At 46.0% G+C, this 71,657-nt stretch overlaps 3 protein-coding genes and 1 non-coding gene across 6 annotated transcripts; 2 read left to right on the forward strand and 2 right to left on the reverse strand.

Annotated features, from left to right (window-relative positions):
- The first annotated feature begins 26,638 nt into the window (after positions 1-26,638).
- On the forward strand, positions 26,639-27,813 carry LOC123060327 (uncharacterized). Its single transcript, XM_044482997.1, has 2 exons — positions 26,639-27,233; positions 27,434-27,813. Exons 1-2 carry the CDS (start codon positions 27,090-27,092, stop codon positions 27,644-27,646), a joined length of 357 nt encoding a protein of 118 aa, XP_044338932.1. The 5' UTR covers positions 26,639-27,089; the 3' UTR covers positions 27,647-27,813.
- Positions 27,814-29,104: 1,291 nt separating this feature from the next.
- Positions 29,105-32,466, forward strand: LOC123060326 (DEAD-box ATP-dependent RNA helicase 18). Its single transcript, XM_044482996.1, has 10 exons — positions 29,105-29,462; positions 29,572-29,808; positions 29,911-30,159; positions 30,312-30,391; positions 30,489-30,594; positions 30,713-30,826; positions 30,915-31,013; positions 31,150-31,239; positions 31,360-31,610; positions 31,881-32,466. Exons 1-10 carry the CDS (start codon positions 29,169-29,171, stop codon positions 32,293-32,295), a joined length of 1,935 nt encoding a protein of 644 aa, XP_044338931.1. The 5' UTR covers positions 29,105-29,168; the 3' UTR covers positions 32,296-32,466.
- Positions 32,467-34,268: 1,802 nt separating this feature from the next.
- Positions 34,269-34,358, reverse strand: TRNAM-CAU (transfer RNA methionine (anticodon CAU)). The gene is given in 2 exon segments: positions 34,269-34,304; positions 34,321-34,358. It is a non-coding gene; the product is annotated as a tRNA-Met (tRNA).
- A 2,772-nt stretch (positions 34,359-37,130) lies between these two features.
- On the reverse strand, positions 37,131-44,831 carry LOC123060328 (DEAD-box ATP-dependent RNA helicase 40). Of its 3 annotated transcripts, none has more exons than XM_044483001.1 (9): positions 44,535-44,831; positions 42,938-44,439; positions 42,375-42,584; positions 41,702-41,770; positions 40,965-41,234; positions 40,150-40,500; positions 39,748-40,025; positions 38,226-39,624; positions 37,131-37,511 (listed from the first exon to the last, which is right to left on the reverse strand). In XM_044483001.1, the coding sequence occupies exons 2-8, from the start codon at positions 44,423-44,425 to the stop codon at positions 38,235-38,237; spliced, it is 4,056 nt and encodes a 1,351-aa protein (XP_044338936.1). In that variant the 5' UTR covers positions 44,426-44,439; positions 44,535-44,831; the 3' UTR covers positions 37,131-37,511; positions 38,226-38,234. The 3 variants fall into 3 exon arrangements, with proteins under 3 accessions (XP_044338936.1, XP_044338933.1, XP_044338935.1); XM_044482998.1 differs by having other exon boundaries at positions 42,375-42,587; XM_044483000.1 differs by lacking the exon at positions 37,131-37,511 and adding an exon at positions 37,669-38,050 and having other exon boundaries at positions 42,375-42,587.
- Between the last annotated feature and the right edge of the window lie 26,826 nt (positions 44,832-71,657).

Raw genomic sequence — 71,657 nt, forward strand, 5'->3', positions numbered from 1 at the left:
CGAAACGACAAAATGTAGACTTTATCAGTAGTCATCGATAATCTGCGTAGGCATTAGATCCATATGACTATCTTGTGATCCCAAGCATCAGCTTGAAGAAATCACTTTAAATTTTGCACCTTCCGGAATACATCGCACTCAACGGAAATACACCACTATTATAATAAATAGTAATGATATTGCAAACTTGATGTTCAATGAAAAAAACTTGAATTGTATAGACCTCAAATTAAATGAGATGATCATGTATCAAGTTGCAAGATAATTCAACAGGGTGAATTAATATTTTGCGAGAGAAAATTAATCTCAATCGCAATGAGATTGTTTTGCGAGAAAAATAATATTTCTCAATCGCAAATCAATTTAGAAACATTATAACCGAACACTTTTCCGGCCATCCCAGGCTATCTGCGTTTGAGACCGTTGGATCATCACTTGTACGCATTTTTGGCCGTCCGACTAGCTTTTAATCCCGCGTGGGCCGCTGTCCGTACTGGGACGCTACTCCGGTGACAATTTTGGGCCACTGATGTTATTTTGGGCCTACTTGGCCAACTTCCCATCCTCTACATGACCCTTATCCATAGCGAGAGGAAAAGAACAGGCCGCGAGTTTGCCTAAAAAAAGAGGAAAAGAACAGGCCTCTACACGACCCTTATTACGCTCGCTCGGCCGCAACCCTGGCATGATGATGTACGGTGGACATGAATGAAGACCCGCATAGCGACCGCGAGCCAAGCTTGGCGATGTGATCACGCGGCCTTGCCTGTCACGCAGACGCAACGAACCATGCGACCAAGCAGGTTCTAGCCTCCTACTACGCAGATAGATGCGATCAGGCGAAGCGGTGGTGGACTGTTCGTGAGCCATACCAGTGAAACGGATTTGCCGGGATTGAAGGAGGCAATCAATTGTCAGTTCAATGGAGAATTCATCGCGGGTGATGTGCGCCACTCGCCGACGGCAATTAATGGAGGTGTGTATATATACTTCGTCCCTACGCTCCCCCTTTCCTGTATGATTTGATTGTGTCGCCGGTCTATTCGCTAGTCAAGTTCGATGGTGGTGCATCAATTAGTGGCCTTATTCCCTATGTTCTCCTTACTTCGTATAAGCCTATTTATATTCTTTGGTTCATTATATGTAATTTCTCTACTTAGATTTTGAATTCCTGATTCCTCATGCCTTTCCTGGTCCTGACGCTCGACGACTTTCCCGGCCTCCATTGGCTTTGCAGCTTGGATTCACTCCAAGGCTGCAACCTGGCATCATCTGCTCCAACATTGTTGTCTGCCGCCGGTACACTCCTTATTGCCTACGATATCCTTCTCTATGTGCAACGGACGGTGGTTCTGGTTGCATCCTCAAACAAGGTCAGTCCGTTGTTGCTTGATTTACTTCTGGATTGATTTAAAACTGGGATAATAGGTTTCTTGATTTGTCCCACGACAAACTTTTTTCTGTCAGGTGAGAATCTCACATCACTTCTGAATTTCTGATCAATGATTGAGACTAAGCTTAATTATGTTCGATCTAAAAAGATAGGAAGATTCTTACTTTTCATAATGTTTTGGCAGTGTGATGAACAAGGCATTATAATTTTTCCTACTCTACTTGGCATATACATCAACTTCTCCTTGATTCACCATTTTCTTGATGTGGAGTATAATATCATGCACGAGGCTATATCTTGCCGTACTAATTCCAGTCAAGATTTGATTATATTACTGCAGGGTGTTGGATTCAATGGCTCAAAAGTCCTTACTGTTTTCTTAGGATCCTCTATTTGCTAATAGCCTGTTAGCCATGAGACCAACTGTGGGTGGTTTACGTCTGTGGAAAAAAATTATAGGGCTCTAGAAGAATTGTTTCAGGGTGTTATGTGAGCAGAAGGAAACTCAGCGACCTTCTTGATGGTAATTGTGAACAAACCTTATAAGGTATATTTCCTTCTTAATTATTTATCCTGACTTTATATATACACAAAAGGTGTAATATCTTGTTGGTTTTTTTGCAGGAAGATATCTTGTTGCATAACTTGCATAAGTTTGGGACAAACTGAAACTTGAGGTGCCTTTTCTACTTTCCTATCTATAGCAGAACACATAGCTGAAACTATAAGCAAAAAAGGATTCTCACAACAGAAATCATTAACTATGTACTGACAGAATTATATTTTTCTTCCAAATTTATCAAATTACTTTCCTCTCTGCCCCAGTGTTTTTTTCTATAGGCTTTCCAACTAATGGTTGATTAAGGGTAAGGAATCCCACTGCCAATAATTATATGTTTGGTCCATATCTTTTACCTCGTGTAAGGTTGAAAATCTGCAGGTAGCATTGGTTGATGAAACAGACTTGCACTCACCAATTGTCTTATCAAATGTCGTGCCATATACTCAAAATTTGTGTCATGTGAATTATCTGAATATGTAGTAAAGTTATCTGAATATATATGGAGTGAAGTATTTGTGGTGAGTTACTATGAATATACATGGTGTGAAGACTAAGAATCATCCTAAAATTTTGCGTTCATAATTTAGGAATACCCCCTAAACTGGTATATTGTTTGGATTGTTGATTCTTCAAGAGGTGTTAATCTGTGCTATTAAGAAAATATATTATAGCTCTGTAAATGCTTAAATACAAGAAAAATTAGTAGGGAAATACTATAATGGTGTGCTTTTTTAGAAATGGGTAAGTTGGAGCATGTTGCGAGGCCGTATGCACCTGGAGTTAAAGGCTAACAAGGTGGCGGGTAGGATGCATAACAAAAATCGAACATTTATCCATGGACAGTCCTAACTAAATACCCACAAGGCTCGAACCGACTTTGCACTATTTCGCTCAGTATCAACTAATTTTATATGTTTAATTACTGAGATATTTAATCGCCCACAAAAAATAATTACTGGAGATATTTATTGGTCTTAATGCAAATTTACTTTTATGGTTCATGTCTTAATATATTTATAGAAATTCCTATCATTTTATAGAAAAAACCGACGGGCGCGGCAACGCGCGCCACTATGGTCTAGTATTGTTGTGCGAGAAAACTTAATCTCGATCGCAAAACAATGTCGTTATAGTAATAAGACATGTTATAGAGATTGCTAAAAAAGCAAACATATTGAACATGCCACATAATAACCACATATTTTCTGGAAAATTAAAACTCAACAGAAAAAGAGCTGAAAAGCGGTGGCCCCATCTTATGCAAATGGGCCACGCTGGGGAAGCCAACCTAGGGTCAGCCTGGTCAGCCAATCCAGAAATAAGAGACGGATGGATCACACAGCCTCCTCAGCGATCGCGATTCTGGACCATTGGATCGTGTGGCTTGATGAGTTTTGGGCCGTTGGATCGACATCTGGAGGAAGCTGGGCCGTTGGATCTGAGACGATCACTGCTGGAATGAATAGTAATGGCAACAAAATGTAAATACCATGCCCCCACCAAGGCATTTCGGTCATTTCGCGTGGTGGGGGTATAAATGTTGGGGAACGTTGCAGAAAACAAAAATTTTCCTACTCGTTTCACCAAGATCATCTAGGAGTTCATCTATCAACGAGTCATCGGATGCATCTACATACCTTTGTAGATGGCGCACGGAAGCGTTCAAAAGAACGGTGATGATGTAGTCGTACTCGACGTGATCCAAATCACCGATGACCAGCGCCGAACGGACGGCACCTCCGCGTTCAACACACGTACGGGACGGGAGACGTCTCCTCCTTCTTGATCCAGCAAGGGGGAAGGAGAGGTTGATGAAGATCCAGCAGCACGACGGCGTGGTGGTGGATGTAGGGTGTCACAGAAGCTGGGCTTCGCCAAGACTACGAGGGAGAGACGTAATGGGGGGAGATGGAGGCGCCAGGGGCTGGTATGAAATCCCTCCTCTCCCCCCACTATATATAGGGGTGCCAGGGGGGGTTGGTGCGCAGCCTAGGAGATCTGATCTCCTAGGTGCGGCGGCCAGGGGAGGGTTTCCCTCCCCCCAAGGCACCTCGGGGTGCCTTCCACCACTTGGACTCCTCCTTGGTGGAAACCCTAGGCGCATGGGCCTAGTAGGGCTGGTGCCCTTGGCCCATGAAGGCCAAGGCGCACCCCCTACAGCCCATGTGGCCCCCCGGGACAGGTGGCCCCACCCGGTGGGCCCACGGGACCCCTCCGATGGTCCCGGTACAATACCGATAACCCCGAAACTTGTCCCGATGCCCGAAACAGCACTTCCTATATATAATTCTTTACCTCCGGACCATTCCGGAACTCCTCGTGACGTCCGGGATCTCATCTGGGACTCCGAACAACATTCGGGTTACTGCATATACTTATCTTCACAACCCTAGCGTCACCGAACCTTAAGTGTGTAAACCCTACGGGTTCGGGAGACAAGCAGACATGACCGAGACGACTCTCAGGTCAATAACCAACAGCGGGATCTGGATACCCATGTTGGCTCCCACATGCTCCACGACGATCTCATCGGATGAACCACGATGTCGAGGATTCAATCAACCCCATATGCAATTCCCTTTGTCAATCGATATGTTACTTGCCCGAGATTCGATCGTCGGTATCCCAATACCTCGTTCAATCTCGTTACCGGCAAGTCACTTTACTCGTACCGTAATGCATGATCCTGTGACCAGACACTTGGTCACTTTGAGCTCATTATGATGATGCATTACCGAGTGGGCCCAGTGATACCTCTCCGTCATACGGAGTGACAAATCCCAGTCTTGATCCATGTCAACCCAACAGACACTTTCGGAGATACCCGTAGTCTACCTTTATAGTCACCCAGTTACGTTGTGACGTTTGGCATACCCAAAGCACTCCTACGGTATCCGGGAGTTACACGATCTCATGGTCTAAGGAAAAGATACTTTGACATTGGAAAACTCTAGCAAACGAACTATACGATCTTGTGCTATGTTTAGGATTGGGTCTAGTCCATCACATCATTCTCCTAATGATGTGATCTCGTTATCAATGACATCCAATGTCCATAGTCAGGAAACCATGACTATCTGTTGATCAACGAGCTAGTCAACTAGAGGCTTACTAGGGACATGTTGGTGTCTGTTATTCACACATGTATTACGATTTCCGGATAACACAATTATAGCATGAATAAAGCCAATTATCATGAACAAGGAAATATAATAATAATGCTTTTATTATTGCCTCTAGGGCATATTTCCAACAGTCTCCCACTTGCACTAGAGTCAATAATCTAGTTACATTGTGATGAATCGAACACCCATGGAATTCTGGTGTTGATCATGTTTTGCTCTAGGGAGAGGTTTAGTCAACGGATCTGCTACATTCAGGTCCGTGTGCACTTTACAAATTTCTACGTCTCCATCTTGAACATTTTCACGAATGGAGTTGAAGCGACGCTTGATGTGCCTTGTCTTCTTGTGAAACCTAGGCTCTTTGGCAAGAGCAATAGCTCCAGTGTTGTCACAGAAGAGCTTGATCGGCCCCGACGCATTGGGTATGACTCCTAGGTCGGTGATGAACTCCTTCACCCATATTGCTTCATGTGCTGCCTCCGAGGCTGCCATGTACTCCGCTTCACATGTAGATCCCGCCACGACGCTTTGCTTGCAACTGCACCAGCTTACTGCCCCATCATTCAAAATATACACGTATCCGGTTTGTGACTTAGAGTCATCCAGATCTGTGTCGAAGCTAGCATCAACGTAACCCTTTACGACGAGCTCTTCGTCACCTCCATAAACGAGAAACATTTCCTTAGTCCTTTTCAGGTACTTCAGGATATTCTTGACCGCTGTCCAGTGTTCCTTGCCGGGATTACTTTGGTACCTTCCTACCAAACTTACGGCAAGGTTTACATCAGGTCTGGTACAGAGCATGGCATACATAATAGAACCTATGGCTGAGGCATAGGGGATGACACTCATCTCTTCTATTTCTTCTGCCGTGGTCGGACATTGAGCTGAGCTCAATTTCATACCTTGTAACACAGGCAAGAACCCCTTCTTAGATTGATCCATATTGAACTTCTTCAATATCTTATCAAGGTATGTGCTTTGTGAAAGACCTATGAGGCGTCTCGATCTATCTCTATAGATTTTGATGCCTAATATATAGGTAGCTTCTCCAAGGTCCTTCATTGAAAAACTTTTATTCAAGTAGGCCTTGATGCTGTCCAAGAGTTCTATATCATTTCCCATCAAAAGTATGTCATCCACATATAATATGAGAAATGCTACAGAGCTCCCACTCACTTTCTTGTAAACGCAGGCTTCTCCATAAGTCTGCGTGAACCCAAACGCTTTGATCATCTCATCAAAGCGAGTGTTCCAACTCCGAGATGCTTGCACCAGCCCATAAATCGAGCGTTGGAGCTTGCACACCTTGTCAGCATTCTTAGGATCGACAGAACCTTCCGGCTGCATCATATACAATTCTTCCTTAAGTAAACCATTAAGGAATGCCGTTTTGACGTCCACTTGCCATATTTCATAATCATAGAATGCGGCAATCGCTAACATGATTCGGACGGACTTCAGCTTCGCTACCGGTGAGAAAGTCTCATCGTAGTCAACCCCTTGAACTTGTCGATAACCCTTAGCGACAAGTCGAGCTTTATAGATGGTCACATTACCATCCACGTCTGTCTTCTTCTTAAAGATCCATTTATTCTCTATGGCTCGCCGTTCAACGGGCAAGTCAGTCAAAGTCCATACTTTGTTTTCATACATGGATCCTATCTCAGATTTCATGGCTTCTAGCCATTTGTCGGAATCCGGACCCGCCATCGCTTCTTCATAGTTCGAAGGTTCACCGTTGTCTAACAACATGATTTCTAAGACAGGGTTGCCGTACCACTCTGGTGCGGAACGTGTCCTTGTGGACCTTCGGATTTCAGTAGGAGCTTGATCAGAAGTATCTTGATCATTATCATTAACTTCCTCTCTAGTCGGTGCTGGCACCTCAGGAACATTTTCTTGAGTTGCGCCATTTTCCAGTTCAAGAGGTAATACTTCATCAAGCTCTACTTTCCTCCCACTTACTTCTTTCGAGAGAAACTCTTTCTCTAGAAAGGACCCATTCTTGGCAATAAAGATCTTGCCTTCGGATCTGAGGTAGAAGGTATACCCAATAGTTTCTTTAGGGTATCCTATGAAGACGCATTTTTCCGACTTGGGTTCGAGCTTCTCAGGTTGAAGTTTCTTCACATAAGCATCGCATCCCCAAACTTTTAGAAACGACAGCTTAGGTTTCTTCCCAAACCATAATTCATATGGTGTCGTCTCAACGGATTTCGACGGAGCCCTATTTAAAGTGAATGCGGCAGTCTCTAAAGCATAGCCCCAAAAAGATAGCGGTAAATCGGTAAGAGACATCATAGATCGCACCATATCTAATAGAGTGCGATTACGACGTTCAGACACACCGTTACGCTGAGGTGTTCCAGGCGGCGTGAGTTGTGAAACTATTCCACATTTTCTTAAGTGCGTGCCAAATTCGTGACTCAAGTATTCTCCTCCACGATCTGATCGTAGAAACTTGATTTTCCTGTCACGTTGATTTTCAACCTCACTCTGAAATTCCTTGAACTTTTCAAAGGTTTCAGACTTGTGTTTCATTAAGTAGGTATACCCATACCTACTTAAATCATCAGTGAGGGTGAGAACATAACGATAGCCACCGCGAGCCTCAACACTCATTGGACCGCACACATCAGTATGTATGATTTCCAATAAGTCGGTTGCTCGCTCCATTGTTCCTGAGAACGGAGTCTTGGACATTTTACCCATAAGGCATGGTTCGCATGTGTCAAATGATTCATAATCAAGAGACTCTAAAAGTCCATCTGCATGGAGCTTCTTCATGCGTTTGACACCTATGTGACCAAGGCGGCAGTGCCACAAGTATGTGGGACTATCATTATCAACCTTACTTCTTTTGGTACTCACATTATGAACATGTGTAGCATCACGTTCGAGATTCATAAAGAATAAACCATTCACCATAGGAGCATGACCATAAAACATATCTCTCATAAAAATGGAACAACCATTATTCTCAGATTTAAAAGAGTAGCCATCTCGAATTAAACGAGATCCCGATACAATGTTCATGCTCAAAGCTGGCACTAAATAACAATTATTAAGGTTTAAAACTAATCCCGAAGGGAGATGCAGAGGTAGCGTGCCGACGGCGATCACATTGACCTTGGAACCATTCCCGACGCGCATCGTCACCTCGTCCTTTGCCAGTTTCCGCTTATTCCGCAGCCCCTGCTTTGAGTTACAAATGTGAGCAACTGCACCGGTATCAAATACCCAGGAGCTACTACGGGCACTAGTAAGGTACACATCAATTACATGTATATCACATATACCTTTTGTTTTGCCGGCCTTCTTATCCGCTAAGTACTTAGGGCAGTTCCGCTTCCAGTGACCGCTTCCCTTGCAATAAAAGCACTCAGTCTCGGGCTTGGGTCCATTCTTTGGCTTCTTCCCGGCAGCTTGCTTGCCAGGCGCGGCAACCTCCTTGCCGTCCTTCTTGAAGTTCTTTTTACCCTTGCCTTTCTTGAACTTAGTGGTTTTATTGACCATCAACACTTGATGCTCCTTCTTGACTTCTACCTCCACTGATTTCAGCATTGAGAACAACTCAGGAATGGTCTTTTGCATCCCCTGCATGTTGAAGTTCATCACAAAGCTCTTGTAGCTTGGTGGAAGCGACTGGAGGATTCTGTCAATGACCGCATCATCCGGGAGATTAACTCCCAGCTGAGACAAGCGGTTATGTAACCCAGACATGGTGAGTATGTGCTCACTGACAGAACTATTTTCCTCCATCTTACAGCTGAAGAACTTATCGGAGACTTCATATCTCTCGATCCGGGCATGAGCTTGAAAAACCATTTTCAGCTCTTCGAACATCTCATATGCTCCATGTCTCTCAAAACGCTTTTGGAGCCCCGGCTCTAAGCTGTAAAGCATGCCGCACTGAACGAGGGAGTAGTCGTCAACACGTGTCTGCCAAGCGTTCATAACGTCTTGGTTCTGTGGGACGGGAGGATCACCTAGCGGTGCTTGTAGGACATAATCTTTCTTGGCAGCTATGAGGATGATCCTCAGGTTCCGGACCCAGTCCGTATAGTTGCTGCCATCGTCTTTCAGCTTGGTTTTCTCTAGGAACGCGTTGAAGTTGAGGACTACGTTGGCCATTTGATCTACAAGACATATTGCAAAGATTTTAGACTAAGTTCATGATAATTAAGTTCATCTAATCAAATTATTAATGAACTCCCACTTAGATTAGACATCCCTCTAGTCATCTAAGTATTACATGATCCGAGTTAACTAGACCGTGTCCGATCATCACGTGAGACGGACTAGTCAACGTCGGTGAACATCTTCATGTTGATCGTATCTGCTATACGAATCATGCTTGACCTTTCGGTCTTCTGTGTTCCGAGGCCATGTCTGTACATGCTAGGCTCGTCAAGTCAACCTAAGTGTTTGCATGTGTAAATCTGTCTTACACCCGTTGTATGTGAACGTCTGAATAAAACACCCGATCATCACGTGGTGTTTTGAAACAGCGAACTATCGCAACGGTGCACAGTTAGGGGGAACACTTCTTGAAATTAGTATGAGGGATCATCTTATTTACTACCGTCGTTCTAAGTAAACAAGATGTAAAACATGATAAACATCACATGCAATCAAATAATGAACGTGACATGATATGGCCAATATCACATAGCTCCTTTGATCTCCATCTGGGGCTCCATGATCATCTTGTCACCGGCTTGACACCATGATCTCCATCATCATGATCTCCATCATCGTGTCTCCATGAAGTTGCTCGCCAACTATTACTTCTACTACTATGGCTAACGCGTTTAGCAATAAAGTAAAGTAATTTACATGGCGATCCTCGATGACACGCAGGTCATATAAAAGAATAAAGACAACTCCTATGGCTCCTGCCGGTTGTCATACTCATCGACATGCAAGTCGTGATTCCTATTACAATAGCATGAACATCTCATACATCACATATAGATCATTCATCATTCATCACAACTTTGGCCATATCATATCACAAACCACTTGCTGCAAAAACAAGTTAGACGTCCTCTAATTGTTGTTGCAAGTTTTACGTGGCTGAATTAGGGTTCTAGCAAGAACGTCTTCTTACCTACGTTAAAGCCACAACGTGATTTGTCAACTTCTATTTACCCTTCATAAGGACCCTGTTCATCGAATCTGCTCCAACTAAAGTAGGAGAGACAGACACCCGCCAGCCACCTTATGCAACTAGTGCATGTTAGTCGGTGGAACCGGTCTCACGTAAGCGTACGTGTAAGGTTGGTCCGGGCCGCTTCATCCCACAATACCGCTGAAGAAAGAAAAGACTAGTAACGGCAAGAAAGTTGACAAATCTACGCCCACAACTCATTGTGTTCTACTCGCGCAAGAAGAACTACGCATAGACCTAGCTCATGATGCCACTGTTGGGGAACGTTGCAGAAAACAAAAAATTTCCTACTCGTTTCACCAAGATCATCTAGGAGTTCATCTAGCAACGAGTCATCGGATGCATCTACATACCTTTGTAGATGGCGCACGGAAGCGTTCAAAAGAACGGTGATGATGTAGTTGTACTCGACGTGATCCAAATCACCGATGACCAGCGCCGAACGGACGGCACCTCCGCGTTCAACACACGTACGGGATGGGAGACGTCTCCTCCTTCTTGATCCAGCAAGGGGGAAGGAGAGGTTGATGAAGATCCAGCAGCACGACGGCGTGGTGGTGGATGCAGGGCGTCACAGAAGCTGGGCTTCGCCAAGACTACGAGGGAGAGACGTAACGGGGGGAGATGGAGGCGCCAGGGGCTGGTATGAAATCCCTCCTCTCCCCCCACTATATATAGGGGTGCCAGGGGGGTTGGTGCGCAGCCTAGGAGATCTGATCTCCTAGGTGCGGCGGCCAGGGGAGGGTTTCCCTCCCCCCCAAGGCACCTCGGGGTGCCTTCCACCACGTGGACTCCTCCTTGGTGGAAACCCTAGGCGCATGGGCCTAGTAGGGCTGGTGCCCTTGGCCCATGAAGGCCAAGGCGCACCCCCTACAGCCCATGTGGCCCCCCGGGACAGGTGGCCCCACCCGGTGGGCCCACGGGACCCCTCCGGTGGTCCCGGTACAATACCGATAACCCCGAAACTTGTCCCGATGCCCGAAACAGCACTTCCTATATATAATTCTTTACCTCCGGACCATTCCGGAACTCCTCGTGACGTCCGGGATCTCATCCGGGACTCCGAACAACATTCGGGTTACTGCATATACTTATCTTCACAACCCTAGCGTCACCAAACCTTAAGTGTGTAGACCCTACGGGTTCGGGAGACAAGCAGACATGACCGAGACGACTCTCAGGTCAATAACCAACAGCGGGATCTGGATACCCATGTTGGCTCCCACATGCTCCACGACGATCTCATCGGATGAACCACGATGTCGAGGATTCAATCAACCCCGTATGCAATTCCCTTTGTCAATCGATATGTTACTTGCCCGAGATTCGATCGTCGGTATCCCAATACCTCGTTCAATCTCGTTACCGGCAAGTCACTTTACTCGTACCGTAATGCATGATCCCGTGACCAGACACTTGGTCACTTTGAGCTCATTATGATGATGCATTACCGAGTGGGCCCAGTGATACCTCTCCGTCATACGGAGTGACAAATCCCAGTCTTGATCCATGTCAACCCAACAGACACTTTCGGAGATACCCGTAGTCTACCTTTATAGTCACCCAGTTACGTTGTGACGTTTGGCATACCCAAAGCACTCCTACGGTATCCGGGAGTTACACGATCTCATGGTCTAAGGAAAAGATACTTTGACATTAGAAAACTCTAGCAAACGAACTATACGATCTTGTGCTATGTTTAGGATTGGGTCTAGTACATCACATCATTCTCCTAATGATGTGATCTCGTTATCAATGACATCCAATGTCCATAGTCAGGAAACCATGACTATCTGTTGATCAACGAGCTAGTCAACTAGAGGCTTACTAGGGACATGTTGGTGTCTGTTATTCACACATGTATTACGATTTCCGGATAACACAATTATAGCATGAATAAAGACAATTATCATGAACAAGGAAATATAATAATAATGCTTTTATTATTGCCTCTAGGGCATATTTCCAACAATAAAAGGGGGCCGCTCAACGGAGACCTAGCAGCCTCCTCCCTCGCTCGCTCCTGCAGCCGCCTCCCTCCCTCCCACGCAGCCGCCTCCCTCCTCCCTCGCTCGCTCCTCATCCGGCAACGACGGCAACGGCTCCGGCGCCCGCGTTCTTCCTTCCCCAACACGCCACCGCGTGTCCCCGCACGCTTAGGCGGCTCCCACCAACCACGGCGACGGCGGTAGCGGCCACGGAGGAGGGCGGCGGATCAACGGCGCCGACGATGGCATCCGTGGCGGCGGTGGATTCCTGTCGTCCACTCGATCCCGCACTCGATCTCCTAGCCCCTCTCCTGCGCTCGTTTCCCTGCTGTATCTCTCATGCCATCGCCGTCCCATCTCCTCTCGCACTTCCCATCGCCGGCCTCGAGCTGTAGAGATGCGCCAGTGCTCGACCCGAGCAACGCGGTCCCTTGCTCATGCCAGGGGTGCCCCTCCTCCTCAGTCCTCGTCCGTTGCTCTGCTTTTCGAGCACAGGCTGCCACTGCCACTCGGCGCCGCGGCTGCGCCCTAGCTCGGGCCGCAAGCACATCGCACCATGGTGCTCCACCTCTGCTGCACTCGTCGATCCGTAGGTATGTCACTATTTTGTTCCGTTTTGGTTATTGGCTACTGCTAATCTTTATTTTTTCATCTTTTTTTCATCCAGATTGGTCCACGGTTCATGACCTTCTGGTCAATCCCCTGGTCGGTGACTCCTTCGATCTGTGCGTGCACATCATCTATTAGCAACCTCGTCCATCTTTGTTCACGGATCTGCGGGTCAACCCCACTTCTCCTCCTTTGCCCTCCTCTTCTTTCCAGACCTAGGTGTAGGATTGTATGGCAGTATGCATTTTTTGCCTCGCTCCGTTCTGCTTGTAGATCATGTCCTTTTTGTTAAAGGCCAAAAGTATTTTTGTCTTTGTGCATTGGATGTTTGTCGTTTCCTTCCTTCACTGCTTGTTTTTAGTGGAGCCTAGATATATGCCTTTTGTTCCTTGTCTGGATCTTTGTAGGGCCTATGATTGTTGGTCCTTTCACCTTTGTGCATGAATGTTGGTTATTTTGTTCCTTTGCTTGTTTTATTTATTGTTTCTTTATACTATGCTCCTATGATTCAACAATAACCGAGGCAAGGGTGTGATGATCTGAGTTTCCAAATATTGAATTGCAATTATGGTTTAATTGATGTTTGCATTAGTGAGGAGCATGGGTGGTCACACAAGCAGAATGGCCACACAAGGTGTTTTTCTCAATCAGATCACATGCATCTCTTAAAGATAACACCATAGCAAGTATGATTTACAGATTATTAGATATTATCGGTCTATGCTTCGTGTGTTTGTAGTGTTCCTAAATCTAGATATGTTGTTTACATATGTGCTGATTTCTGTGACTAAATAGACTAGCAATTCTGTCAATGGTTCTAAATACTTGCAGCTAGGAAATACCAGTCCCCATACTGGAAGGCTTGTCTATTTTATGTCTTGAGTTGAAAGAATTATTGCCAATTCTGTCAAACATATCTATTAAAATAGTGCTTCTCTTCATATAGTAGAAATAATTATATGATAAGCTAATGCAGCTACTCGAGGTAACAGAGAGGAGAAGAGAAAAGCTTTGCTATGGGATGGCATATTTTTGTTAGGCACATGAATTCTTATTCTGAACAAGTTTAAAATTTGACATGGCGCCGGTTTGTAGGTGCTTTTCCTATATGTATAGATCAGATGCTTTCTACACGCTCTTGCTCTTCATAGATCATCTATTTGTGAGGCCTATCACTTTATGAGTTTCAAATAACAACCTAGGTCTTGCAGAATGCAACTAGATGAATTTTAGGCCTATGCTCACTCGCCGATTGTTGTAGGTGTTCTCTCATTGTCGTACTACTGTCCACCTCTCCTCTCCATGGCGCTCAATTCTGTGACATGAGCCTGTTTTGTGTGCAGCACGGCTATCCCAATGGTGTAGCTGTCGTTGTACAGAGTTGTAATTCCTTGTCGAAAACCTTTCCAATTCAGGTATACCACCTCCCTCCCATCTTTTTTGTTCTTTTGTGCGATTCATGATTTATGGACGTGTGATGTGGAATGCCTTTAATGGTAAATTTTTGGCTTGTTGTTTTGTGGTCGATACAGCTGCAAAAGCAGATATGCAAATTTGAGACCAATGATACTATGCTTACTAAAAATAACAACTTTGATAATTGCACATACGATAGGTCTGAAACTTTTATTTACATATTTAGCTTCATTTTTTCTGATAAGAGTATCCTCAAAGTATGGCAACTATTCACTTACTTAATTGTTGTTGGCCTTTTCTTCCTTTACTTGTACTCATCGAAACCTTTCCCTTTTGTTTGTAGTGGTGTCAGCTATGACCTGGAGAGGGGTGTTTAGACTCCCTAAGATGGTATATGTCGCTGAGGAGACGTGATCTCCGAGCAGCCCTTCTCATAGCTCGCAGTCCAGGTCGATGCCAAATTCAACTTCCGGGAGGATTTTTGTGTTGTGGCTGCAGGTTCGTGTTATCGGGGGGGAATATCTTTTGTTTGTTTCTTATATTGTTGATGTGGGTGAGTTGATTTCTACATGATTTATTTCTTTCCATCTTGATCTGTGTAGCGTTAAGCATTTGAATGGAGCACATATAGGCATGCCCCGGCTCATCTTAGGTGAGTGTGGATCTTACATTGTTTTGTTTTTACTAGATGTTTATTCGCCTATTGTGATGGCATATCTGATTGTTTATATTGTGTGACATGTATTCCGTGCACAGAGTCACTTGGTTGTTTGATGCGTTCGTGCTCGTCGGCGGGACGGTGCAAGGGGCAACTCTGACGCGGTTCCTCGCCGGTTGGATGGCGTTCAGGCGCAACCCCGGCACGCACTGAGTACTGTCTCAGCTATAACCTCCCTCGGTGAGCTCCATCTTCCATCTGCTCCTCTGCTTCGGCTACTGTATGGGACATGGCCGTGGCAATATTGATGTGGTGCTCGTCTGGTTGATGCTCTATGCCCTACTCATGCATCGGTTCCTACTTGAGCTCTATAGTTGTGGATCCATGCTATCTTAGTGTTTGCAGGCTGCTTTTCATGTTTAGTTGCTATCATATGTAACGCCCCGAGACCGATGTGCCAGGTGTCGTTCAGTTATTCGCTGTCGTTGCCATGTCATTTGCTTGCGTGTTGCATCTTGCCATGTCATCATGTGCATTGCATCATCATGTTTTCAAAACTTGCATCCGTCCGGGTTCTCCCAATTCCTTCCGTTGTCCGTTCTGAGCCCAGACACACTTGCACGCGCCCGCGGCATGTCCGAAATAGTATTTTATAAGTGGCGGGAAAATGTTCTCTGAATGGGATGAAAGTTGGCATGTGGTGTTGTTATGTTGTTAGTAGGTCGCCTGCCAAGTTTCATCGCATTCGGAGCTCGTTTGATAGCCCAACCGTTAAACTATAGCGGCAATATAGCCGGTATTTTTGTTGGACGTTTTCGGTCTCCGGAAACAGTCGCCGGGCCTCTCTCTTCTCTTTTCTCAGCCAGAGGACTTCCGCACAGCCCACTACCTACCGCCAGACCCAACCTAACCTCTCTCGTCAGCCCGCGGCCCTCCTCGCGCGCGCGTCCGAGAGTTGTCCCGGACCCGAACCAGACTTTCGTCACCGTTGGATCCGGACCATCCCCAAACATATACAAAACGTCTCCGTTTTCTCATTTGTGCTCCCTAGCCTATTTTTCCTGACCGTCCGATTACGATCGGAGGGACGGATTTGCCCCTAACCAAAAATCCATTTGCTATATATAGTTCCCCTTTATCTAACCCTAGATCCTAGGGGCTTGTCCCATCCACCAAATCCCCTCACCCGCCGCCGCCAGTCCTCTTCCACCTCGGGATCCCTCCCGATCCATCTCCACCCAATCAGATCGCAGCGGACACCACTCCTCTCGTTCCCCGGCTCCTCCTCCCGCAACTCACCCCGAGCGTGGCGCCCGTCCTTCTGCCCCCGAGCAAGCCGCAGCTCACCATAGCTAGTAGATGAGTATATCGCCGCCCTTCCTCTGTCTTCCTCGTTCTCTCAACTCGCTCCCTCTGCTTGTCAACAGCATGCCCCGACATGGCCGCCTCGTCCCGGAGCAAGCTGTCGGCGTCCTTCGTCTTCCTGCGCCGAGCGCCACCACGGATCCAGAGAACGCCCTCTGCCTCGCCAAGCCTCCGCGTCGCCGGAGCCCTATGCAGCTGCGCTGCTGCCTGACTGCACCTCCCCTGCTCTGTGCAGCCGCCGCCGTGCCCCGCGATCCTGCCTGCAAGTTGTCACCGTCGCTGCTCTACTTCAGATCGAGCAGAAGAGGATGCTCGCACCTCTGCCCGAGCGCCTCCAGGACCTTGTCGGCCCCGCCGCGTCGCCGGGTCCGGCCGCCAGGAGCCTCCAGGGCCGCCCTCGTTGTCGCGTCGCTCCTCTGCTTCCACCGAAGCCAGCGCCAAGTCCTCGCAAGCCGCCACCCGGAGTAGGCCACCTCCACTCCTCCTCACCTCGTCCGCGTCGCCAGAATCGCGTCAAGCTCCTGCCGCGTCGCCTTTCTTCCCTGCATCGGGCTGTGCACGGAACCGAGCCTGTCCCGCTCGACCGCGTTGACCACGCCCTCCCCGCCGTGCACCTGACCTGCCTTCCAGCGCCGCCATCCCCTCGTTGTCAGTCGCAGGAGCAGCGCGGCCTCTCCTTCTGTTCGAGCCATGGAGACGAGCGCGTGCCTGCATCCTCTGCATCGCGGTGCTGCGCCGCTGCGAGCCCATTGACTCCGCCCGAGCTGCTGCCTCGCTTGCACGGCCTAGGATCCAGCCGCAGCGCGCCAAGGCCCAGCGCCAAGCCAGCCGGCCTCCAGATCCACCGAACTGGGCCGCCTCCATCGACAGGCGCCAAGGCCCAGTGCCGACCCAGCTTCATCCGACCCAGCGCACGGCCCGAGGCCCAGAAACGCTATCGCCAGCCTCCTCTGCTTCCAGCTGGGCCGAAGCCCATGGTGAGCTGCCCCCACCTATACATCGCACTGGGCGCAACATGCTATTCGCGCCCATGCTCCTGTTCTAGGATTCGGCCCGTGATGTTTTTTTCTCAGCGCCTGGGATTTTCCTATTTATCCAGAGTATTACAGTTTTACAGAAAAACCCTCATTGTCATGCATATAATAACTCACCATTCGTGCATCGGATTAAAATGAGTTATATATGAAACTTGCTCGGAATTTTGTCTAGTTTAATAATATGTCATTTTCATCCATGTTTAAAATGTCTAAAATGATGGTTGTTTAAATTTGCTCCTATGCCATGCTAAAATGATTTAATTCATAACTATTCAACCGTAGCTCTGAATTAAATAATCTTTATATGTAAATGGGGTAGAAAAATGCCTAGTTTAACATGGTGGCCTTACTTTGCATGTTTAACAACTCTAAAATATGGTTTAGGGCAGAACAGGACCAAACCTAATATATGCACATGAGGAGTTTCTGGATTTGTTGTTCGTTGCTTCCGGCCTCATTTAACCTTGACTAGATGTGTAGTTTCTTTATGCTTCATCTCTTGCCATGCATAATTAAATCGGACATGCATCATACTTGGTTGTGCATCTTGGCATGATTATGTGATGGTTGTTTACCATGATTGCTTGTTTCTTTCCGGTGTTGCTTCTTCGGGTTGGTTCCGGTAACGTCATGTTGTGAGGACCCGTTCGTCTACGTCCGTTTGTCTTCTTCATGGACTCGTTCCTCTTCCTTGCGGGATTTCAGGCAAGATGATCATACCCTCGAAATCACTACTATCTTTGCTATGCTAGTTTGCTCGCTCTTTTGCTATGCCAATGCTACGATGCCTACCATTTACTTGCCAGCCTCCCAAAATGCCATGTCAAACCTCTAACCCACCATGTCCTAGCAAACCGTTGATTGGCTATGTTACCGCTTCGCTCAGCCCCTCTTATAGCATTGTTAGTTGCAGGTGAAGATTGAAGTTTGTTCCTTGTTGGAACATGGTGATGTTGTTCCTTGTTGGAACATGTTTACTTGTTGGGATATCACAATATATCTTATTTAATTAATGCATCTATATACTTGGTAAAGGGTGGAAGGCTCGGCCTTATGCCTGGTGTTTTGTTCCACTCTTGCCGCCCTAGTTTCCGTCATATCGGTGTTATGTTCCCGGATTTTGCGTTCCTCGTGCGGTTGGGCTATAATGGGAACCCCTTGACAGTTCGCCTTAAGTAAAGCTCCTCCAGCAATGCCCAACTTTGGTTTTACCATTTGCCACCTAGCCTTTTCTTTTCCCTTGGGGGTCGCGCGCCCAAGGGTCATCATTATTTTACCCCCCCCCCCTCGGGCCAGTGCTCCTCTGAGTGTTGGTCCACCTGTCAGCTGCCGGTGGCCACTAGGGGCAACTCTGGGTTGGTTTACCCGTACCTAAGACAATCTGAGTGTGCCCTCAGAAAGAGATATGTGCAGCTCCTATCGGGATTTTTCGGCACATTCGGGCGGTGTTGCTGGTTTAGTTTTACCCTGTCGAAATGTCTTGTTGTACCGGGATACCGAGTCTAATCGGAATGTCTCGGGAGGAGGTCTATTCCTTCGTTGACCGTGAGAGCTTGTGATGGGTTAAGTTGGGACACCCCTGCAGGGATTTGAACTTTCGAAAGCCGTGCCCGCGTTTATGGGCAGATGGGAATTTGTTAATATCCGATTGTAGATAACTTGAACCTTAACTTAATTAAAATGAGTCAACTGCATGTGTAACCGTGATGGTCTCTTTCCGGCGGGGTCCGGGAAGTGAACACGGTTGTTGGAGTTATGCTTGACGTAGGTTGCTATAGGATCACTTCTTGATCTACTTTTATCGACCGTGCTTTGCCTTCTCTTCTCGCTCTCATTTGCGTATGTTAGCCACCATATATGCTAGTCGCTTGCTGCAGCTCCACCTCATACCTTTACCTTACCCATAAGCTTAAATAGTCTTGATCGCGAGGGTGCGAGATTGCTGAGTCCCCGTGGCTCACAGATACTTCCAAAACCAGCTTGCAGGTGCCGATGAGTCCGTGCAGATGACGCAACCCAGCTCAGAAGGAGCTCGTTGAAGACCTTGTCCTTCGTGTTGTTCCGTTCTAGTTGATCAGTAGAGGAGCCCAGTTGGGGTCGATCGGGGACCTTTGTCGCATTTGGGGTTCTTCTTTTATTTTGGCTCCGTAGTCGGGCCTTGATTGTATTTGGATGATGTAATGCTTTATTCATTTAATTGTGTGAAGTGGCGATTGTAAGCCAACTATGTATCTTTTTCCCCTATTGTATTACATGGGTTGTGTGAAGATTACCTCACTTGCGACATATGCCTTCAATGCGATTATATCTTTAAGTCGTGCTTCGACACGTGGGAGCTATAGTCGCATCGAGGGCGTGACATCATAGGAGCTCATTTGATGCTCTGGTTTACATGTGGATGCCCTGGTCCTATACCTATGCTCCTGGATTTGCTAGATTGATCAGTGGCGTTCGTGCTAGGGCGATGATGATTAATTGTGGCTAAAATAAGTGTGCCTTTGAGCAGTCGAGGCACTTGTGGGTATCAAGTTGGATCCTCCCTCTTGTCTCTAGAATCCTTTTTGATCCTGTGATACTTGTTGTTGTCCTTGGATGGTCATTCTTGTTGAGTGATAACTAGGGCAGCTCCACTGTATAAATAGATTGATCTGGTGATAAGAGATGACATGGGTAGGTTATATGATCGAGGAAAGGCGAATCTGAGCCCAGTATGCAATGAACCCTGAATCCTTTCTTCCAGAAACATGAGACGGATCGAAACCTGAGCGTTCTCAGTGATTAGAGCATTCTGGCCGTCCGATCATTTTCCTGATGTGTTTTCGGGCGTCGGATCTCGGTCTCGGCTCACGTGGATATTTACCAGATCGTTGTGAGCCGTCGGATAAAATTCCAATGGCAACAAAATGGGCGATGATGATTACCTTGGCTGAAAGTAGTGTGCCTTTGAGCAATCGAGGCACATGTGGGTATCAAGTTGGATCCTCCCTCGTGTCTCTAGAATCCTTTTTGATCCTGTGATGCTTGTTGTTGTCCTTGGATGGTCATTCTTGTTGAGTGATAACCAGGGCAGCTCTACTGTATAAACAGATTGAGCTGGTGATAAGAGATGACGGGGGCAGGTTATATGATCGAGGAAAGGTTAATCTGAGCCCACTATGCAATGAACCCTGAACCCTTTTTATTTGTATTTAAAGGTGTTGCTTATTTATGCTCCAGTGTTTATAGCCATCTTATGTAAAGGTTTCTTCTCTCATATCTTCACTGCATATAAGTTGTTCTTGATCTTTTATTGTTTGTTGTTGGTTCTTAATTTAATCCGGTAAAGGGTAAGTTGCACTTTGTCAGTCCATTTGGGTTGTGGATTTATTTATTATGATGGCGAGACACACCTATGGCCGGCGGACTGCTGGTCGTTGATCCGGTGCCTCGGCCTCCTGCAGCTTCTCCGACCACCGCTCCCGACAAGGACCCGACTGAGGTGTGCCCTCCTCTCCTCTCCTCTCATCCCCCTGCGCAGCTGTAAGTGCTTGTGTGCAAATCAAGTCAATCTTGCTCTTGTTCAATAACCATGGAGGTAATTAAAATAGCCAGATTTTTTCTTATAGTACTGGAAGTTTTGTTAGTGCCATGCAACTGCATACACAGATGTGGTATTTTCCAGTTGAAAGGTAGCAATGTCTAAAGTTAAATGGTTTCCATATAGTGAACTTCATTGTTTGGCTAATGGTTATTTTAACTTAAATGACCTGGTAATTGATGCACATCTGTTTTCACCCTTTATCTTAAAAAATTGTTGCATGCTCATGTTTTGTGCTTACATGTAAGGTTCATGTGCCTGGTATTCTTTCAGGTTATTGTTAGCTGATAGATAGGAATTCAGAGGAAGCAACTTATAAATGGGGGGCAATGATGTTACTATTTCTTTTCCTTTTATTAGCGTGCATGCCAGGGCTGACTGCCTTGTGCGTATCATGGTGAGGAGTAGCAGCAGTACATCGGCTTGGTCCCAATGGCAATGTTGTTTGTTATTTTGTATTATTCAACCACATATGTATGTCTCTTTCTCATGGCCATGGTAACTTGAAAATCTGCAGTGCCATATTTGCTCGCTCTGCCGAGCACCATGGAGGAGGCAAGGGGCCGTTATGGAGTAAATCAAACATTTTATGAGTGCCGCACGCCCGCATTCGATGTCGGAGAGGTCAGATTAGTGCATTTTTATGGTGCCAGAAAAAATGTTTTATTTTCCTCAATTGCAACTCCAGCTCTTCTCATTGCACATATGATGCTCACTTTCACAGATACATTAGGGGGAAAATCGATCTCGAAAATGATATAAGAGGCATGTTATGATTTAAGGGTGTTTTCCACTCTGCCACACCAATTGCAAAGTGTTTATTACCAAGGGTGTTCAGGAGAACCTGTTTATTCTATTTCAGAAACAACTTGAGATTAAGTATGAATCAATGGAGTTGATTTTGATCCCCATAGCCCTAATATGTGTTTTGCATTAAGTGATGATCCCACTTTGATGGTTGGATGTTAGAACAGTGGTTGTCGTTACTTCCAGGATGGGTTTTTTTGTGATGGGTGCATGGCACACTAGAAATATTTACCACTTTTACTTGACCCCAAATGGCATGAGATTAAGGATGCATTAGAGCCAGGGCAGAGGCCTTCTGATTGGGTGGGTATTGTTGTTGGGATCTATCATATGAAGCTTAAATTAGATAAAGTCTGGGCGAGCTTTTGGCCCAATTAAGCCTGGTACTATGTTCTATTTAGTTTAAATCAAATGCACAGTTTTTTTTATTCTATGTTGTTATGTTTCTTTCGGTTGGTGTTCTAGCTAACTGAACTTCAACATGTTTTCTGCAGTGTTGTATACCGCCGAGTTCCAAAAAACGAGGCTTGCCACACATGCATATACTCGTTTGGCGTAAATGAGACAAAGGTGAGGTCGGTGTTGAAAGTATCGAGTCATTTATTCCCTTTGAGATACCTAATCCACTAGGTGATCCTCTAGGATATGTTTCAATTTCTGAATTCATGATGCATGGTCAGTGTAGTGAGATGGATGATAAATGCATTTGCATGAAAAAATGGTGTTGCTCAAAATATTTTCCAAAATAGTTAAGAGATTCAACTATCATTGATGAACATGGGTTTGCCTTATACCGACGTCGTGATGATGGTCGAACAATTTATAAAAATGGCCATTATCTCAACAACAGACTGGTAGTACCTTATAACATGACATTTTACTTAGAATGTTTCAAGGCCATATAAATGTGGAGTGGAGTAATAAGTCACAAGTGATGAAGCACCTGTTTTGGTATATTACCAAGGGTGCTGATTACTCTAAAGTTGTTCTAGAAAGGCTATGAATTGATTTATATTCCCTCCGTCCCAAAGTTGAGTCACTTATTTTGGGACAGAGGGAGTATATGCAAAACAAATATATCTCTAGGTAGAAATGTGTGCTGCAGTTGTAATTAGAGATCAAGGTCGAATCAGTTTTTTGATTTATGTATTAGCAATTTGTTTTCTTTATTGGGAAGTCAGTGCCTTCTTTAGTACTCCCTCCGTTCCGATTTACTCGTTGAACTAAAACCACGACGAGTAAATCGGAACGGAGGGATTACGTGTGCAATTCTCATCATAGATGTTCACTTTGGTGCATGCTATTTTCCATAGTCATAGGGATGGTATTTACCTTACTAAAATGGCAATGGCTCTTTATATTGTTAATTCTAGCTAATTGGTTGATTAGTATCACACAATATGATTCATAGAACACTATAGTGTTTTTTATTCAGAGAAAGCACTTGATAGTTGGGGATTCAGAAGAAGAAACTAATAGATAGGACGAGCCTTGCATATACATAAAAAGAAAATCTTGTTGTGGGTCTCAAGTTTCCTTTTTTCGGTTTGCACACAAATCCCAAATCTTGCAGTTTCTTTCGAACCCCATGTTTGTGCATGTCTAATTTTTAGGAAAGGTTTGCCCGTTGCATTGTGTAATACTATCTGTTATACAGATGTTTCTAAATTAGTATACTCTATTTTGATAAGCCAAGAAAAAAATAATCCAAGAGGTCCGGATATTTATGGGAAGTGGATCTCATGTTCCTTCTTCTGTTTCTTCTTGCTGAAAGGAGGATTTTTTTCTCAGGCTACTGTGGCTGCTTTCTGGTTCTTTGTTCCTTGAATTTTGATTTCTCCGTTCCCTCTTTCCTCTTCTTCTTCCGATCTTCCTATGTGCAAAATAAATTTAGGATGTTGCCTGATTGACTGTATGTTGTATGAATTAAAATACAAAGTCGATTTTAAAACTGTCGGTTATTCATATGGCATTAGTTAGATAAACAAACATGTTATTATGTATCCATTAGACAAATAAGTTTTGCTAAACTTGGCATGCAGAACAACGGTACCAGAGAAACGTTCTTTTAATTCTAATAGCGATAGTGCCAGGTGGATCTGCCCATTTTTTCTGTAGTCTAGGTGAAAGTGAAGAAGTGCATAACTTAGTTGGCGCATGGATGTAGCCTCGTATGGTGAAATTGTTGCCCTCACATGCGCAGTCCTCATCTCTGATTGCATGTCGTCTTTTAGGAGCAGAGGACACGACATAAGAAAGTCAATAACACTGATTACTAAAATTTGGATGGTTAGAGCCTAACTGAATTAGTAGAATGTAGCCCTTCTAATATGGATGGGCATATTATACAAATAAGGATCAACATTTGACTTGGTGCTATAGAATAAGAATGGCACCAGGAAATTGGTGAAGATGTAATAAAAGCTACTCCCTCCATTCCATCTTAAGTGGCGTTGATTTAGTACTAAATTAGCGACACTTAATATGGAACAGAGGTGATTTAGAAAACCAGTCTAGACTATTGCATCTAATCAATGGCCGAAAGATTTAAAAAAACCATCCTACACTATTGCTTTAAAAAAAGGTTGTTTACCAAAGTTATTATCTAAGATGTGATCAATGCCCAAGTTACTATCTAAGATGTAATCAATACTTTATTTTGGGTTTGACTGAGTCAAAGATAATAGTGCATCAAGCTTTATGTGGTTTGCTATCTAAGATGTATGGAAAATAGGGTACTTGGACCATTTTGGGTTGGCCCTGTATGTGGTTTGCTTACTCAATATTGACCTCACTGCCACTATGCTTGCTTCTGAAACTCTTTAGCACAGAACTATATGCTCTGTTGCTCTTAATAATCAGGCTAAATGCTTTTGCTTTGTACCGAACTTTATGCCCTGCTGCACTTGCTAAATCCTTCTGCTTAATCGTTTGCATTTGAACAAAGGTCTACTATTCTTACTCATTTGACGCCTAATTTATATGGTTTGCACCATTGTATGCCATTGAAGAACCATATGAATAAGTTATCTTGGACTACTGCTATGATTTGCCTTTGGTGTATCATGCTATCTTTTGAACAGAGGGATACAACTCTTACTCATTTGCCACCTAATTTATATGGATCACTGATTTATATGTTTCTTTATGGCATAGCAGAAGTGTCCTGCTATGAACCAATCCCTAATTTATATGGTTTTCCTATGCTATCTTTTGAAGTAGGCGAAGGCGTCTGTCTGAAAGAAAGTGCTATGCTTTGGTGTTGTTATAGGTTCCAGAGGGGGCTGAAGAGGAAACCCTTGGTTTTTAGAATATCACAAAAATGTTCAGTTTTAGTGTCCAGTTCACTGCCAATTCTCTTACTGCTTTTGTCGTGACCATGCAAATCAATTATCCTGTGGATTGACTATGCCTTGCTTACCTTGCATTGGGTTTATTTTGCTGTTTGTGATATAGTAAACTCATCTATCATGGATGGTTACTTTGATTTTTTAGATGTAAATAGTTTCTCAAACCTTCCTACTAACTTCACCATTACCTGCTTAATTACAACGTTTGAACCGGCACCTTCGCACCAAGGCGCACAGCCAGCTCGCCGCAAGTATACCTACGCCGCCGCCTCCCCAGGGAGCTGCAAGGTGAAGTGGACGGCCGAGGAGAAGCCGCACGGCGGGACCGGGCTCTCAAGTGGGAGGCGGAGCTCGCCTCCCCCCAACGACGTCAGCTTTGATCACAAGTGGAAGTGGGAGCCCAAGTCCAAGCCCGGTGCCGCCGGCAAGGCCAAGACCAAGCTCGAGGAAGCCAACGAGGATGACAAGAATAAGCCGGCGAGGAAGTGCATGCAGATCGAGGAGGTCCTCGCCGGCTGCGACGCCATCGGCAAGGTACTCAGTACAAAAGATGAACTTTTTTGGGGGGTTTCCAGTAGATTTCCGACTGGTTACAGTAGTTTAAAGACTGCAATGGAATTTCAATATAATGCCAAGTCAACTTACTCAAAGTTTGCATACTGCCAAGTTAATTTACTCCATTCTTAAACGAATACTGCTAAGTTCCACAGATGCATGAGTAGATTTAAGAGAAAGATTGCAGTAGCTTAAAATGGAACTTCACTTCACTGTTTTGGAATATTCAGTAGCTTAAAGATTATAGTAGATTTTGACTTGGTGCAGTACTGAAACTTGCCTTGTTAGATTGTTGACTTGCTTTTATACTTTCTTGATTGTGTTAATTTTGTGGAGTATTGTATCTCATGCTTAGTGCTGCACCAAGATTCAGTATCTTGAACTATTCCAGTATTGCTTGAACTACTCCAGAAGATCATCTTAATTCTGTTAATTCTATGGAGTAGTTTCAGTAGTTTTACAGCAGCAGTACTCTTGCCTGCATATCCCTTTATAAAACAATTATTTTATCCTTGACTTTCCTCTACAGGATGATGACTATCTAATGGTGATTCCCTATTCCCACATTTTTTGCCCTCATGTTGCAAGCTCTAAAGCTGCCCCTGCAATTTACCATCACAAGACATGTCTGGGCAGCACGTCTCCTATGACGGTTACCTTTAATTCATCGTTACAATTGTTTGATGGTTTGCTTGTTCCAACCTCGATATCTGCCTTTAGATTCCCGTTGTTGTCTTTGTAGTGGAAGGTACCACTTGGTGGTATGTTGCTATTTTCACTTTGTTCTGAACAAGGAATGTATAGATTTCAGATTTTAATTCCTATCTCTCTGTCGTAAAAAGTAATGTATGGTCCTGTGTTTTATCTCTGGTTGTATGAAAGCACCGAGCTTGATTCTGTCTTATAATCTGATGTTCATCTTCAGTCCCATTATGTTTTGCTTCTAACACAATTGGTTGTCTACACATGCTATTTCTGAGTTCTTACCGACAAATTGTTATATGTTTTGTCTAAACGTTCTAACCGGCACCCTCGCGCCACGGCGCGAACCCGATCTAGTTGGATAAGAAGCAAGCGGCCAGGGATAGCGATCCCATGCCAGCATCCATCCCCAATCCCCACGACTGACGCGGGCGGCGACTGCCATGGCCGGTCGGCCGTTTCTCCGGCAACTCGTGGAGATACCACGACCCGGGTGGAGCGCTGCCGAGCCTCGCGTTGGAGGCCGGAGAAGGCTGCGCCAGAGGACTCCGGGGAGGGCGTGCCGGCCCGATTGGGCACAGGCAAAGATGCCCACGACCGGTCGACCGCACCACCGGCGGCAAGAGGATCTCCCGTCCCGCTCGTCCTCGGAGTAGGAGTCACCGGGGAGGTGGGTGCCAGATACGACGCCGTTGGAAGCGCCATTCGCGAGCCCGAGCGCCGCTGGGCTCCATGTGTCAGCGCCGGGGCCGGGTCGCCTCTGCGCCAGATGCCCGTCGCTCGTGCGCCGGATCACGCGGCCGAGGGCGGTCTCCCACCATTGGACGCCGATGAGGCGCCTTGCCGATGGGGCCCGAGGGTTCGACCGCCGCCGTTCTTCGCGACGAGACTGTCCCTCATAGAGGAAACAAAGGTAAAGCGATTTAAGAAATCAACGCGTGTACCTTTTCCATTTTCTTCCCGATCCGTTCATTGGTGGATCTCGATTTACACTCTTGCCGTGATGGGAGACAATGAATTCTCAGTTTAAACCTCCAATCTTTTGATCGATGGATGCCATCTCCCCTGTTCTTCATTCATTTTCTGTTCTTCATGGCCTTGTTTCGCCTGCAGGATTCATGGCCACAGCGCGCTGCAGAAACGTCGGTCCTGAGGGCGGCCGCAGTAGCGGGCACCACCACACCGACGAACACGCGAGCGAGCGATGCTGTAGGGGGGATCGTCGCGCAGATGGAATCGCTCCGCCGGGAGCGTGCTGATAACGTGTTGAAAGGGAAAACAAGAGAACAATCGAGAGAGCCTCGGCACAGATGTAAAAGTGAATAAGTGTCCTTTCATTAGATGATTGTAGGTATTTATACAGGCAGAAGGGATGCATCCGTTCGGGAGAGATGTCAGGAATCGACGCGACAGTTGCCAACGCAAACTGGCTGCGGTTGGTACAAGGGGAGATTCCCCCATAATTAACACAAGTTTAATTGAGCTTTAACAAAGAGCACTCTGCTCGCTTGAGAATCGACCATGCCGACAGGAAGGTTCTTGAACCGAGATCGATTCATCTTCAACCTTTTGTGGTGGATAGTGTCATAGGCGCATCAGGTGCTAAATGTGTAGTGTCATATGAGTTGTATCTTGACACCGACGGAGCTATGGAGGGCCAACTTGGTTCGTGGCCGCCTAAGGTTGGAGGAAAAAAATATTAGACCTTTTTTGGTTCATAGGATAAGATTATCGTAAAATAGGAATCTTGTAGAAAATGAGATGACATGTATCTCAAATTCTATGAGTAGGAATAGGAAACAAGATGTCATTTGGTTGACACCAAAGGAATTTTTCCATTGAGTCTAGGCTCATTTTTATTTTCCTATGAAATGTGGAGGATAGGAACCAATCCTATGTAGGAATAGGAATCCATTCCTATGAACCAAAGGACTCTAAAGAAAAAAAATCCTATAAAAATCCTATCTTTTAAAATTCCTATGAAATTCCTCCAAACCAAAGAAGGCCAATAGGTAGGTCAGCCCACACTCTGACCGGCACACATCACTACAACACATAGAAGCCCAACGAAGCTCACAACAAACAGCCATGCAAAACTCAGCAACCCGCAAAAAAGCTAAATCTCGCTTACTGCAAGGCATCCGTCGGTCTCACCTATGGGGACGACGAAGTGTGCTGGCTGAATAAGTGTGATACCGAGCCTTTTCGGGAAGCTTCCAAGACAGGTTCGTGGAACCTTCCACCTAGTTTTGGGAAGGTTCCACATGTTTTTTCTTTTCATTTTTCTGTGTTCTTCATCGATTTTTCTTTTGATTTTTCTTATTTTTGGTTCTCTTTTATTCAGTTTCATTTTCCATTTTCAAAATACATGTCAAAAAATTTAATACACATTGAACATAATAAACAGGTCAAACATTTTTAAATACATCTTGAACATTTTTGTAAAATGCACATTGAACACTTCTATATACACGGTGGATATTTTAAAAACACATGTTGACATTTTTTAAAATCAGATGAACAATATTTTAGATTTCATGAACATATTTTTGAAATGCACACACATATTTTAAATATTATGAAGCCTTTTTTGAATGGTATAATTTTATTTTATTTTTGCAAATTACGTGGACAATACATTTCATGGACATTTTAAAAACATGTGAGAAAAAAATAAAATGTCATGAACATTGTTTTTCAAATGGCTTGAACAATTTTTGCAAAGGCGTCCCTTGGTTTAGATTACGTATTTGTAAAAGCCGCCAACATGACCTAAACATTTTTTTGCTAGCTAAACCCTCGGACCGTCGCCCGACTCGTCCCCGGCCGCCGCAACGCAGCGCTCCCCATGGCCTCCTCCTCCTCCTCCCCCTCGCCGGCGACGGCCGCGGCCAGGAAGCGCGCGCTGACGGAGCAGCGGTTCTCGGAGCTCGCCCCGGCCCTGTCCCCGGAGGTGGTCGAGGCCCTGGACCGCGGCGGCTTCCGGCGGTGCACGCCGGTGCAGGCGGCGACCATCCCGCTGCTGCTGACGCACAAGGACGTGGCCGTCGACGCCGCCACCGGCTCCGGCAAGACCCTCGCCTTCGTCGTCCCCGTCGTCGAGATGCTCCGCCGCCTCCCCTCGCCCCCCAAGCCCCACCAGGTCGCCTCTCTGCTCCCTGCCCTCTTCTCTGTTACTGTTCTTTAGTTTTGCTCACGAAATCCCGTGTAGTAGTTCAGTTTTGATTAAGAGATGAGACGGATTTCTGTAGGTCCTTGCCATCATCATCTCTCCGACGAGAGAATTGTCGTCGCAGATATACAATGTGGCGCAGCCCTTCTTCGCGACGCTGAAGGGCGTGTCCTCCATTCTACTGGTTGGTGGGCTGGACATTCAGTTGGAGCTCAAGAAAGTGGAGGAAGAGGGCGCAAACATACTCGTGGGCACTCCCGGGAAGCTGTTCGACATAATGGAGCGCCTGGACACTCTGGAGTACAAGCATCTCGAGGTTGCTTTGGGGAACAATGGAGCTGTGTTTGATTGGTTTCTGCTTTGGCGCAGGCGTGACATGTGTTGATGTTATTTTGGTTTTCGTGTTCCTTGGGTGCAGATTCTGATCCTGGATGAGGCTGACAGGCTCTTGGATATGGGCTTTCAGAAGCAGGTTACCTCAATTATTTCAAAGTTGCCAAAGCTGAGGAGAACTGGCCTTTTCTCGGCTACCCAGACAGAGGCAGTCGAGGAGCTTGCAAAAGCGGGGTTGAGGAATCCTGTGAGGGTCCAAGTTAAGACAGAGGCGAAGGATGCTGCTCGGCAAGATCTTGGTCCATCCAAGACGCCGCTGGGGCTCCGGTTGGAGGTATGGCAAGATGCTTTTGTACAACCGTTGGCCGTTTATTGATGGCTGCCGCTGTCAGTTTATCTGATTACAGTAGACCTCTTATGGTTTATTGTTTGTCATGATTTTGTGAATATTGACTGCATATGAAAAACAATGTTGTTTCTGTGCAGTATATGATATGTGAACCAGCAAAGAAGTCATCACAGCTTGTTGATTTCCTTGTGCAAAACACTGGAAAGAAAATCATGGTGTAAGTACATGATGCGTGCAAATTTCAACATGTCTGTTTCATTATTTTGCATTTTGCATCGTGCTAATTTGTGCACCTTGGTCTTCCTTGAATGCAGCTACTTTGCAACATGTGCTTGTGTAGATTATTGGTCTGTTGTTCTTCCAATGCTGAACTTACTTAAAGGTTCTCCAGTGATAGCTTACCATGGGAAGATGAAACAGGTTATAGCACAATATGTGTTTTGTTGTACTATTAAATGGCCAGATATGCTGGCTTTATACTGACATACTTTCGTAGTATTTATTTGTATTGATTGCCACCATGTTTTTTCATATGTAGGGCCCACGTGAGAAAGCTCTGGCATCATTTTCTGCTCTTTCAAGTGGCATTTTAGTCTGCACTGATGTTGCAGCAAGGGGTCTTGACATACCACATGTTGATCTAATTGTGCAGGTTACATTGTAGTGCTATGGTCTTACCCTTCGAAACTATTTCTTTACGTTTAGTAATCAATTGCAAAGTTTGTTATTCTGTTTTCCAGTATGATCCACCTCAAGATCCCAATGTGTTCGTACATAGAGCAGGTCGTACTGCCCGCTATGATCAAGAAGGAGATGCTATCGTGTTTCTCTTACCGACGGTAATGTAATCTATGTTAAGCTCGTTTATGTTTAATTACAAGTTGGTGGTTAAAGGATTTGTTGGTCTATGCTGCAATTATAGCTCCGTTGGCTGTCTTGTTGAAAGTTAAATACTTAGGCTTACTTTTTCTGCAGGAGGATGCTTACGTTGAATTTTTAAAGCTTCGAGGTGTTCCTCTCGTGGAAAGGGAGTGTTCCCCAGATATTGTAGATATTGTGCCACAGGTTAGTTTCTTCTGTATCATTTTTTGGTCATTTATTTAGGTCCCCACTTGAGCCAAGGTACCACTAAAATATCATTTGCTCATGCTGACTACTGACTAATGTCTAACCTTTGTGCTGCAGATTAGAGCAGCTGCATTGGAAGATCGTAATATCATGGAAAAAGGGCTTCGAGCTTTTGTCTCATTTGTTCGGTCATACAAGGAGCATCACTGCTCGTTCATTTTCAGGTGGAAAGGGCTTGAAGTTGGAAAGCTGGCCATGGAGTATGGATTACTCCAGATCCCATCCATGCCAGAAGTGAAGCACAATAATCTTTCACTAAAGGGATTTTTTCCACTTGGCAACATCGATTTTTCACAAATCAAGTTCAAGTAAGAACCGTGTCCATGAATACAGCATTATTTGCATCGTCTCAGCTGGCCCATTTTCTTTTTTAAAAGGCCATTAAATGATGATATGTGATATGAACTTGTGTTGGTTCGAGCAATTATGTTAGTGTTAGTACAGAACATGCACAACCAAACATTCACCCTGTCAAAATGAAACCGTCAAATTCCTTTCATATGTTTGGATGTCAAGAGTCTAGTTTATCTAGTATCAGCAGTGGGGGTTGACATGTTTCTTGTGTTGGTTCACTGCAGGGATAAAACTCGAGAGAAACAGCGCCAGAAGGCATTGAAAAGAAAAGCTGAAGAACTAGCAAATGAGCCGCCAGTCCCAGAGAAGAGGGTACCTCGGGAGAGGCCCGATAAGCCGAAGCGCAAGCAGACGGGCAAGCAGCGCCAGACAATCCAGACAAAGGAGGACATGGATGAGCTGACAAACGAGTACCGCCTCCTGAAGAAGCTGAAGCGTGGAGTGATCGATGAAGACGAGTACGAGAAGCTCACTGGGTTTGGAGGCTCAGACGGTGAAGGCTCGGACGGGGACGCGGCCGGCAAGGGCAAAGGGAAGGAGAGGCGCAGCAAGGAGCAGAAGAAACTCAAGCAGAGAGGAGGAAAGACAGGAGGCAGGAGATTTGAAGTAAAGAGTAAACTGAAGAGCAAGAGAAGATGAAAATGTATGCGCATCTTTGGAAGAGATTTTGCCAGTTTAGTTCGTTTTTTCGGTTCATGGTGAAATTTTCACCGGAGAAGAAACATGCCTTGTGCCAGTGTAGCTTTGCGTAGTTTAGTGCGAGGCGGTTTTCATGTTCACACGAAAATGAAATCTTGGCGCGGCATTTTATCTTGTGTGTCATTCGAAACAAAAAATAGAAGGGATCTTGTGTGTCATTCGAAACAAAAAATAGAAGGGAATGGGAGGGGAAATGCCAAGAGCAACCATAACAGACCAGGATGAAGCTATAGCAAAAAGCAATTTCGGAGGTCATGCCACAAGTATAAAACACAGGTTTTGTAAGTTATTACACGTAGTGAGGAAAGCAAGGGAGAAGCTTGGAGGCTTCATAGCAGCAAGAGATAACATAGATTCAGAGTTGCATTCCCTAGTTAACAACTCTCTGACAGGAACAGCAGCAGCAGCTCCCGTGCGGTGTGGTTGCCGTCATGTGAATCTACAAGAGTGTTGTCAACTGTTGATGGACAATTAAATCATTGTCATTGAGACTCATGTTAATGGAGTAGAGTAGTTAGGTTTCAGGAGATAGGTTGTACGTCTATCTGTGTTGTGTCCAGGATCATGCTGGCATGAGTCTATCTTCACCTGCGTTTTCATATGATATGCTTCACCTTCTCAGAAATTGCATAATGCTTAACATGGCTGATACTTCTACTTTACCAAACAATTAAACATCTATTTAAACTATGATATAAAATCGGAGCCACAGTTCTGTTTTCCCTCCATGGATCTGATTTTGATGAACTGGTGTTTACTGTAACTCTGGAAAATCGTGATGCGATGGTTTGATCTTAATCTGGCACGAAACTCGCACTATATATGCAAAACTGTTTTTGCACCTGTCGGGTCTGTACGACACTTGTATCCATTTTAGCATGCTTCTGGTCGATGATTGGATGTTTGGCTCTATATATATAACTGGAATAAACATTTTGAAATTAAAAAGAACAATCATTCTTCAATATTCCACTTCTGTAAGACTGAAATAAACTTCAGGGGAAAAAGGGATAATTATTCTTCAATCTTGTGCTCACAGTCTTATTCTTGCTTGCTCTTGAAGATGGTTCAAAACATGCGAACAGTCGGGATAAAGTCTGGAAGGTTGCAAAAACCAACAGCGCAAAAGAAGAAGATGCCATCCAAGAAGAAAGCGAAGCCTACGCTGTGGCTTCTGCATTATGTCCTACTAGAAATCCTTCTTTCTCCACGAACAAGAGAACCGGGGCCGCAAACTGCATGCGGCATCAGTCCCTGAATCTGAAGCACCAATGAGGCCTCAGAGGATTATGAAGCCATCTAATTAATGAGATCAGGGAGATGTTAGGAGAGAGGGGGCTTGTTTTGAGCAAGATTGACAGCATGCAGAAGAGGGCTGCAGATCGCTTAGCCTATTTGTCGAGAGCGGAGCACCCGACCGACTTGTGGTTGCAGGATGCCCCAAATGCTGGCTACCGATTGTAATCCTGTTACTTAATTAATAAAGCTCCCATTTCCACCGCATTTTCTTTATGTTTTCTGAACATTTACGGGGTTTTCTTTTTTCTGATAAAAATTCTGTGCTTACTAGCCTTGCAGAAATTGTGCTTGCCGTTGGATATTTGAGTTGCAGTGCAGAGTTGTGGTTCCAGAAGTCTTTGCTAGTGACATCTTTGAATGGACCCAGAGGCCTTGCTCTCCGGAGCTGTGGTCTACTTCGTTGAAAAAGCAAGTATTTTGCTACATGCAACAGAAGCATCAGAGAGCAAGATAGGTTACACGCCAAGGCAGGAGAGGCATCAAACGTAATAGCAAAAAACGTAAAAAGTAGACCAAGTTCAGATTTGCTCGGTTTCACCTGATGAATCAGGTGTACATGCGGCGACCCAAGTTGCCACTGAGCGGTTTCATCACAACGATGGTCATTTTTTCGGTGGGGTGAGAGAGGCTCGAACTCTCGACCTCAGGATCACTCGCAAATTCAGCTATGAGACCTACGCGCTAGCCAACTGCGCCACCACCCCACTTGTTGACTTAATGGCGTCCTTGTTAGTGACAAGATGGTGCAAACCACGGATCGTTCCATACTCCTTACGATTCATGTAGAGCTAGCTCGCTGCAGCTTCCGTTTTCCTCTAGTAGTAATTCATAACATACTCAGCAAAACTCAGCATTCACCCATGTGTGCGTGATTGCTTGTCAGCCCCACGGATCAGGAAGGGGGAAGAAGAAGAAGAAGGTGGTGGTGGTGGTGTCGCCGCCGTCGTCGTCGGTTCTCTCCGGTTCCTTCCACTAGGCATATAACCAACTAGTGCAAGTGCTCCTTCAGACAAAAACGAGTCCAGAAAACGATTTGGGCCATGTCCTTTCAGGTCTGAGTGCTCCCATCGTTTCCAAGTTACGGTATCTGTGTGGCAGCGACCTTCATATAACACTGAAAACAGCTATAAATCCCTGTTTTAGCTTGGTCTATTAGTTCTGTTATACTACTATATCACTATGTGTGTGCGATTAGCCTCTGAAGCACATGCATTGTTTTCTGAACATGTACAGATAGGCTCGCTCCTGCATGCTGCTGGTGGTAAGAAGCTAGCTTTATTAACAGTAAACAAAACTCATCTGCGCAGCATGATAATCATGGGAATCCGTTGCCATGGAGACACTAGTTGCCACCTTTGACATCACTGACAGGGCCAGCCCTAGGCCATGGCAAAAGGTGTGGCGGCCTAGGCCCATCTTAAATATATCTGCATACTTAAATAAAATTATAAAAAAATTGATTTGCCCAACATAAAATCAACATGGACAGGGGGCATATGATGCCCCCCTTCCCCCTCCTCGGCGCACTTCATCGTGTTGTATCTATTCAATAGTTATTTATAATTGAATACATTATAATCATATATAGTTGGTGTATTGAGACTTTATTTGCTAACTAAAATTACATTTTTTTTATGTTTATGCCTTTATATTTTTCATGATATATGATATATTATTAAGAGTATATATATATATATATATATATATATATATATATATAGAGAGAGAGAGAGAGAGAGAGATAACTCTATTATAAGGTTTATTGTGCCTCAATCGATCTAGGGCCTCCATAATGCTAGGATCGGCCCTGATCACAGATTCTTCCAACCACAACCAACTAGACTCCTTAAGAAAGCAACAAACACTCTCTCAACCGCGACCGCATCGCCCCCATGGGCGACCGGTAGCGCCTCCCCCGCGGGCGACCGGCCGTGCCTCCCCTCTTCCTCCGCGAGCGCGCCCCCTCTCTCCTCCACCTCCCCGCCACGGGCTTGGTCCGGGCGACGCTAGCCTCCGGCCCTTTCCCTTCTAGGGTTTCTCCGGCGCGGGATGGAGCGGCTCCAGGTGGTGCCTTCAGGCGGCGGCGCGGGGGGGGGGGGGGGGGGGGGGGAGGGGTTCCTGGCGCAGGCGGGGGCGGACTTCGGGCCCCATGTGGGTTTGGACGGGCCAGCGGAAGGCGTGGTGTCCGCGTGGCTCTCGGGAGGCGGTGGCGGTGCGTCGGGCTGGTGGCTCGGTTGCCTGCGTGCAGCAGCGCGGTGGCCGGGGCTTTGCGATCCCAATATGGGCCCGGCCAGGCCCGGGTGGCCTGGTTTGCCTCGTATGCGGCGTCCGGTCAGCAATTCGCGTCGGTGCTGGAGGCAGAGGCCTCCAACGCGACGGTGGTGGAGGCGGTTCCCTCCCGTTCGGCTCCAGTGCTTCCACCCGCACCATCTGGGCTCTTCTTGCCTCTGCTCTCTTAGACCTCATGGTGGTGTTCGCAGTGGGACGACGTGGATGGGTCCAAGACCGTGGTGGCGCGTGCTTGCGGGTGGCAAGATGGTGGGATGGTTCCGTTCTAGTGGGTGTCGGGGCATGGGGGTGCGGGAGAAATCCCTGCCGGTTCATCCGGCTCCGACGCGGTGACGCCAGTGGGTGCCGCCATTCCTTCCCGAAGGGCGTCGGTGCTACCCATCCCCCGCTCCCCTCCGTATGCCGGGGGAAACTTTAGGACTTGTCCGGGCAGCAGCGTCGCATTCCTTCTTGGAGGTGTTGGTTGGTACGCAGCGGTTCGGTGCCAGGGCAAATGGTGGGCTAGGTAGTGGCTGATCACCTCAGCTTGATCTCAATTTTGTTCGAGTTTTTCTCTTGCACACTACTGCAATCTGGCTGCCTGCGGGATGATCATGCCGCGCAAATGAGTTTTTTCTTCATTGTTAAAGTTGGAAAGGATGAACTTCAGATGCTAATAGCAAACAAATAGCACAACAGAATTGCACTTGTTTTACTGTTAAAGCTTGATGTCGCATGAATAACTTAGAAATAATGAGAACACTCAAACCTGCACCCACAAACTTAGATGCATACATTGCGCCACCCTATGCAAATGGAAAAGCTAGTGACTTTATATTGATCTTCTGATCTTCGAATACGTTAGTTCGATTGGATCAGGCAACACCAACTACTGCTACCAGTATATTGTGTTTTTCTTGTACACATTTTTTAAAAATAGTTTGGATTCCTTACCACATGTGTCACATGGTTTTATCTTGTACACATATTTCCAATAAAAAGAACCCAGGGGGAAAAAGATAGTGATTACTCCGTTTGTAGTAGTGATCTGAAACATCTCATATTTGTTTTCTCTTTGAACCGGTGTTTTTATCAGTGTCGGTGCAAGCGTACAACCACACATGTTCATCAAATAGTTACTTAACTTGAATTTTACACGAATGACAGTTGATATGTTCTTTTGTGTTCTTTGAAAGAGGTTTAAAAAATGTCAAATGAAATATTATACGCGTAGATAGTGAGCTATAGACCATACAGGCAGCAGTTGCAGGTTCACAACAAACCAAATGTAACAGCAATTATGCATCTGCCTTTAGGGGGAAATTTACACATCATAGAACAAATCACCACTACTGGACAAGCAAACAAACATCCGACCAACATGGGTGTGTGACAATGGAACATGAGTGCAGCATAATCAGGCACCTGCATGAGTGCAAGTCTTGGAAAACAGGAATACAGCTGGTTCCGCGGATTGGCAACCTTTGTAATTATATCAGTGTTTTCAGCATGGCCCGTTGTCACGGACCATAGGCGCCACCGCGTCTTATCCCGCCATAGGCACCAACTCGTCCACCTCTGCGCACCACCTGACGCAGTAAAGAAATTGTATACGAGCATCATGCACAAGAACCATGATATTCTAGATTGAATGGGCACAGAACATACCCAACTCTTCTCGTTATACCATAACCTAGTACATGACCATTATATTCGCTATCTAGAACTTGAAAGGTAAAGGTACAGCTACTCAACAGAAAACGCCCAACTCTTACTCTTCCTCGTTGCTACAAACAACTCATATATTATATAGTATACAGAACAAGATTTGCGGAAAAAAACATGAGGATTTCAATATTTCAGTGCAGATGCAGTAGCATAAGTACGCACTTCCCTGTACCTGAGCTACTTCAACAATCTGTACCCACATAATCACCATTTATGCGTTTCAAATTTCAAATGGATTGACAATTTGCTCTGTCCAGCTTATTGTCTTCCATGTAGAAAGAACAGACGGACCAAGTAGCTTTGACAAATGTCCTGTAAACTACCGCCCATGCTTCATCATGGATAGCAAGTAAAATGACAAAGTAGTGTGACTTGTACATGGCATTGCAGTTCGTTCAACCTGTACTTGGTTGGATTATGTTCAGTACACCATCTAAAAGTTTAGTAAAATCTAGGAAAGTACAATCATCCGACAGTAGAACTTAGCAGCGATAAGCTTAAATTGTTTTGGGTATGAAAATAGTACATAATGGACAGAACAAACTCGTAAAATGCAAAATTGAATAGATTCTTACCAGGTTACATCATGGGGCATCCTGCTGAACTGCCGGCCCTGGAAAATTTGCAGTTGCAGAGAAGCTCAGTGGTATTGCTAGATCAGTCGCTTGGGAAGGCTGGTCAGCCTGTCTGCTGCTAATGTTGGCATCGTTCCCACCCATGAACGGTGCACCCTCCTGGACATGGACCAAGCCACCAGGCGACATAGGTGACATATCAGATGCGTCCGCCAGCGATTGTCTAGGTATGGGTGCAGTACCATCAGACACTGAACCAGGTAGTGGTACAGGAAGTGGCCCAGTTACAGCAGCTCCAGCTTCAGTTGCAGGTGGCAGCACATCAAAACCAGATCTTACCCGCGGCCTGCGTTCTACTGGACCCTGATCACGGCTTCTGCTCCTGCTGCGACTACGGCTGCGGCTCCGTGACCAACTCCTGCTGCGGCTCCTGCTGCGTGACCAGCTTCTGCTACGGCTTCTGCTCCTACTACTTAGGCTCCTGCTATCACTTCTTCTGTCATAGCCTCGCGAGCGGCTTCTATCTGGGCTACGGCTGTAGCTCCTGCCTCGACCCTTGTCAAATCCTCGACGGCCATCATACCTTCCACGTCCATCTGAGATAAAACGATCATGTGGACCTCGGTCAGAACGTCCCCGTCCTCCAAATCCACGCCCTCTTCCACCACGTCCACCAGAGAAATCACCCCGGCCTCGTCCACCAAAACCAGAAGAATCACCCCTACCACGACCACCAAAACCAGGAGAATCACCCCTGCCACCGTGACCACCAAATCTACCAGGGCTTGCTCCACCTCTCCTGCCAAAGCCATCAGACCCACGCCCCCCTCTCCCGCTGAAGCCACTGGGTCCAGGACCTTCCCTTCCACCAAATCCACCAGGCCCCTCCCTTCCACCAAATCCACCAGGACCAGGGCCCATCCGTCCATCGAAGCCACCAGGGCCATCCCGACCACCAAAGCCGTCAGGAGTCTCTCGACCACCAAAGCGGCCGGGGCCATCTCGATCACCAAATCTGCCCGGGCCATCCCGATCAATAAATCCACCTGGCCCATCTCGACCACCAAAGCCTCCAGGGCCCTCCCTAATTCCACCATAACAACCAGGGCCGCCAACAGCAGATTCAAAACGACTACCGCCACCAGGACTATCCCAACGGCTCATGCCACCAGCCTGGTTTCTTGGAGCACCAGATGCACCCCGTGCAGCCATCTGTTGCAGCTCTGGAGGTACCTGCTGACCAGTACCATCCAAAACTTTCACCAAATCAGCAGCATATTTCCAATCTTGCTCAGAGAAGAAAGTGTATGCAACTCCAGTAGCCCCAGCCCTTCCTGTACGCCCTATGCGATGCACATAGTCTTCGATCCCAGTTGGGAAGTCATAATTGATCACCACTCTTTAAACAAAACATGCGACAATATTGAGAAATGGCAGAACAATCAACAAACATCACTAGGCTTGAAATGAAACGATATTTAATACCAGAAGATTTTAACATGGGACAACCAAAAAAACTCACCTGATGTCTTTGATGTCAAGTCCACGAGCAGCAACATCTGTGGCCACTAATACTGGCACAATACCAGTCCGAAACTGACCCAGAATATGATCCCTTTCACCCTGTGATTTGTCGCCGTGAATGCTTGCAGCACCAAAACTACGACCAATGCTACGAGCAAGCTGATCGCACATTTTCTTGGTTGAGCAAAATATGATGATCTTTGAGCCCCTTTCTTCCGCTCTAAGAATCTGCTCCAAGCGACGCTGCTTATCCATGGGTGGAACCATCTCTACATACTACACCATACACAAGGGGTGAACCTTAGAAATAGACAATCCATAAAAATGGCTAAATATGATATATCAAACATCCAGTACGGCAAACAAACAAAAGCATGGCCATATGAAGCCATATGAATACCTGTGTGATGGATTTGTTGGCAACAAGTTCATCAATGCTACCAATATTGATCTGGACAGGATTTCTCAATAAATCCCCAGCTATTTTTGTAACCTCCTTTGGCCAAGTGGCAGTGTACATTAGAGTTTGTCTATTACGAGGAATCTCGTCAACAATCTTCCGTATTTGTGGCTCAAAGCCCATGTCAAGCATGCGGTCAGCTTCATCAAGCACAAGTAATGAAATCTGATGGAGGCTAATCTTCCTCATTTCCAGGATATCATTGAGTCGTCCAGGTGTAGCTACCACAATATCTGCTCCACGCTCAAGTTCTCTGAGCTGAGGTCCCTTTGGAGCTCCACCATACAGGCACTGAAAAAATAAACAAAAAAATGAACATATATTAAAGATTGCAACACGCACTCCAGCAACAGAACCCATGAAATATAGCACATTTCTTAAAGGCAAAAAGGACAAGGCATACGGGTTCATAGAAGACCATTCCAAGACAAGGCTCAGTTTCTACATTAACAGTATCTTTTATTGAGAATCAACTGTCTACATTGCATTTAACAATTATATGCTTTCCTAAAAGGCAAAAAGGACAAGGCATACGGGTTCATAGAAGACCATTCCAAGACAAGGCTCAGTTTCTACATTAACAGTATTTTGTATTGAGAATCAACTGTCTACATTGCATTTAACAATTATATGCATATTCCTATGAGGCAACACTTATATGTAATCCCCATGATTATGATCAGATGTCATCCAGTGTATCTCAATATAAATGAAACCATGTGCATTCATATAGAAGAGTAAAGGTCCAAACTTACTGTGCATGATACTCTAGATGATCGACCAAACTTAATTGCTTCATCTTGTATTTGTGAAGCAAGCTCACGAGTAGGGGCCAAAACCAACACTGTAGGGCCCGACATTGGATTGTTTTGGCATCTCCTCAGATGTACAAAAGCAGGAATAAGGTACCCCAGTGTCTTCCCTGATCCTGTCTTGGCAATAGCTACTATGTCCCTGCTTTGAAGTGCAACAGGCCATGTTTGAGCCTGAATTGGGGTGGGGTTTAAGAAGCCAGCAGCATGAACCTGAGTGGCAAAATGAAGAATCATAAGCACATATGCATCTGCAGAAAGACACTATCTATGATGAGAAAGAAAAGCTAATTGCTACCCTAAATGAATATGGCTGCTTACTTAAGCAGCTCAAGGCATGAAGAAGGGGCTCTTTGTAGATTCAGAGGCAGAGACAAGAAGCAGGAAACCTCAGCCACATTTTATATTCTGAAAGAACATCAATTCTTCCGATAGTTGTCAGCAGAAAATAGCAACAAGTATGTCACTACACTGCCCAGGTAACGGCACTAGTTAAATTAGGGTATCCAGCATGACAGCATATGACATGCAATGTGTTTACTACCGAAAATTCTAGTTTTGACTTCTAAGGAGTCTTTGTTGTGGCCCATGCTAACAAGTTACAGACAAGGAAATATAAGAAACAAACATCATAATATTCCAAGCACCAATACTAAAATACAACTCAAGAGAAAGCATACCTCACTCAGGATCTCTGGGGGGAATCCAGTAGCCTCAAATGTCATAAATGGAGGAGGAACATTCTCACCCTGAATATTTTTAAGAAACGGGATAACATGTGACAAAGCTTTATAGTAAATGAAAACAAAACATAAGAGATTGGTAATTCAACTAGAAATCAACAGGTGATGTCGTGGCAGTAAAGCGCATGCATTTGTAAGCCCCACAAGGATTTGAAGCTCCTTGTCTGTAAATTTTACTGAATAGTACATAAAACAACATATCACATCAATTTATGGCCAACTGCAGATATCATGAGTTACCTTGCCAAACAAACAAGGCATTCGTTCCCATCATAGTATTTCAAACAGAATGTATTTGCACATGAAAATACTAGCATATCCAGATAGGATTTTAGAAATATTCCATCTATCTGTTTCCTGTATTATTTGGTGGGAGATATATGCATCACATAAATGACAGAATTATGTATTCTACAAAAATATTATCTTCCTACAATCGGGTCAAATTACTGAATATCTGTTAAGTTGCGTTTGGAATAGCGTTTCAACTATAGTTCAGAAGGCAACAGGACAGAGAAAAGGAGAATCATCATTATATGGAGATTATGTTAAGCTGTGAACCATGTTTCAGTTATTTTAAGATAATATTGCCATCCAATTGAGTCATTACCACTGCAGTTACTTCATGGTGTTGACGATATGCATCTACTGAAGCGACACTTGGGAAATCAGGAGGAGAAAATGTTCCGGATGGTGGCCTCGCTAAAGCTCCGATAGGAAATGGACCATTGTTAAGTGGGTTTTGTACCAAATGTGGAGGTGCCATGTTATAACCCCCAAAATTATCTGGCTGGGAATAAGGTGGGCCATTCCTCATATCCTGCTGTACAAGATTATGAATAATAGAGTTAGTGGTGTCAATTTCATAAACAGAGAGATTGTTGTATAGAACTGATAGAAATAATTCAAACCATAAAGAATGTAATTGTATGCAGAAGAAAAAACACAGTTGTGAGACTTTTTATATTTCATTACAAAAAATCTCCATACCAATCATAATATTCTGATAGAAAATATATTTCATGAAACAAGATATAACAAACGAAGGAACTTCACAATGTACTACTCTCTCTGTCCACAAATGTAAGATGTTTTGGCAGATTAATTTAGTAACAAAATAAGGAATGCTGATCTCATTAACACCTGACAAAACAGGATTGTATAGTATATTACCAGGTGATTTTGTGGGGGTGGAAGAGCGGCAGGTTTTGGCTGCTGATGGAGAGCATTTATTCCATCAAACCTCCCAGAGGAGAGAGCCTCATTTTTTTCAAATTGATCTTCACTATTGCCCCTCTTGAAACCTATTGGAGGTCGACCCGGTGAAGGAGCAATATGATTGGGAACTACATGGCTACTAGCCAGTTGTTGCTGGTAGTTAGTATCCACTCCGCCTTGATGTGTTTGAGCAGGCGCGCTCAAGAAACTAACGTTATTAGTTTCACCTGGGGATGATCCACCAAGATGATGCTTTGCAGGATATGGTGGCCCTCCGACTCCATGAATATTTAGTTGATTATGGGCTTCAGGACGTTGATGACTTGAAGGCAACGTCTGGTTTGAAAGAGGAACTTGGCCATGCTGCTGACTAAGCGGTAAGGAAAAGCCAGTCTGCTTTCCTTCATGATGAGCTCCTGCATCAACCTTCACCGTGGTATTTTGTTGCCCATGTTGGGAGACAAGATGACCATGATGTGGTTGTTTTCCCTGTTGAGGGGTGAACTGGAAGCCATGCTGGAGTTGGCCCTGTTGGGGGGACATTTGAGGTACTTGAGGCTGTGAAGCTTGCAAGCCTTGTGAAGCCTGGGCAGGTTGATGAAAGCCTGGTGATTGTTGTGTGTGTTGCACTTGAGTCTGAGGCATCCTTGTTCCCTGCAACTGCTGACCTTGATTGTAAGAAGCATGCGGCATTTGTGGCTGCTGGCCTTGATTGTAGGCAGATTGTGGCATAGGGGGGCGCTGGCCATGACTGTAGGCAGCTTGCGGCATCGGTGGACGCTGACCTTGATTGTAAGCTCCTGGTGGCATCGTTGGCTGCTGACCTTGATTGGCAGCTTGCGGGATTGGCATCTGCTGGCCTTGATTATACTGAGTTTGCGACATTTGTGGCTGCTGGCCCACCTGATATGAATATTGCTGCTGGGGTTGCATATAATGACCGTGCTGATATGGCATTGGCTGCTGATGAGCGTTTGGGTACTGAGGAGCTACTGGCTGTTGTGACCCTTGCTGGTTCGGCATCTGTTCTTGCTGCTGTTGATACTGAAACAGCGGTTGCTGTGCTTGCTGACCTTGATACTGAAACGGCGGTTGCTGTGCTTGCTGACCTTGATACTGAAACGGCGGTTGCTGTGCTTGCTGACCTTGATACTGAAACGGCGGTTGCTGTGCCGTCTGTTGCGGCTGCTGCTGCTGCTGCTGCGGGGGCTGTTGCTGCTGCATGCCAGGCTGCGCAAAAGCCCCGGGCGCTGGCGTGGGCGCAGCCGCGGGCAAGGGAGGCGCGGCCGCACCCGGCTTGTCATACTGAGTGAGGTTGGTCTCAGGGTTCCAGTAGTAGAGCGTCTCGCCGTCGATTAGTGCTTTCCAAGGCGCAGGGAGCGTCGGGTCGTCAGGGGCGAACCGCGGGCCCGATGAATCCGCGGCAGCCTCTGCTCCCGCCATGGCCAGCGGCGGATCTAGACGGCGCACGCCCGAAATTTTGCCAGGGTTAGTTCGGGATTAAACAGCCAGGAAATCAATAAACAGTGGATGAGTACAAGCTCGTTCGTACCTCAAAACCCCAGCCGTGGAGACGGCAGGCCAGGGGAGCAGCGATGAGGTGGAGCCCCGACGGCGATGGCAGCGACGAGACGCGCCTGCGGCGACGCGCGTGGTGAGGCGCGAGGGTTTGGGGGGCGTGAGTGCAGCGGGGTTTGCGGGGTTTGGGGGGTGAGGCTTCGGCGTCGGCGGCGAGGGAGAGGCGTGGGGGTTTGGGGGTGGGCGGCGACGGCGACGGCGGGCGCGGCGGGAGCTCTAGCCGCTAGGGCACATCGGTGGCGAGGCTACGGGGGAGAGATTTTAGAGCCGCAAGGGGTTGGGTCGGGATTGGATCTTTTTTAGGTCAGGCACGGTACGGTGACCGGAGAGGAGTCCGCCTGGCCGCAGGAGATGGGTTTTGACGGCTCGGATTGCTCGGCTGTCTCGTGACATACAGTGGATGGAGACCAGATATACGACTCGACGTTGTACCACCCCTCAGAAAAAAAATGATTCGACGTTGTATCGGAAAGGAATCTCGTGAAGGAATCCCATTGTTAGAGACCGAACCAAAATGGAGCCTCCTCAGCGCTTTGGATTTTCATCTGTCAGATCGGAATCTCATTGTGACACAGACCATCGGATCTCGACCCAAATTGTTGTGGGTCATTGGATATTTACCCAATCAACCTCGGCCATCGGATAAAATTTCAATAAGGCTTCGGATAGCGCCTCAAGGGCTAATGCGGCCGTCTTGTTTTCGGCGCGGAGTGCTATGTCCGGATCACTAGCTAGAGTGATAATTCCATTCGGCCCGGGCATCTTAACCTTCATGTACCCGTAATGGGGTATTGCTTGGAAAATTGTGAATGCTTCCCGCTCTAGTAAAGCGTGATATCCGCTCTTAAACGGGGCCACCTAAAACGTGACTTCTTCGGACCTGTAATTATCCGGCGTGCCGAACACCACATCTAGTATGATTTTTCCTGTGCAGCGCGCTTCCCGACTGGGGATTATTCCTCTAAAGGTTGTGCTGCTTCGCTCGACGCGGTTCCAGTCTATTTCCATTTTTTGAAGGGTTTCCTCATAAATGAGGTTCAGTCCGCTGCCTCCATCCATGAGCACCTTGGTGAGGCGAAAGCCGTCCACTATGGGACTGGGGACCAATGTGGCTGGTGCTCAGGCTGTTCGGAATCTAGGTTCATCACTTGCGTTGAAGGTAATGGCAGTGTCGCTCCATGGATTTATTGTTACAACTTGATAGACTTCGGCGAGGCTGCGGAGTGTTCTTTTTCACACATTGTTTGATGCGAAAGTCTCGAAGACTGTGGGAACGGTACTGGTGTTCTTGGGCTGGCTTTCTGCGGCCTCCGGAATTAAGAGGTCCTCGCCGATTTTGGCCACCTGCCGGAGTATCCAACATGCTCTAAGGTTGTGAGTTGGTGTGGCGTCCTCTGTACCGTGAATTCTATAGGGTCCATCAAGCCATCTTTCCAGTACGGTTCCATGCCCTGTAGAGGGTTTTGGCTTTTTGGTGTTTATCCCGGGTGTCCTGTGATGATGCACCCTCTTAGTTCGGACGGGATTACTATTCAAGGCCGGATTATCCCAAAAATTTATTTCGGTTTTCCAGTCGCTTTTCATCGCACAGTATTTTTGTACTATGGATGCCAAGTCAGTGAAGCGTGTGATATCACGACGACTTACGGCGTCAAGTATTCCCTTGTCCGTGCAATTACCGCAAAAAACTGAGATTGCGTCTTCCTTGTGGCAATCATTTATCCTGTTCATAACCAGGAGGAATCTGGCCCAGTAATGATATACTGTTTCCTTGGGCCTCTGCCTAATTTGGGAGAGATCGCTTATGATTGGGTGGGCGGGTGTCGTTGAATCTGAAACCTCACCCAATCCAAGATTCGGAGGCCGAAGAGTTTCCGAACTCTGAAGTTCGGATTCTTGGATGTTGTCCAGTGAATCTGGCCCGTTGCTTGATCCTAAGCTCAGGTCTTGAGTTATATCTCCCCCTCCGCGGGTATCCGGCTTGGAGGGGTCGGGAATCCGGACGTAGCTAGTCCTTAAAATAGATGAAGGGTCGCCGCACAACGTCTCTACCATGGCAACATGGTGGGTGACTTGGGGAGAGTTAATTTCTCTTAGATCGGGTTTAAGCCCAACCTGGTCGTAATCCGTAGCGACCCCCAGGGCGGCGATGCGATCTAAGAGCTCGTTTACGGAAGAGAGCTCCATTGGATCTAGCTGCTCGACGAGCTCCGAGCTGACGTGTAGGTTGCTTTTGATGACCCGAGAGGTCACCGTCGGCGCAACAGCCGAACAGGCGGTCATGAGGAAACCACCTAGCCGGAGGGTTTGGCCGACAACCAAGGTGTTGGAAATATGCCCTAGAGGCAATAATAAATTAGTTATTATTATTATATTTCCTTGTTCATGATAATCGTTTATTATTCATGCTAGAATTGTATTGATAGGAAACTCAAATACATGTGTGGATACATAGACAACACCATGTCCCTAGTAAGCCTCTAGTTGACTAGCTCGTTGATCAATAGATGGTCACGGTTTTCTGACCATGGACATTGGATGTCATTGATAACGAGATCACATCATTAGGAGAACGATGTGATGGACAAGACCCAATCCTAAGCCTAGCACAAAGATCATGTAGTTCGTATGCTAAAGCTTTTCTAATGTCAAGTATCATTTCCTTAGACCATGAGATTGTGCAACTCCCGGATACCGTAGAAGTGCTTTGGGTGTACCAAATGTCACAATGTAACTGGGTGACTATAAAGGTGCACTACGGGTATCTCCGAAAGTGTCTGTTGGGTTGGCACGAATCGAGACTGGGATTTGTCACTCCGTGTGACGGAGAGGTATCTCTGGGCCCACTCGGTAGGACATCATCATAATGTGCACAAAGTGATCAAGGAGTTGATCACGGGATATGTGTTACGGAACGAGTAAAGAGACTTGCCGGTAACGAGATTGAACAAGGTATCGGGATACCGATGATCGAATCTCGGGCAAGTGTCGTACCGATAGACAAAGGGAATTGTATACGGGATTGATTAAGTCCTTGACATCGTGGTTCATCCGATGAGATCATCGTGGAACATGTGGGAGCCAACATGGGTATCCAGATCCCGCTGTTGGTTATTGACCGGAGAGTCATCTCGGTCATGTCTGCATGTCTCCCGAACCCGTAGGGTCTACACACTTAAGGTTCGGTGACGCTAGGGTTATAGAGATATTAGTATGCGATAACCCGAAAGTTGTTCGGAGTCCCGGATGAGATCCCGGACGTCACGAGGAGTTCCGGAATGGTCCGGAGGTAAAGAATTATATATAGGAAGTGCTATTTCGGCCATCGGGACAAGTTTCGGGGTCACCGGTATTGTACCGGGACCACCGGAAGGGTCCCGGGGGTCCACCGGGTGGGCCACCTGCCCCGGGGGCCACATGGGCTGTAGGGGGTGCACCTTGGCCTATATGGGCCAAGGGCACCAGCCCTAAGAGGCCCATGCGCCAAGAGAAGAGGGGAAAGGAAGAGTCCTAAAGGGGGAAGGCACCTCCTAGATGCCTTGGGGAGGATGGACTCCTCCCTTGGCCGCACCCTTCCTTGGAGGAAGGGCCAAGGCTGCCCCCCCCCTCTCTCTTGGCCCTATATATAGTGGGGGAAGGGAGGGCAATCTAACCTAAGCTCTGGCGCCTCCCTCTCCCTCCCATGACACATCTCCCTCCTCCCGCAGCGCTTGGCGAAGCCCTGTTGGAATTCCGCTACTTCCACCACCACGACGTCGTGTTGTTGGATCTCCATCAACCTCTCCTCCCCCCTTGCTGGATCAAGAAGGAGGAGACGTCGCTGCTCCGTACGTGTGTTGAACGCGGAGGTGCCGTCCGTTCGGCGCTAGGATCATCGGTGATTTGGATCACGACGAGTACGACTCCATCACCCCCGTTCTCTTGAACGCTTCCACGCGCGATCTACAAGGGTATGTAGATCCACTCCTCCCTCGTTGCTAGATGACTCCATAGATAGATCTTGGTGACACGTAGGAATTTTTTTGAATTTATACTACGTTCCCCAACAGTGGCATCATGAGCTAGGTCTATGCGTAGTTTCTATGCACGAGTAGAACACAAAGTAGTTGTGGGCGTTGATTTTGTTCAATATGCTTACCGTTACTAGTCCAATCTTGATTCGGCGGCATTGTGGGATGAAGCGGCCCGGACCAACCTTACACATACGCTTACGTGAGACCGGTTCCACCGACTAACATGCACTAGTTGCATAAGGTGGCTAGCGGGTGTCTGTCTCTCCCACTTTAGTCGGATCGGATTCGATGAAAAGGGTCCTTATGAAGGGTAAATAGCAATTGGCATATCACGTTGTGGTTTTTGCGTAGGTAAGAAACGTTCTTGCTAGAAACCCATAGCAGCCACATAAAACATGCAAACAACAATTAGAGGACGTCTAACTTGTTTTTGCAGGGTATGCTATGTGATGTGATATGGCCAAAAGGATGTGATGAATGATATATGTGATGTATGAGATTGATCATGTTCTTGTAATAGGAATCACGACTTGCATGTCGATGAGTATGACAACCGGCAGGAGACATAGGAGTTGTCTTTATTTATTTATGACCTGCGTGTCAACATAAATGTCATGTAATTACTTTACTTTATTGCTAACCGTTAGCTGTAGAAGTAGAAGTAATAGTTGGCGAGACAACTTCATGAAGACACGATGATGGAGATCATGGTGTCATGCCGGTGACGATGATGATCATGGAGCCCCGAAGATGGAGATCAAGAGGAGCAAAGTGATGATGGCCATATCATGTCACTATTTGATTGCATGTGATGTTTATCATGTTTATACATCTTATTTCCTTAGAACGACGGTAGTAAATAAGATGATCCCTCATTAAAATTTCAAGAAAGTGTTCCCCCTAACTGTGCACCGTTGCGACAGTTTGTTGTTTCGAAGCACCACGTGATGATCGGGTGTTAGATTCTAACGTTCGAATACAACGGGTGTTGACGAGCCTAGCATGTACAGACATGGCCTCGGAACACATGCAAACACTTAGGTTGACTTGACGAGCCTAGCATGTACAGACATGGCCTCGGAACACAGAAGACCGAAAGGTCGAGCATGAGTCGTATGGTAGATACGATCAACATGAAGATGTTCACCGATGATAACTAGTCCGTCTCACGTGATGATCGGACACGGCCTAGTTGACTCGGATCATGTAATCACTTAGATGACTAGAGGGATGTCTATCTGAGTGGGAGTTCACAAGATGAACTTAATTATCCTGAACATAGTCAAAAGGTCTTCGCAAATCATGTCGTAGCTCGCGCTTTAGTTCTACTGTTTAGATATGTTCCTAGAGAAAATTTAGTTGAAAGTTGATAGTAGCAATTATGCGGACTAGGTCCGTAAACTGAGGATTGTCCTCATTACTTCATAGAAGGCTTATGTCCTTAATGCACCGCTCAGTGTGCTGAACCTCGAACATTGTCTGTGGATGTTGCGAACATATGACATACACATTTTGATAACTACGTGATAGTTTAGTTAAACGGTTTGGAGTTGAGGCACCGAAGACGTTTTGAAACATCGCGAAACATATGAGATGTTTCGAGGGCTGAAATTGAGATTTCAGGCTCGTGCCCACGTCAAGAGGTATAAGACCTCCGACGATTTTCTTAGCCTGCAAACTAAGGAGAAAAGCTCAATTGTTGTGCTTGTGCTCAGATTGTCTGAGTACAACAATCGCTTGAATCGAGTGGGAGTTGATCTTCCAGATGAAATAGTGATGGTTCTCCGAAGTCATTACCACCAAGCTGCTAGAGCTTCGTGATGAACTATGATATATCAGGGACATATATGATGATCCTTGAGATATTCGCGATGTTTGACACCGCGAAAGTAGAAATCAAGAAGGAGCATCAATTGTTGATGGTTGGTGAAACCACTAGTTTCAAGAAGGGCAAGGGGACAAAGGGATACTTCATGAAACGACAATTCAGCTGCTGCTCTAGTGAAGAAACCCAAGGTTGAACCCAAACCCGAGACTAAGTGCTTCTGTAATAAGGGGAACAACCACTGGAGCAGAATTACCCTAGATACTTGGTAGATGAGAAGGCTGGCAAGGTCGATAGAAGTATATTGGATATACATTGTGTTGATGTGTACTTTACTAGTACTCCTAGTAGCACCAGAGTATTAGATACCGGTTCGGTTGCTAAGTGTTAGTAACTCGAAATAAAAGCTACGGAATAAACGGAGACTAGCTAAAGGTGAGCTGACGATATGTGTTGAAGTGTTTCCAATGTTGATATGATCAAGCATCGCACGCTCCCTCTACCATCGAGATTGGTGTTAAACCTAAATAATTGTTATTTGGTGTTTGCATTGAGCATAGACATGATTGGATTACGTCTATCGCAATACGGTTATTCATTTAAGGAGAATAATGGTTACTCTGTTTATTTGAATAATACCTTCAATGGTCTTACACCTAAAATGAATGGTTTATTGAATCCCGATCGTAGTGATACACATTTTCATGCCAAAGGTATAAGATAGTAATGATAGTACCACACAAATGTGGCACTGCCACATAAGTCATATCGGTATAAAACGCATGAAGAAGCTCCATGTTGATGGATCTTTGGGCTCACTCGTTTTTGAAAAGTTTGAGACATGCGAACCATGTCTATTGGTATATATGCATGAAGAAACTCCATGCAAATGGACCGTTTGGACTCACTTGATTTTGAATCACTTGAGACATGCAAATCATACCACATGGGCAAGATGACTGAAAGCCTCGTTTTCAGTAAAATGGAACTAGAAAGCAACTTGTTGGAAGTAATACATTTTGATGTGTGCAGTCCAATGAGTGCTGAGGCGTGTAGTGGATATCGTTATGTTCTTACTTCACAGATGATTTGAGTAGATGTTGAGTATATTTACTTGATGAATCACGAGTCTGAATTATTGAAAGGTTCAAGTAATTTCAGGGTGAAGTTGAAAGATCATCGTGACAAGAGGATAAAAGATCTATGATATGATCATAGAGATGAATATCTGAATTACGAGTTTGGCACAGAATTAAGACATTGTGGAAATTGTTTCACAACTTATACAGCATGGAACACCATAGTGTGATGGTGTGTCCGAACATCATAACTGCACCCTATTGGATATGATGCATACCATGATGTCTCTTATCAAATTACCACGATAGTTTATGGGTTAGGCATTAGAGACAACCACATTCACTTTAAATAGGGCACCACGTAATTCCGATGAGATGACACCGTATGAACTATGGTTTAGAGAAACCTAAGCTGTCATTTCTTAAAAGTTTGGGGCTGCGACGCTTATGTGAAAAAGTTTCAGGCCGATAAGCTCGAACCCAAAGCGGATAAATACATCTTCATAGGACATCCAAAAACAGTTGGGTATACCTCCTGTCTCAGATCCGAAAGCAATAAGGGATTGTTTCTAGAATCGGGTCCTTTCTCGAGGAAAAGTTTCTCTCGAAAGAATTGAGTGGGAGGATGGTGGAGACTTGATGAGGTTATTGAACCGTCTCTTCAACTAGTGTGTGGCAGGGCACAAGAAGTTGTTCCTGTGGCACCTACACCAATTGAAGTGGAAGCTTATGATAGTGATCATGAAACTTTAGATCAAGTCACTACCAAACCTCGTGGGATGACAAGGATGCGTGCTACTTCAGAGTGGTACGTAATCCTGTCTTGGAAGTTATGTTGCTGGACAACAATAAACCTACGAGCTATGGAGAAGCGGTGGTGGGACTGGATTCCGATAAATGGCTCGAAGCCATATAATCCGAGAGAGGATCCATATATGAAAACAAAGTGTAGACTTTGGAAGAAATACTTGATGGTTGTAAGGCTGTTAGGTACATATGGATTTTAAAAGGAAGACGGACAATGATGGTAAATGTCACCATTAAGAAAGCTCGACTTGTCGTTAAGATGTTTTTCGACAAGTTCAAGGAGTTGACTATGATGAGACTTTCTCACTCGTAGGGATGCTAAGAGTCTGTTGGAATTATATTAGCGATTACTGCATTATTTATGAAATCTTGCAGATAGGATGTCAAAACATTGTTTCCTCGACGATTTTCTTGAGGAAAGGTTGTATGTGATACAACCGGAAGGTTTTGTCAATCCTGAAAGATGCTGATAAGTATGCAAAGCTCCAGCAATCCTTCTAAGGACTGGAGTAAGCATCTCGGAGTTGGAATGTATGTTTTGATGAGATGATCAAAGATTTTGGGTGTATACAAAGTTTATGAGAAACTTGTATTTCCAAAGAAGTGAGTGGGAGCACTATAGAATTTCTGATGAGTATATGTTGTTGACATATTGTAGATCAGAAATGATGTAGAATTTCTGGAAAGCATATAGGGTTATTTGGAAAGGTGTTTTTCAATGGAAAGCCTGGATTAAGCTACTTGAACATTGAGCATCAAGATCTATAAGGATAGATCAAAACGCTTAATAGTACTTTCAAATGAGCACATTCCTTGACATGATCTTGAAGGTGTTCAAGATGGATCAGTCAAAGAAGGAGTTCTTGCCTGAGTTGTAAGGTATGAAGTTAAGACTTAAAGCTCGACCACGGCAGAATAGAGAGAAAGGACGAAGGTCGTCCCCTATGCTTAAGACATAGGCTCTACAGTATGTTATGCTATGTACCGCACCTGAAGTGTGCCTTGCCACGAGTCAGTCAAGGGGTACAAGAGTGATCCAAGAATGGATCACAGGACAGCGGTCAAAGTTATCCTTAGTAACTAGTGGACTAAGGAATTTTCTCGATTATGGAGGTGGTAAAAGAGTTCGTCGTAAAGGGTTACGCCGATATAAACTTTGACACTAATCCAGATTATTCTGAGTAGTAAACTGGATTCGTATAGTAGAACAGTTATTTGGAATAGCTCCAAATAGAGCGTGGTAGCTGCATCTAGGAGATGACATAGAGATTTGTAAAGCACACACGGATCTGAAAGGTTCAGACCCGTTGACTAAAACCTCTCTCACAAGCAAAACATGATCAAACCCAGAACTCATTCAGTCTTAATCACATGATGATGTGAACTAGTTTAGTGACACTAGTAAACTCTTTGGATGTTGGTCACATGGCGATGTGACCTGTGAGTGTTAATCACATGACGATGTGAACTAGATTATTGACTCTAGTGCATGTGGGAGACTGTTGGAAATATGCCCTAGAGGCAATAATAAATTAGTTATTATTATTATATTTCCTTGTTCATGATAATCGTTTATTATCCATGCTAGAATTGTATTGATAGGAAACTCAAATACATGTGTGGATACATAGACAACACCATGTCCCTAGTAAGCCTCTAGTTGACTAGCTCGTTGATCAATAGATGGTCACGGTTTCCTGACCATGGACATTGGATGTCATTGATAACGGGATCACATCATTAGGAGAATGATGTGATGGACAAGACCCAATCCTAAGCCTAGCACAAAGATCATGTAGTTCGTATGCTAAAGCTTTTCTAATGTCAAGTATCATTTCCTTAGACCATGAGATTGTGCAACTCCCGGATACCGTAGGAGTGCTTTGGGTGTACCAAACGTCACAACGTAACTGGGTGACTATAAAGGTGCACTACGGGTATCTCCGAAAGTGTCTGTTGGGTTGGCACGAATCGAGACTGGGATTTGTCACTCCGTGTGACGGAGAGGTACCTCTGGGCCCACTCGGTAGGGCATCATCATAATGTGCACAAAGTGATCAAGGAGTTGATCACGGGATGATGTGTTACGGAACGAGTAAAGAGACTTGCCGGTAACGAGATTGAACAAGGTATCAGGATACCGACGATCGAATCTCGGGCAAGTGTTGTACCGATAGACAAAGGGAATTGTATACGGGATTGATTAAGTCCTTGACATCGTGGTTCATCCGATGAGATCATCGTGGAACATGTGGGAGCCAACATGGGTATCCAGATCCCGCTGTTGGTTATTGACCGGAGAGTCATCTCGGTCATGTCTACATGTCTCCCGAACCCGTAGGGTCTACACACTTAAGGTTCGGTGACGCTAGGGTTATAGAGATATTAGTATGCGGTAACCCGAAAGTTGTTCGGAGTCCCGGATGAGATCCTGGACGTCACGAGGAGTTCCGAAATGGTCCGGAGGTAAAGAATTATATATAGGAAGTGCTATTTCGGCCATCGGGACAAGTTTCGGGGTCACCGGTATTGTACCGGGACCACCGGAAGGGTCCCGGGGGTCCACCGGGTGGGGCCACCTGCCCCGGGGGCCACATGGGCTGTAGGGGGTGCGCCTTGTCCTATATGGGCCAAGGGCACCAGCCCCAAGAGGCCCATGCACCAAGAGAAGAGGGGAAAGGAAGAGTCCTAAAGGGGGAAGGCACCTCCTAGGTGCCTTGGGGAGGATGGACTCCTCCCTTGGCCGCACCCTTCCTTGGAGGAAGGGCCAAGGCTGCGCCCCCCCTCTCTCTTGGCCCTATATATAGTGGGGGAAGGGAGGGCAATCTAACCTAAGCCCTGGCGCCTCCCTCTCCCTCCCATGACACATCTCCCTCCTCCCGCAGCGCTTGGCGAAGCCCTGTTGGAATCCCGCTACTTCCACCACCACGCCATCGTGTTGTTGGATATCCATCAACCTCTCCTCCCCCCTTGCTGGATCAAGAAGGAGGAGACGTCGCTGCTCCGTACGTGTGTTGAACGCGGAGGTGCCATCTGTTCGGCGCTAGGATCATCAGTGATTTGGATCACGACGAGTACGACTCCATCAACCCCATTCTCTTGAACGCTTCCGCGCACGGTCTACAAGGGTATGTAGATCCACTCCTCCCTCGTGCTAGATGACTCCATAGATAGATCTTGGTGACACGTAGGAAATTTTTTGAATTTATGCTACGTTCCCCAACACAAGGCTCCCTTAGCAAAGGCGTCGTCTTTAAAGACGGGAGGAGGCATCCTTCCTGATTGTGACGGCACAGAGGAACTCTCAATGAAAGCACCAATGTCGGTGTCAAAACCGGCGGATCTCGGGTAGGGGGTCCCGAACTGTGCGCCTAGGCCGGATGGTAACAGGAGGCAGGGAACACGATGTTTTACCCAGGTTCGGGCCCTCTTGACGGAGGTAAAACCCTACGTCCTGCTTGATTAATATTGATGATATGGGTAGTACAAGAGTAGATCTACCACGAGATCAAGGAGGCTAAACCCTAGAAGCTAGCCTACGGTATGATTGTTGTATATGGAGTTGATTGCCTACGGACTACAACCCTCTGGTTTATATAGACACCGGATAGGGTTAGGGTTACATAGAGTCGGTTCCAATGGTAGGTGCTCCTCGTCGATGGAGGCGCCATTAAGCACCTCCAGCAAATTGTTCGGTGCCTCCGGTTGGACGGAGGTCACCGGCTCGGTAGGCTTGCTCCTCTTGGAAGGAGGCTGCCTACCGGAGTCCGGAACCGATGAAGGTTCCGGCGCGGTGTCCGGCTCAAAGCCGGACTTGGAGCCCTCGGGGGATCTATCCCCTTTACTCTTGGAGTCCGGGAGGTTGCCTCGCGGCTCCTCCAGGACCACCCTCTCCTGGCTTGGAACCTGTTGGGACGCCACCTCGGCGTCGTCCGTAGGGCGGGGGGAGGTAGCCGTCAGAAGTGAATTCACATCCGACGAATCCAGGGAGCCGCTCGACGACTCGTCGAGCCCGGCCTAGGGCGGACTGCATAATCATATCTGACATAAGGAAAGGTTGTGCCCTAAAGGAATACTATGAATTACTCTGGTATCCGAATACTTACGATTTCGTCGGGCGCTTGGCCCTGTGCGGCCACTCCTCTTCGCCGTCGTCAGCGTCGGTGGAGTAGTCCGGAGGAAGGGTCTTCCCCTTTTTGGACCCCTCGGCCCCCCCAGTTGGGGCGGCCTTCCTTTTCTTTCCTCCCCCACTGGAGGGGGAGAGGCTTCTTCTTCCTCCTCCCCGTCTTCACGGGAGGAGTGCGTCTCGGAGTCGTCGGATGATGAATCCGACACCACCAGGCGCCGAGCACTCTTTCGAGTCCCCATGGCCTTCTTCGTGGCCTTCTTCTCCGGCACCACATAGGGTGCCGGAACCAGCAGCTTCGCCAAGTGAGCATCGGCTGGGTCTTCGGGCAAAGGAGCCGGACAGTTGATCTGTCCGGACTTTACCTGTCAATCCCGTCAAAGGTGAGGGAGCTTAGATCCCGCATAGAGTCAAACTATGAAAAACTAATACCCTGTAAAAGGTAAAAATAGCTTACCGCACTAGCGTAACGCTGCGTGCTGAATCCGCGGTCCTCGGAAGCGGATGCGGGAGCCTCGGCGCCCTTGAATAGCACCTTCCAGGCATCTTCGTACGTCATGTCGAAGAGCCTGCTCAGAGTTCGGTGCTGCGCCGGGTCGAACTCCCACAGGTTAAAGGCCCGTTGTTGACACGAGAGGATCCAGCGGATGAGCATAACCTGGACTATGTTGACAAGCTTGAGCTGCTTGTTCACCAGGGTTTGGATGCATGTTTGCAGTCGAGTCACCTCTCCTTTGTTGCCCCACAACAGGCCCGTCTCTTTCCAGGACGTGAGCCGCGTAGGGGGTTCAGACCGGAACTCGAGGGCTGCGACCCACTTAGGGTCGCGCGGCTCGGTGATGTAAAACCACCCCGATTGCCACCCCTTCAGGGTCTCCACAAAGGAGCCCTCGAGCCATAGGACGTTGGCCATCTTACCCGCCATGGCACCTCCGCATTCCGCCTGGTTGCCGCGCACCACCTTTGGCTTGACATTGAAAGTCTTGAGCCATAAGCTGAAATGGGGGCGGATGCTGAGGAAAGCCTCGCACACGACGATAAACACCGAGATGTTGAGGATGAAGTTCGGGGCCAGATCGTGGAAATCCAGGCCATAGTAGAACATGAGCCCCCGGACGAATGGGTGGAGAGGAAAGCTCAGTCCACGGAGGAAGTGGGGAAGGAACACTACCCTCTCATGGGGCCTTGGGATGGGGAGGAGATGCCCCTCTTCGGGAAGCCAGTGCGCGATGTCGTCAGACAAGTATCCGGCCTTCCTTAGTTTTTTTATGTGTCCCTCCGTGACGGAGGAGACCATCCACTTGCCTCCCGCTCCGGACATGGCTGGAGAAGGTCGAGGGTGGGAAGTATAGACTTGGGCGCTGGAGCTCGAGTGCGCAGAAAATGGATCCTTATCCCCTTATATGGGCGGATGCGGCTATGTGTCCCCACCAGCCTGATAAAACTCGCTTATCTCCCAAGCCCCGTAATCAATGGCGCGGTTGGGTTACCCATGTCCGTATTGATGAGAATCCTGTAAATAAAGGGGACACGATCTCTGCTTTGACAAGACGTGCCAAGGAACCGCCTCGCGAAACACGCTGAGGTGGGGGAGTAAAAACGATTCGAATAAAAGCTTGGCCGTAGTGTGATGTCACGCTACGGAATACGTCAGCAGATTAGATTTGTGTAAATATTATTCTCTCTATGGCAATATGTGGAAACTTATTTTGCAGAGCCAGACACTATCCTTTGTGTTCAAAATCTTCTATGGAGTACTTGGAAGAGGAACCCGCCTTGCAATGCCGAAGATAATCTGCGCGCCGGACTCGTCGTCATTGAAGCCTGGTTCAGGGGCTACTGAGGGAGTCCTGGATTAGGGGGTGTCCGGATAGCCGGACTATACCTTCAGCCGGACTCCTGGACTATGAAGATACAAGATTGAAGACTTCGTCCCGTGTCCGAATGGGACTTTCCTTGGCATGGAAGGCAAGCTTGCCGATACGGATATGTAGATCTCCTACCATTGTAACCGACTCTGTGTAATCCTAACCCTCTCCGGTGTCTATATAAACCGGAGGGTTTTAGTCCGTAGGACATCCAACATTCATACCATAGGCTAGCTTCTAGGGTTTAGCCTCCTTGATCTCGTGGTAGATCTACTCTTGTACTACCCATATCATCAATATTAATCAAGTAGGAGTAGGGTTTTACCTCCATCGAGAGGGCCCGAACCTGGGTAAAAACATCGTGTCCCTTATCTCCTGTTACCATCCGCCTAGACGCACAGTTCGGGACCCCCTACCCGAGATCCGCCGGTTTTGACATCGACACCCACCCACCCAGCCGCCTTCTTCTTCCTCTCGCCCCTTTTCTCATCTCCTCCACTTCCCCCCTCCGATCTTCTTCATTTCTTCACGGATTTTGCGGATCGAGATGGCTCCGGAAAGAGGAAAGTAAGCTCCTCCCATCCCCCAATTACTTTGAGTCAAATCAATCCGCTTTTTTGTAGCCTAAAAAAGGTCCATTCATGTTCATGTTCATGTTCAAAATCATGAGGATCCCTAGTTGATATGATGAACCCTAGTTAATATGATGAACCTAGGTGATTGCATCATGATGAACCTAGTTGATGAACCCTAGGTTTAGTTTTGCTCTCTAAACTTGTCTGAAGATGTCACCCCGCTCTGTAAACTTGTCTTAAGAACTTGTTGCACAGGTTGTTGGCTTTGCTTTTGCGAAACTACTTGCGTTAGTTGGGGTTGTCAAACTATGTGGACAAGTTTGCTATTTGCTACTTGTGAAACTATTTGTGAAACTGTTTGATATTTGCTATTTGTGAAACTATGTGGAACACCTTTATTAATATGTGAGCTCATATTTTGCTATTTGTGAAACTATGTTAAACCTGTGATAAAACTAAAAAACAATCATTAAAACTTGTAAAAACCCAAAACCACAGGACCCTACCGCCACGCATCCTAGCGGTAATGTCAGGTAACCTACCGCCAATGCCTACGGGGGTAGGGTGTTGCGATGGCCGTTAGGTAATGGTAGGGTGCCGTCCATGCCACCGCCAGAACCTCTGGCGGTAGGTGGCGTGACCCTACCGCCGATCCCTTTGGCGGTAGCAAAAGGGTCAGATCTCAAAAAAAATTCAAACGGGGGTCAGATCTCGATTTTATACCACAAAAGGGTCAAAACACAAAATTTTGCCGCCCCCCACGGCCATGGGCATTTTGCGGCAAATCCTACTATGCTAGCGCGTCGCGTCGCACACTGCACTGGACACTAGTGCAGCGGACACTACACTGTATAGTGTAGTGTCTAGTTTTTAGCCGTTGTACACTCACTTAGCAATTTTTGAACAGTTCGGGATACAACGCTCGTCAGGCGTGTGTGCAGTGTGGCGTCTAGCTGTCGGGCGCTACACAAAAGGGTTAGTTGGATGAAATTTTTTCTTCAACAATTCATTTTGTGAATTCTTTTCATCCACAGGTTAGATTTGTCGTTTTTGCCTGACATGTTTGATGTTGACGCGCTCACCGCAGTCGCCTTCGTCTCCAGTCGGTCGTCGAGCGATGACGACAAAGAGATGCTGGAGGAGATGTCGCAGGATAGCGTCATGGGCACGCTTCGCCACGGCACGACGAACCGGGCGTCGCCTTAGATGGCGCACGCCTTCATGCATCCGAGTGGAGTTATTTACCCAAAACTACCACACTTGGGAGTAGGATAACAACTTGGCATCATATTCAAGCCAGGGCACAAAAAACCAACAGAAATGCGCCTAATGCATAACACGGAGCACCGATGCTGGAATTTAGTCGCGAAAATAGCAAAACCGACAGGTGGGGCCCGCCTTTTCTAGCTGATGTGACATGTTTAGGTGGGCTCACCAGGAGGAGGGAGAGACGTCGGCAATCCCGACGAGGGGCCGATTGGCGCTGATCCCCCGGGATGCTGCTTCTGTTCCGGCGCCGCCTGGAGCCACTTCCGGCCCTCCTGTTGCCCCTTCTTCCACTCATGGGGCTTGTGCGCCTGCGCTCCGGTCTGGGAGGCTCTTGAGCTTCAAGCTCAGCAAGAGGAAGGTGGACTACACCGTGGTGGACCAGATCCCACCTGTCAATGACTCGAGTGTTCATGTTTTTTCCATTTTTTTCTTTTTCTCACTGGGCATTTCAACAAACAGGTAAGGGGCACTTATCTATGCATTGCACACCGACGGCGCCACTCGTCGCCCTTGCTGGTCGACGTTCATCAGAGACTGACCGCCACTATCAGACCACTGGAGCTTCCTTTGCCACAATTAGGTTTTGAGGAAGCTTGTGTTTATGCTAGTAATGAAAGGTACAATGGTCTTGTTTTTTTTCCACATTTTGTCAAATAAAGTTATTTTTGAACTATAAAACTGAAAATTTTATAAATATGGTTTTCATGGGAGATGAAGTTTACTAGATTTTATGGTGCCTAGGATGGACCAAATACACATCTCATGGCAGTATATCCAGAATCTGCATGAACTAGCAACCCATCCTTAGGTGTTGATAAGAGACTTTCATGCAATTTTTGCGTTTGAGGAGAAGGAAGGAAGAGCTATGGAGGATGGATCTTAGGCGTTGGATATTGGACTGAACTTAGAACCGGAGGCACTACAGGAGTTCCTCTTGCTCTAGCAGAGAGTTGTCACTTGGGAGCCAACCGAGGATTGAAGGAAATATGCCCTAGAGGCAATAATAAAGTTATTATTTATTTCCTTATAATCATGATAAATGTTTATTATTCATGCTAGAATTGTATTAACCGGAAACATAATACATGTGTGAATACATAGACAAACAAAGTGTCACTAGTATGCCTCTACTTGACTAGCTCGTTAATCAAAGATGGTTATGTTTCCTAACCATGAACAATGAGTTGTTATTTGATTAACGGGATCACATCATTAAGAGAATGATCTGATTGACATGACCCATTCCATTAGCTTAGCACCCGATCGTTTAGTATGTTGCTATTGCTTTCTTCATGACTTATACATGTTCCTATAACTATGAGATTATGCAACTCCCGTTTACCGGAGGAACACTTTGGGTACTACCAAACGTCACAACGTAACTGGGTGATTATAAAGGAGTACTATAGGTGTCTCCAAAGGTACATGTTGGGTTGGCGTATTTTGAGATTAGGTTTTGTCATTCCGATTGTCGGAGAGGTATCTCCGGGCCCTCTCGGTAATGCACATCACTTAAGCCTTGCAAGCATTGCAACTAAATGAGTTAGTTGCGGGATGATGTATTACAGAACGAGTAAAGAGACTTGCCGGTAACGAGATTGAACTAGGTATTGGAATACCGACGATCGAATCTCAGGCAAGTAACATACCGATGACAAAGGGAACAACGTATGTTGTTATGCGGTCTGACCGATAAAGATCTTCATAGAATATGTAGGAGCCAATATGGGCATCCAGGTCCCGCTATTGGTTATTGACCGGAGACGTGTCTCGGTCATGTCTACATTGTTCTCGAACCCGTAGGGTCCGCACGCTTAAGGTTACGATGACAATTATATTATGAATTTATGCATTTTGATGTACCGAAGGTTGTTCGGAGTCCCGGATGTGATCACGGACATGACGAGGAGTCTCGAAATGGTTGAGACATAAAGATTGATATATTGGAAGCCTATGTTTGGATATCGGAAGTGTTCCGGGTGAAATCGGGATTTTACCGGAGTACCGGGAAGGTTACCGGAACCCCCCGGGAGCTAAATGGGCCATGATGGGCCTTAGTGGAAAAGAGAAGAGGCGGCCCTACATGGGCTGCGCGCCTCCCCCTTCCCCTAGTCCTATTAGGACTAGGAGAGGTGGCCGACCCCCCTCTCTCTTTTCCCCCTCCGCGAATCCTATTCCAACTAGGATTGGGGGGGGGGGAATCCTACTCCCAGAGGGAGTAGGACTCTCCTGGCGCACCCCTTGTGGCTGGCCAGCCTCCCCCCTTTGGTCCTTTATATACTAAGGTAGAGGCACCCTAGAACACACAAGTTGATCCACGTGATCTATCCCTTAGCCGTGTGCGGTGCCCCCTTCCACCATAGTCCTCGATAATACTGTAGCGGAGTTTAGGCGAAGCCCTGCTGCTGTAGTGCATCAAGATCGTCACCATGCCATCGTGCTGACGGAACTCTTCCCCGACACTTTGCTGGATCGGAGTCCGGGGATCGTCATCGAGCTGAACGTGTGCTCGCACTCGGAGGTGTCGTAGTTTCGGTGCTTGATCGGTTGGATCGAGAAGACGTACGACTGCTTCCTCTACGTTGCGTCAACGCTTCTGCAGTCGGTCTGTGTGGGTACGTAGACAACACTCTCCCCCCTTGTTGCCATGCATCACATGATCTTGCGTGTGCGTAGGAATTTTTTTGAAATTACTACGAAACCCAACAGTGGTATCAGAGCCTAGGTTATTTATGTTGATGTTATATGCACGAGTAGAACACAAGTGAGTTGTGGGCGATATAAGTCATACTGCCTACCAGCATGTCATACTTTGGTTCGGCGGCATTATTGGACGAGACGACCCGGACCAACATTACGCGTACGCTTACGCGAGACCGGTTCCCCCGACGTGCTTTGCACGTAGGTGGCTTGCGGGCGACTGTCTCTCCAACTTTAGTTGAACCGACTGTGGCTACGCTCGGTCCTTGCGAAGGTTAAAACGGAGTCTATTTGACAAACTATCGTTGTGGTTTTGATGCATAGGTGAGATTGGTTCTTACTTAAGCCCGTAGCAGCCACGTAAAACTTGCAACAACAAAGTAGAGGACGTCTAACTTGTTTTTGCAGGGCATGTTGTGATGTGATATGGCCAAGACATGATGCTAAATTTTATTGTATGAGATGATCATGTTTTGTAACCGAGTTATCGGCAACTGGCAGGAGCCATATGGTTGTCGCTTTATTGTATGCAATGCAATCGCGATGTAATGCTTTACTTTATTACTAAGCGGTAGTGATAGTCGTAGAAGCATAAACTTGGCGAGACGACAATGATGCTACGATGGAGATCAAGGTGTCACGCCGGTGATGATGGTGATCACGACGGTGCTTCGGAGATGGAGATCACAAGCACAAGATTATGATGGCCATATCATATCACTTATATTGATTGCATGTGATGTTTATCCTTTTATGCATCTTATCTTGCTTTGATTGACTGTAGCATTATAAGATGATCTCTCACTAAATTATCAAGAAGTGTTCTCCCTGAGTATGCACCTTGCAAAAGTTCTTCGTGCTGAGACACCACATGATGATCGGGTGTGATAGGTTCTACGTTCAAATACAACGGGTGCAAAACAGTTGCACACGCGGAATACTCAGGTTATACTTGACGAGCCAAGCATATACAGATATGGCCTCGGAACACGGAGACCGAAAGGTCGAGCGTGAATCATATAGTAGATATGATCAACATCACGATGTTCACCATTGAAAACTACTCCATCTCACGTGATGATCGGTTATGGTTTAGTTGATTTGGATCACGTAATCACTTAGAGGATTAGAGGGATGTCTATCTAAGTGGGAGTTCTTTAATTAATTTGATTAACTGAACTTAAATTTATCATGAAACTTAGTACCTGATTAGTATCTTGCTTGTTTATGTTTGGTTGTAGATAGATGGCTCGTGCTGTTGTTCCGTTGAATTTTAATGCGTTCCTTGAGAAAGCAAAGTTGAAAGATGATGGTAGCAATTACACGGACTGGGTCCGTAACTTGAGGATTATCCTCATTGCTGCACAGAAGAATTACGTCCTGGAAGCACCGCTGGGTGCCAGGCCTGCTGCAGGAGCAACGCCGGCTGTTATGAACGTTTGGCAGAGCAAAGCTGATGACTACTCGATAGTTCAGTGTGCCATGCTTTACGGCTTAGAATCGGGACTTCAACGATGTTTTGAACGTCATGGAGCATATGAGATGTTCCAGGAGTTGAAGTTAATATTTCAAGCAAATGCCCGGATTGAGAGATATGAAGTCTCCAATAAGTTCTATAGCTGCAAGATGGAGGAGAATAGTTCTGTCAGTGAGCATATACTCAAAATGTCTGGGTATAGTAATCACTTGATTCAATTGGGAGTTAATCTTCCAGATGATTGCGTCATTCACAAAATTCTTCAATCACTGCCACCAAGCTACAAGAGCTTCGTGATGAACTATAATATGCAAGGGATGAAGAAGACTATTCCCGAGCTCTTCGTGATGCTGAAAGCTGCGGAGGTAGAAATCAAGAAGGAGCATCAAGTGTTGATGGTCAACAAGACCACTAGTTTCAAGAAAAAGGGCAAAGGGAAGAAGAAGGGGAACTTCAAAAAGAACGGCAAGCAAGTTTCTACTCAAGAGAAGAAACCCAAACCTGGACCTAAGCCTGAAACTGAGTGCTTCTATTGCAAGTAGACTGGTCACTGGAAGCGGAACTGCCCCAAGTATTTGGCGGATAAGAAGGATGGCAAGGTGAACAAAGGTATATGTGATATACATGTTATTGATGTGTACCTTACTAATGCTCGCAGTAGCACCTGGGTATTTGATACTGGTTCTGTTGCTAATATTTGCAACTCGAAACAGGGACTACGGATTAAGCGAAGATTGGTTAAGGACGAGGTGACGATGCGTGTGGGAAACGGTTCCAAAGTCGATGTGATCGCAGTCGGCACGCTACCTCTACATCTACCTTCGGGATTAGTATTAGACCTAAATAATTGTTATTTGGTGCCAGCGTTAAGCATGAACATTATATCTGGATCTTGTTTGATGCGAGACGGTTATTCATTTAAATCAGAGAATAATGGTTGTTCTATTTATATGAGTAATATCTTTTATGGTCATGCACCCTTGAAGAGTGGTCTATTCTTGTTGAATCTCGATAGTAGTAACACACATATTCATAATGTTGAAGCCAAAAGATGCAGAGTTGATAATGAGAGTGCAACTTATTTGTGGCACTGCCGTTTAGGTCATATCGGTGTAAAGCGCATGAAGAAACTCCATTCTGATGGACTTTTGGAACCACTTGATTATGAATCACTTGGTACTTGCGAACCGTGCCTCATGGGCAAGATGACCAAAACACCGTTCTCCGGTACTATGGAGAGAGCAACAGATTTGTTGGAAATCATACATACAGATGTATGTGGTCCGATGAATATTGAGGCTCGTGGCGGATATCGTTATTTTCTCACCTTCACAGATGATTTAAGCAGATATGGGTATATCTACTTAATGAAACATAAGTCTGAAACATTTGAAAAGTTCAAGGAATTTCAGAGTGAAGTTGAAAATCATCGTAACAAGAAAATAAAGTTTCTACGATCTGATCATGGAGGAGAATATTTGAGTTACGAGTTTGGTGTACATTTGAAAAATTGTGGAATAGTTTCGCAACTCACGCCACCCGGAACACCTCAGCGTAATGGTGTGTCCGAACGTCGTAATCGTACTTTACTGGATATGGTGCGATCTATGATGTCTCTTACTGATTTACCGCTATCGTTTTGGGGATACGCTCTAGAGACGGCCGCATTCACGTTAAATAGGGCACCATCAAAATCCGTTGAGACGACACCTTATGAACTGTGGTTTGGCAAGAAACCAAAGTTGTCGTTTCTAAAAGTTTGGGGCTGCGATGCTTATGTGAAAAAGCTTCAACCTGATAAGCTCGAACCTAAATCGGAGAAATGTGTCTTCATAGGATATCCAAAGGAAACTATTGGATACACCTTCTATCACAGATCCGAAGGCAAGACTTTTGTTGCTAAATTCGGAAACTTTCTAGAGAAGGAGTTTCTCTCGAAAGAAGTGAGTGGGAGGAAAAGTAGAACTTGACGAGGTAACTGTACCTGCTCCCTTATTGGAAAGTAGTACATCACAGAAAACTGTTTCTGTGACACCTACACCAGTTAGTGAGGAAGTTAATGATAATGATCATGAAACTTCAGAACAAGATACTACTGAACCTCGTAGATCAACCAGAGTAAGATCCGCGCCAGAGTGGTACGATAATCCCGTTCTGGAAGTCATGATGCTAGATCATGATGAACCTACGAACTATGAAGAAGCGATGGTGAGCCCAGATTCCGCAAAGTGGCTTGAAGCCATGAAATCTGAGATGGGATCCATGTATGAGAACAAAGTATGGACTTTGGTTGACTTGCCCGATGACCGGCAAGCAATTGAGAATAAATGGATCTTCAAGAAGAATACTGACGCTGACGGTAATATTACTATCTACAAAGCTCGACTTGTCGCGAAAGGTTTTCGGCAAGTTCAAGGGATTGACTACGATGAGACCTTCTCACCCGTAGCGATGCTTAAGTCTGTCCGAATCATGTTAGCAATTGCCGCATTTTATGATTATGAAATTTGGCAGATGGATGTCAAAACTGCATTCCTGAATGGATTTCTGGAAGAAGAGGTGTATATGATGCAACCAAAAGGTTTTGTCAATCCAAAGGGACCTAACAAAGTGTGCAAGCTCCAGCGATCCATTTATGGACTGGTGCAAGCCTCTCGGAGTTGGAATAAATGTTTTGATAGTGTGATCAAAGCATTTGGTTTTATACAGACTTTTGGAGAAGCCTGTATTTACAAGAAAGTGAGTGGGAGCTCTGTAGCATTTCTGATATTATATGTGGATGACATATTATTGATTGGAAATAATATAGAATTTCTGGATAGCATAAAGGGATACTTGAATAAGAGTTTTTCAATGAAAGACCTCGGTGAAGCTGCTTGCATATTAGGCATTAAGATCTATGGAGATAGATCAAGACGCTTAATTGGACTTTCACAAACAACATACCTTGACAATTTTTTTGAAGAAGTTCAAAATGGATCAAGCAAAGAAAGGATTCTTGCCTGTGTTACAAGGTGTGAAATTGAGTAAGACTCAATGCCCGACCACTGCAGAAGATAGAGAGAATATGAAAGATATTCCCTATGCATCAGCGATAGGATCTATCATGTATGCAATGTTGTGTACCAGACCTGATGTGTGCCTTGCTATAAGTCTAGCAGGGAGGTACCAAAGTAATCCAGGAGTGGATCACTGGACAGCGGTCAAGAACATCCTGAAATACCTGAAAAGGACTAAGGATATGCTTCTCGTATATGGAGGTGACAAAGAGCTCGTCGTAAATGGTTACGTTGATGCAAGCTTTGACACTGATCCGGACGATTCTAAATCGCAAACCGGATACGTGTTTACATTAAACGGTGGAGCTGTCAGTTGGTGCAGTTCTAAACAAAGCGTCGTAGCGGGATCTACATGTGAAGCGGAGTACATAGCTGCTTCGGAAGCAGCGAACGAAGGAGTCTGGATGAAGGAGTTCATATCCGATCTAGGTGTCATACCTAGTGCATCGGGTCCAATGAAAATCTTTTGTGACAATACTGGTGCAATTGCCTTGGCAAAGGAATCCAGATTTCACAAAGGACCAAGCACATCAAGAGACGCTTCAATTCCATCCGGGATCTAGTCCAGGTGGGAGACATAGAGATTTGCAAGATACATACGGATCTGAATGTTGCAGATCCGTTGACTAAGCCTCTTCCACGAGCAAAACATGATCAGCACCAAGGCTCCATGGGTGTTAGAATCATTACTGTGTAATCTAGATTATTGACTCTAGTGCAAGTGGAAGACTGAAGGAAATATGCCCTAGAGGCAATAATAAAGTTATTATTTATTTCCTTATAATCATGATAAATGTTTATTATTCATGCTAGAATTGTATTAACCGGAAACATAATACATGTGTGAATACATAGACAAACAAAGTGTCACTAGTATGCCTCTACTTGACTAGCTCGTTAATCAAAGATGGTTATGTTTCCTAACCATGAACAATGAGTTGTTATTTGATTAACGGGATCACATCATTAAGAGAATGATCTGATTGACATGACCCATTCCATTAGCTTAGCACCCGATCGTTTAGTATGTTGCTATTGCTTTCTTCATGACTTATACATGTTCCTATAACTATGAGATTATGCAACTCCCGTTTACCGGAGGAACACTTTGGGTACTACCAAACGTCACAACGTAACTGGGTGATTATAAAGGAGTACTACAGGTGTCTCCAAAGGTACATGTTGGGTTGGCGTATTTCGAGATTAGGTTTTGTCACTCCGATTGTCGGAGAGGTATCTCTGGGCCCTCTCGGTAATGCACATCACTTAAGCCTTGCAAGCATTGCAACTAAATGAGTTAGTTGCGGGATGATGTATTACAGAACGAGTAAAGAGACTTGTCGGTAACAAGATTGAACTAGGTATTGGAATACCGACGATCGAATATCAGGCAAGTAACATACCGATGACAAAGGGAACAACGTATGTTGTTATGCGGTCTGACCGATAAAGATCTTCGTAGAATATGTAGGAGCCAATATGGGCATCCAGGTCCCGCTATTGGTTATTGACCGGAGACGTGTCTCGGTCATGTCTACATTGTTCTCGAACCCGTAGGGTCCGCACGCTTAAGGCTACGATGACAGTTATATTATGAGTTTATGCATTTTGATGTACCGAAGGTTGTTCGGAGTCCCGGATGTGATCATGGACATGACGAGGAGTCTCGAAATGGTCGAGACATAAAGATTGATATATTGGAAGCCTATGTTTGGATATCGGAAGTGTTTCGGGTGAAATCGGGATTTTACCAGAGTACCGGGAAGGTTATCGGAACCCCCCGGGAGCTAAATGGGCCATGATGGGCCTTAGTGGAAAAGAGAAGAGGCAGCCCTACATGGGCTGTGCGCCTCCCCCTTCCCCTAGTCCTATTAGGACTAGGAGAGGTGGCCGGCCCCCCTCTCTCTTTTCCCCCTCCGCGAATCCTATTCCAACTAGGATTGGGGGGGGGGGATCCTACTCCCAGAGGGAGTAGGACTCTCCTGGCGCACCCCTTGTGGCCGGCCAGCCTCCCCCCTTTGGTCCTTTATATACTGAGGTAGAGGCCCCCTAGAACACACAAGTTGATCCACGTGATCTATTCCTTAGCCGTGTGCGGTGCCCCCTTCCACCATAGTCCTCGATAATACTGTAGCGGAGTTTAGGCGAAGCCCTACTGCTGTAGTGCATCAAGATCGTCACCACGCCGTCGTGCTGACGAAACTCTTCCCCGACACTTTGCTGGATCGAAGTCCGGGGATCGTCATCGAGCTGAATGTGTGCTCGAACTCGGAGGTGCCGTAGTTTCGGTGCTTGATCGGTTGGATCGAGAAGACGTACGACTACTTCCTCTACGTTGCGTCAACGCTTCCGCAGTCGGTCTGCGTGGGTACGTAGACAACACTCTCCCCCCTTGTTGCCATGCATCACATGATCTTGCGTGTGCGTAGGAATTTTTTTGAAATTACTACGAAACCCAACAAGGATGTGCCAGATGAAATTGCTTGGTCCTGGGAGGCCAACGGACAGTTCTCGGTACGATCGGCATATGCGGTTAGATTTTGGGGTAGGGAAGTGATATCTACGGTAGATCTCACCTGGAAGTCGCGGGCTCCTTCACAATGCAGATTCTTTACTTGGCTGGCTCTACGGAATAGATGTTGGACTTTGGATCGCCTGGCATGGCGAGGACTAACGCATCAGGACGCGTGCCCATTTTGCGACCAGGAGTAGGGAACGATTAACCATCTACTACTCACATGCATGTTTGCCAGGATGGCGTGGTCATCGATTTGTGAGGCGTTGGGTCGGCCAGAGTGGGCGCCATCCCAACATGACTCTCTTGCTTCTTGGGTGAGCAATGTGAGCATGAAGGACCTGCACACCATCTTCGGGCTAACAATTTGGGAGATGTGGAAGCACAGGAATGCCATCGTCTTTGGTGGTGCACGACTGTCGACCGAGTTGTTGTTACGTAAAGTTAGGTCCGAGGGTTTGGTGTGGTCGTCGGCCGGCCTGCTGAAAGAGAATGTAAACCCCTTCTTCACTATGGTAGCGAGGTGGGAAAATCATGAGTAGCATGTATCGTTGTACTTGTAACTATGGTGAAGGCATTCTTTTGCCTTTCTTCTTTAATATATGATATGCACATCATGCATATTCAAGAAAAAAAGAAGAAGGAAGGAAGAGCATCGAGAAAAAATGATGATCATTCCTTAATCTTCTTGACCATGACCCGGTACCTCCCAAGTGAGCCTTCTTTGATGGGTGTGTCTAGGTCTTACTCGACGGAGACTTAACCAAGTCTCAGTCAAGCATATAGTATATAGGAAGAAAAAAACTGAAAATATTTTTTTTGTATGAATCTACATGCAAGATCAAAGAAATATAGCATCGACTGAGACATAAAGAAGTCTAAGTCGACCAAGACTTAGCAAAACTGTTCTTCAATATCATCAACCGGTCCAGCACAACATACATGTTTTCTGTCAAAGTTGCATGAATGCGTCTGTGAGTGTTGTTTTTGTACTCGTTTCTAAAGAAATTCATGTCGAATCGAAAAAATAGGGACGTGTTTGGTTGCCTGCATACACCTCGACCAGGCTCGTGCAGGAAGAATCCGGCCTGTTTGGTTGCATGTATACACTGTTGGGCATGTATAGCACGGAACTTAAAGCACCTTTGGGCCTGGCTCGCTGGAAACGCTCAGATCTGCAGTTTCTTGCGAGCCAGGCCGAGGCGAGCGCAAGCTAGCGGGCCCTTGCATGAGTGGAGACGGGAGGGATGCGAGGTGATTATGTGAGGTCTTCTTCAACCTCTAGTAAGCTTCTATCTAATCTCCTCTCTTCCTTGTCCCTCTGATCTAAACAACGGTGCTTTGATTCGAGGTAAGCTCTACACAAAAAAGATGCACCTCGATGTTACGGTTTCATTCAGGCGATCGGTTCGTAGTTTCGTCGGTTGTAAGTTCTTAATTTCGTGTTCCTGTTTGGAGCTATCCTAGACGAATTTTGTCAGATTTGTCGCGCATGATCGATCATTTGAAATTTCCTTTGACCAGCAGCCTAATCTCGCAGTTCCTCACAACATTCATGTTGTAAGTTTTTTGTTTCGACGATCGTAGCTCATCTCTATTTGAACAGCAGTCTACTTCACTAACGCCGCCATGTCGAGCTCCTCTGTCCTCTGCTCAGAGCCCTCCTATTCATCCCTCTTGATGCCAAAGCCCTTCCGCTTGATCTCCTTGACCACGTCCTACTACACTAGAGTCGTTTCTGGCGTCGCTCGTCTCGGCCTACTCTCTGTCGTCCTTCTACTGCA

This window comes from Triticum aestivum, chromosome 3A, assembly GCF_018294505.1.
Source record: "Triticum aestivum cultivar Chinese Spring chromosome 3A, IWGSC CS RefSeq v2.1, whole genome shotgun sequence".
NCBI lineage: Eukaryota > Viridiplantae > Streptophyta > Magnoliopsida > Poales > Poaceae > Triticum > Triticum aestivum.

Excerpts from the sequence above, each read along its gene's own strand:
- LOC123060326 (XM_044482996.1), top strand. The coding sequence starts at position 29,169 with ATGGCCTCCTCCTCCTCCTCCCCCTCGCCGGCGACGGCCGCGGCCAGG. Across the intron at positions 29,809-29,910 it reads TGGAGTACAAGCATCTCGAG|ATTCTGATCCTGGATGAGGC; the intron begins GTTGCTTTGGGG and ends CCTTGGGTGCAG. Across the intron at positions 30,595-30,712 it reads ACCATGGGAAGATGAAACAG|GGCCCACGTGAGAAAGCTCT; the intron begins GTTATAGCACAA and ends TTTCATATGTAG.
- LOC123060328 (XM_044482998.1), bottom strand. The coding sequence starts at position 44,425 with ATGGCGGGAGCAGAGGCTGCCGCGGATTCATCGGGCCCGCGGTTCGCC. Across the intron at positions 40,026-40,149 it reads CCAACAAATCCATCACACAG|TATGTAGAGATGGTTCCACC; the intron begins GTATTCATATGG and ends TGTATGGTGTAG. Across the intron at positions 39,625-39,747 it reads CTTGACATCAAAGACATCAG|AGTGGTGATCAATTATGACT; the intron begins GTGAGTTTTTTT and ends TTTTGTTTAAAG.
- LOC123060327 (XM_044482997.1), top strand. The coding sequence starts at position 27,090 with ATGCCCGTCGCTCGTGCGCCGGATCACGCGGCCGAGGGCGGTCTCCCA. Across the intron at positions 27,234-27,433 it reads CCCTCATAGAGGAAACAAAG|GATTCATGGCCACAGCGCGC; the intron begins GTAAAGCGATTT and ends TTTCGCCTGCAG.